General features: G+C 47.1%; 4 protein-coding genes and 1 non-coding gene across 12 annotated transcripts in view; 4 read left to right on the top strand and 1 right to left on the bottom strand.

Moving 5' to 3' along the window:
- The first annotated feature begins 3,180 nt into the window (after nucleotides 1–3,180).
- Nucleotides 3,181–26,903, top strand: GNL2 (G protein nucleolar 2). Of its 4 annotated transcripts, none has more exons than XM_037032531.1 (16): nucleotides 3,181–3,363; nucleotides 4,997–5,081; nucleotides 6,186–6,280; nucleotides 8,073–8,212; nucleotides 10,840–11,024; nucleotides 12,920–12,986; nucleotides 13,867–14,025; nucleotides 14,562–14,675; nucleotides 18,308–18,436; nucleotides 19,367–19,471; nucleotides 20,254–20,412; nucleotides 20,615–20,728; nucleotides 23,282–23,745; nucleotides 24,112–24,194; nucleotides 24,741–24,835; nucleotides 25,510–26,903. In XM_037032531.1, the coding sequence occupies exons 1-16, from the start codon at nucleotides 3,300–3,302 to the stop codon at nucleotides 25,660–25,662; spliced, it is 2,211 nt and encodes a 736-aa protein (XP_036888426.1). In that variant the 5' UTR covers nucleotides 3,181–3,299; the 3' UTR covers nucleotides 25,663–26,903. The 4 variants fall into 4 exon arrangements, with proteins under 4 accessions (XP_036888426.1, XP_036888428.1, XP_036888427.1 ...); XM_037032533.1 differs by having other exon boundaries at nucleotides 24,750–24,835; XM_037032532.1 differs by having other exon boundaries at nucleotides 23,291–23,745.
- Nucleotides 26,904–27,300: 397 nt separating this feature from the next.
- On the bottom strand, nucleotides 27,301–33,956 carry DNALI1 (dynein axonemal light intermediate chain 1). The gene is made up of 6 exons (XM_037032536.1): nucleotides 33,836–33,956; nucleotides 33,177–33,322; nucleotides 31,280–31,449; nucleotides 30,068–30,246; nucleotides 29,573–29,737; nucleotides 27,301–27,387 (listed from the first exon to the last, which is right to left on the bottom strand). Exons 1-6 carry the CDS (start codon nucleotides 33,914–33,916, stop codon nucleotides 27,352–27,354), a joined length of 777 nt encoding a protein of 258 aa, XP_036888431.1. The 5' UTR covers nucleotides 33,917–33,956; the 3' UTR covers nucleotides 27,301–27,351.
- A 1,311-nt stretch (nucleotides 33,957–35,267) lies between these two features.
- On the top strand, nucleotides 35,268–41,237 carry SNIP1 (Smad nuclear interacting protein 1). Its single transcript, XM_037032588.1, has 4 exons — nucleotides 35,268–35,562; nucleotides 36,803–36,902; nucleotides 37,659–38,260; nucleotides 39,813–41,237. The coding sequence occupies exons 1-4, from the start codon at nucleotides 35,339–35,341 to the stop codon at nucleotides 40,075–40,077; spliced, it is 1,191 nt and encodes a 396-aa protein (XP_036888483.1). The 5' UTR covers nucleotides 35,268–35,338; the 3' UTR covers nucleotides 40,078–41,237.
- Nucleotides 41,238–49,174: 7,937 nt separating this feature from the next.
- MEAF6 (MYST/Esa1 associated factor 6) overlaps nucleotides 49,175–68,819 on the top strand; it is a 25,710-nt gene continuing 6,065 nt past the window's right edge. For 3 of the 5 annotated variants that reach the window (XR_005064569.1, XM_037032562.1, XM_037032563.1), the window contains exons 1-5: nucleotides 49,176–49,319; nucleotides 50,424–50,539; nucleotides 53,694–53,781; nucleotides 53,923–53,968; nucleotides 68,234–68,426. Coding sequence is in view for 4 of the 5 variants with exons in the window: in XM_037032562.1 (XP_036888457.1) it covers nucleotides 49,230–49,319; nucleotides 50,424–50,539; nucleotides 53,694–53,781; nucleotides 53,923–53,968; nucleotides 68,234–68,426 (533 nt within the window). In the remaining variant the exon portion in view is untranslated. Of the gene's footprint in view, nucleotides 49,320–49,554; nucleotides 49,636–50,423; nucleotides 50,540–53,693; nucleotides 53,782–53,922; nucleotides 53,969–68,233; nucleotides 68,427–68,819 lie in introns of those variants that run through there. The other 2 variants (XM_037032560.1, XM_037032561.1) reach the window with 2 other exon arrangements.
- Nucleotides 61,628–61,734, top strand: LOC118977690 (U6 spliceosomal RNA). Its single transcript, XR_005064584.1, has one exon. It is a non-coding gene; the product is annotated as a U6 spliceosomal RNA (small nuclear RNA).

The raw sequence follows: 68,819 nt of genomic DNA on the forward strand, positions 1-68,819 counted from the left end.
TGCTTAGCTCAACCCACCTTGCTCAAGCTTTACTTTGGCTGGTAGAAATGAGGCTGGTTGTCAGGATCAGCAAAAACTGTTGTCAAAGGATTGATGGATCAGGTTATAAAAATAGATAGAAAGTTTATATGATAAACGCAGCTGAGTATGAGAACAGGAGAGAAACAACCCACCATATCATCTGGGAAAATGAAACTCCTTGGCAAGACTTCACAACAGCTTGATTCAAAATTTCATAATGAAATTATGTCTCTGATCAAAGTCTGAATGAGCTCATGGGCTGATTTTTGCCATTCGTGTTTATTCTGGTCTGAACCAAACTGAGGCATCAGAAACGCATTATCCCGGTCTCTGCTCCTGGAGTGGGCTATCGCTCCTTCCCTTCGGGGGGACCACAGAGACAGTGTGAGGCAGAGGGGTGTCTTTGGGTCCTCACCAGGTGTGAAGTTGTTTCTGATCAGCTCTCAAAGACTCCCTGGGACCCCAGGGCAGGGTCAGGCCTTTGTAGCTAAATTGTGTTTAATCTCCTGATACTTGCCCTGGGGGCAACGAAAGTGAGTCTTGAGGGAGAGAAGGTATTCCCCCGCTCTTGCTTAGGACTGGGCCTTCTTTTGTTCTAGAGAGAATGTTTTTGAGTTTGTTTGTTTCAGACTCGGAGAAATAAAGACTCAATCATTCCTTCCACAATTACAGCACCTCTTTTTATACTAACTTGTTTGTTTTTACGGATTGAGCTTCATCACCAGTTGGAATCCACCTTCCTCCTGCCTAACCACCTCTTCTATGGCCTATCCTGAAACCACAGTGCTGGGCACTTCCTAGCGACTTGAAATAGAAAAAAAAAAAAAAGCGGGTGGGATTTTTGGTTGAAACACTGGGAACTAGAGACTTCATATTGACTAGTAGAAACAGAGATTGTTGGGGCTTACTCTCTCAGGGCAAGAGATGCTCCCTTCTGCTATTTACTGTGTCCCCCTAAAGTTCACAGGTTGAAGTTTCTAACCCCCAGTGTGGCATTACTTGGGTGAGGGATTTACGGAGGTATTTAGATTTAGTTGAGCTCAGGAGGGGATTCGTTCCCTGATAAGAAGAGGAAGAGACTAGAGCCTTCCCTGTCTCTCCCCCCTGTGAGGGCACAGTGAGAAAGATGGCTGTCTGCAAGCACAGAAGAGAGTTCTCTCCAGGAACCCAACCGGACCGGCACCCTGATTTGGGCTTTCTAGACTCCGGAACTATGAAAAGTAAATGTCTGCTGTTTCAGCCACCCAGGCTCTGACATGTTCTTCAGCAGGATGAGCTAAAACACCATCTATTTGTTCTGTTATTCAGTGACTAGAGTCCTTCCTAAGTTTCAAATGCTGTTCCAAATCTCGGAGATACCACAGTGAAGAAACCTAGAAGGTCCCTGTTCTCAGAAAACTTACATTCTAGTTTTGGGGAAACAGCAGATAAATTTGCAAATAACATAATTTCAGCTACTAATAAATGCCATGAACTAAGTATTACAGAATACTGTAACAGAGTAACTACAGGAGGGTGGGGGGTGGCTGATTTAGAAAGATTAGTGTTAAGAAAATTTAACCAAGTACATTTGAAGTTCTAATTTACTTGTTAAGTTATGAATCAGGCAGTATCCCATCTAGCACCTGGAAGGACACTGCAAGGATTTGTACAAAATGGAAGGTTGTGGCCCTGGCTGGTGTAGCTCAGTGGATTGAGTGCAGGCCTGCGAATCAGAGGATCGCGGTTCGATTCCCAGTCAGGGCACATGCCTGGGTTGCAGGCCAGTTCCCTGCAGGCCAACTCCCAGCAGGGGACGCACGAAAGGCAACCATATATTGATGTTTCTCTCCCTCTCTCCTTCCCTTCCCCTCTAAAGATAAATAAATAAAATCTTTTAAAAAATGGAAGGTTGTGTTTTTAATTCTTCACCTGATACATTTATTGATTTTAGGGAAAGAGGAAGGGAGAGGGAGAGAAAGAGGAACATCGGTGAGTTGTCTCTCATATGTGCCCTGACCCCCTAGGGGTCAAATCAAACCAGCAACCTAGGTATGCGCCTTGATGGAGGGAGCGGGCTGTGCAGGCTGTGGGACCTGCAACCTTTTCGGGTATGGGATGATGCTCCAACAAACCGAGTAACCCGGCCAGGGCCAAAATAGAAGGCATTTATAGGCAGAAAGAGAATGGAACTAGGAAATTAAGAGTGAATTATTCCGGGCCGGAGTCCAATTATGCAGATTATGTCACTATTGTTGATCAAGAAATTTCAGATCAATCGATTTAAAATCCCACTCCTGAGAGAGGCTGAAACCACAGTTAGGTTAGTTATTAAGTTTTGGTTTGGTGATGTAGCTTAGCAAAAGTGATTCCATTTTGGCCTGTTTTGTTTTTTTAACAAAAGAAAGACCTCTCCCAGCAGGAAGGACTGCCAGATAGATTACAGGATGAGTAGGTAAATTTGAATTTAAGAAAATGAATTTCTTTTAGTATAAGTATGTCCAAAATATTGCAAGGAGCACACTTATCCTAAAAATTATTCATTGTTTATCTGAAATTCACATTTAAGTGGGCACATTTTTATTTGCCAAATCCTGCAACCCTACTGCCGGTAGGTGACATTTGAGCTGAGAACTGAATGAACAGGAGAGATTCAGAAAGAGGGAACAAACATCCCGAGTAAAGGTCAGAATAACCAGAGGGAGGGAGGTACTAATGAAGTCAGATAAACAGGCGAAGGCCAGATCACCCCGAATTCTGTAGGGATGATAAGGAGTTTGAAGTTCTGTCTCTTTCTCTTGTCTAAGCCATTGGAGTTTTAAGAGGAGGGTGACAAAACCTGATTGATAACTGGCTTCTATGTGGTCAATCACTTTTAGAAAGACTTAAAGAGCAAATTCAGATAATTAAACCTGAACTTATGCCATTGACCTGGGACGAGGCTTCTTTGTTTCGGGGTGGACACTTACTAGCAGCTCCGAGCCCTTCATAGGGTAGCTAGGCGGTTACTACAGAGGGGCAGCTTGGCGGTTGCTAGGGAGAGAAAGGGGCGCGGCCTTGGTGCTCAGCCGGGTCTAAGAGGCCAGGGTGGGGGTGGAGCCAGAAGTGCGGCGGCGCGCTCCGCGCGCTCGCAGGAAGTCGCGCGGGGGAAAGAAGGGACACGAGCGGAAGTGACGTGCCCGTTCCACACGTGGTCCAGCGTAGTTCACGCAGGTCACTTCGGCAGGGTTTGGGAAGTTACGAACTCGTTTACTCGCAGTAGGCCGAAACTAGCACTCCGTCCTCGACCCGTCGCCAAGATGGTGAAGCCCAAGTTCAAAGGACGGAGCACCATCAACCCGTCTAAGGCCAGCACGAACCCGGGTTGGTCCCGCCGCGGGGCGCGCGGAGGGTGGAGCTTGGAGGATGCTTGCGGGGAGGGCTCCGAGGAGACAGAGGGGGCGGGGGCATACCGTGGTGGCGTTGCTTGGAGTGACTTCGAGCTGAGAGGCTACTGGGGAATGAGAAGGTGGTTTTTACTTTCGGAGGCACTGTGGAGAGCTGACGTCTTGCACGCCTGTCAGGGCTGTGTATCAGGCCCCAGGTCTAAAGGCAGGAAAGTGAACGCTCAGGCCTGGCAGCTGTGGGGCAACCCCAGTTGTGAGAGGAAGAGACCAGGAAGCTCTCATTTGGAAGGGGCAGTTAAACTCGACCTCTTTTGGTGTACCGGTGTGGATCAGATGTTGAAGCCCCTCCCCCAATACATTTCAGCCTTGAAGGATTCTACCTTTCCAGCTTAAGGAATTTCCAGAAGTAAATTAGATAAAGTCAGACTAAAAGCGGTGTAGGCCAACCCGGTTGACCTTTTTATACTTGACCACATTTGCCTGCCCCCTATTCTTTGACCATTGAAATGAGAAAGGGGTTGTGGATTTGGCTCTTAGTCTCATCCCATGTAGTAAAGCTCTGAGAAAACCCTATAGATGAATACATGAGGATATTTTGGGAGATACATTTGAGTTTGGAGGAGGTTCTACCTATAGGATGAACAAGATAGACTCCGGCCCTTTCGTTCAGATGTAGTTAACAAGACTTTGTTTCTATATGTCATTTAAAGCTTTTGGTGACTTTGATTCACGTTAAGTGTTTTCTCTGGATTGCTGATAAATTATTCAGTTTGTGTATCATGGAATCTTAGAATGCCAGACCCAGAAAGGCCCTTAGAGGTCATGACGTTATAGGTGATGCTGAGCCAAACCAGGGGAAGTGGCTTGTTACAACTGGTACAGCCAATGAACAGTAGGGGGCCAGTCCTGAGGTTTTAGCCTGTTTCCTAGTACATCACTTCAAGAGTAGACAGGTGATTTGAAGGGATCCCGAAATGAGAAATGAGGCTAGTATTACCCTGGTTATTTGACCTTCTGAGATGTGAAGCAAGAATCACTAGCTGTTGCTCAGATTAAAGTCAAATATGAGAAAGTTAGGAAACTGGTACGTTAGGAGCACATATCAAAATTATAGTCTCCATGGCACCTTGTATGTAGCAGACACCCAATTTTTGTTAAACTGAGATGAAGAGGTAGGTGTCTTAGAAGTTAAAAGCTTTTGTTCAAATTGTGGCTTTACCATTTGGTACCTGTGTGACCTCAGGCAAGGTGTCTGACCACTGTGCATCAGTTTCTTAGCCTGCAGAATGGGGATAATGTGTCCATTTTTGCAGGATTATTGTATGGATTATGCGAGATAGTGCGTGTGATGTGGATAGCACAGTGCCATAATTAATGCTTAAAAATATTAGCCAAGATCATTGTCAAGTACAGTCCTATTGAGGATCAAAGATTAGGTCGGCTTCCAGGAATAATAACTTTGTTGGAACAGTACATGGAGAAAGTAGAGATTTTGCAGCCAGGTGACAGCCTGCCTACTCTGAGTGAACTAATTGATGTGTTTAAAGCAATGTTTATACTTAAACTTACTGATTAGCAAAGAGTGTGCAGTCTGCTTCTGTGTTTCCTAGATCGAGTACAGGGAGCCGGAGGCCAAAACATGAGGGACCGGGCCACGATTCGGCGCCTGAATATGTACAGGCAGAAGGAGCGCAGGTGAGCATCCGGCACTGTCCTTCTTTCCCTTTTCCTCCGTGCCCTTGGCTTGTAGCTGAGACCCATGTGATAGTCCCACCCTGCTTTCCCCAAACAGGACTAGTGTATTTTATTTTTTTAAGTCCTCATCTGAGGATATATTGATTTCAGAGAGAGGGAGAGAGAAACATTGTTTGGTTGCCTCCCTTACACACCTTTTAGTGCACAGGACTCCATACGCTCCAACCGATTGGGCCGCCCAGCCAAGGCAGGAGTAGGGTATTTTCAGATATTTTATATGGGTGTTGTTAGGATAAATTGTGATGTTTTGGCTCGATGAGGACAGTGGATGGTGACATTGCGATTGTCTAACAAGACAGTTGGAAGTCTTGACCCTCACAGCCTCAGCCTCCATGAGTGGCATATTAAATCTCCAGTGAAATATCCGTCAGATAGAAATCTAGTTTTTAACAAAGCATATAGGACTGTAGGCGTAAAAGCAGCCAGAAAACTTGTTTTTTCCTGCCGAACTTTAGATCACAACATTCTGGCACTTGAAAACTCATCGCAACTCCTAAGTTCTGCTGAGGCAGCCTCCACCTCCGGGACCTGCTGAGTGTGGCATTTTGCTTGCTGGTCTTCATTTGTTTGATAATGAGATTCTTCATCTGTTCCAAGGAGATGTCTGTAAAATACAAATGTCCATGAACTTAATCTGCCTTAGTCACCTACTCTGTAGTTTGTTTTAGATTTTTGAGTTCCAGCATAAATTACTCTCTGCTTAAAATTCATTTAAAGCAGCCTTCAATTTATTATCAAAAAAACCCAAGTATGTGGGGTATTTTTTTTTAAGCAAGAAGCAGTAAACAGATTTTAAAACATTGGCGTTATTTGTTATTCATCTAGCAGAAATCATTACGTGCTCTGTTGCAAGAGGTTAAATGGCTTTTGGACAATCTGTTTCAAATGTAGAAGTGCTTTTGTTTACTGAAATCTGTGTTTCATGATCATTTAAAAAGAAAAAATAGAAAAGGTCCTTTTGATGGAAAGGGTATTCTGTAAACCAGACTGTTCTGTTGCCTTTCTTCTGTCCTCAGCCAAAATCTGTTAATTTCCCCAATTCAGGAACAGCCGTGGTAAAGTGGTTAAGCCTCTGCAGTATCAGTCAACAGTGGCTTCTGGCACAGTGGCGAGAGTGGAGCCAAATATTAAATGGTTTGGTGAGTATTGTCCTCTCTGACTTTTGCTCTGCAAAGTATGCACTGTGTGGAAAAGGGGAGGATGTTCAGGTGTCTAAAGGTAGGAGTTCAGGGGTGAGTGGGACTGTCCAAGGATTATGTGAGGAAGGAATGAGATCAGAAGTACCTGTGGTGGAAAAACAGCAAAGTAGAGGTGATAGATTTCACAAGTAACTTCCTTTTGAAAAGAGCTTGTTGTTGTTAGTTGTAAGTGAGTCTCTTAAACAGGTAAGACCACCCTTAATGACCAGCATTCACAGACCTTCAAACTTTCATTTCTTCATTTCTGGTAACCTGGAGAGTTCCTGTTTGAGAGATGGTTTGTGGGGGCCGGGTGGGGGGGTGGGTGGGGCATGGTGCTTCTGCCTGAAGAGTGAATGCGTTAGCCTGAAGCACCTCTGAAGTGGTTGCTTTTGACCTGAGTGACAGCGAGAGGATCCCTCTGTGGCCCTTCCCAGGGCTTCCTTTGGAAAATCCACCTTCCTTTCCATCCGGGCTTTCAGGCCTTCCCTTAGCCACTGCTGGGTGTGTGGGCCAGGTCAGGTGTTGGGCCCCTGTGTCTGGCCGTTGACCTCTCTGCTCAGGGGCACGTGGCAGCTACCTTTGAACATCTCTTACATCTTTTGATGGGATACGCCGTAGGAAACTGCATCACAGAAAAACGTCAAAGACAACTCCATAGGGAGGCCTTCAGCATGTTGGCTCGGTACTGCCTGAATCCCCTAGACGCTGCCATTTCTGTGACCTTGGGCACGTTATTAAGTCTGTCTGCTGATCAGTGTCCTCATCTCTAAAACGAAAATGAAGATAGTACCTGTCTCATGGAACTGTTGTGTAACTGAGTGAGTGATCCCATACAGAGTGCTGACTGTAGTGCTCAGCCAGTAACAGTGAGTACGAAAGGAGCGTTGCCACTGCCATCGTCAGCGTTCCTGCTGTCGCGGCCTCCAGCATCTGGGTTCTGTGTCTGTGCGGCAGCGTGCTGCTTGATGGAGCACACTCCTCGCGACCTCTCATTTACTAGGTGTTCTCTCTCCCGCTGCTGTTGTATACCTTTATTTGTCCCCTTGCCTGGATTTGTTGGCTCCTTTGATAGTCCTTTCAAATCCTTGTATCCCTAAAAACAGCAGCTGACTCTTAGGTCCTGTGCTTTGGGATTCTGTGTATAATAATTGATCAGCAGTGATTGGCTTTACATTTCTTTTCCACATCTAATAGGAAGTAGGACATTCGTCAGATCTGAGTTCTATTCAGTGATGTTTATTTTTTCAGTCTCATCCAGTCGGGAAGTTGGGCTTGGAAAACTGTGGAAACCCCTGTGTGTCTGGGCTGGTGGGTGAGTTCACAGTGTAGTCAGTGCAGGTGAAGTGGTTTTTCTTGTTTTTGTCCCCCGACCCCTTTAAGTTTGCAAATGGCTGCATGGATGGATGGATCAGGTGGTGGGTGAGCAAGGGTATTTAAACATTTTATTTATCTTTAGAGAGAGGGGAAGGGAGGGAGAAAGAGAAGGAGAGAAACATCTGTGTGAGAGAGAAATCAATCAGTTGCCTCTCACATGCCACTAACCAGGGACCTGGCCTGCAACCCAGGCATGTGTCCTGACTGGGAATCAGACCAGCGACCTTTTGGTTCACAGGCCTGTGCTCAAGCAATTGAGCCATGCCCTCCAGGGCAACTAGGGTAATTTAAAATCTTACCTTTCACAGTGTCATTGGGAAGATGGATGCAGAAGCAAAAAGGAGTTATTAAATGGCAACATTCTTTTGTAAAACAGGAAACACACGTGTGATTAAGCAGTCATCATTACAAAAATTTCAAGAGGAAATGGACACAGTTATGAAGGACCCATACAAAGTTGTCATGAAGCAAAGCAAGTTACCCATGTCTCTTCTCCATGATCGAATCCGGCCTCATGTAAGACGGAGATGTCCCTGGCAGTGGGGTTTCATTAGCAAACGCCTTGCAGATCCTCTCTATCATACTTGTCTCTTATTTTCCCCAGAGGATAGTGTCTTGAGTGCAGTACTGATAGGCCTTCCGAGACTTCTCTCTCCACCTTTGTTAGGGGGTCTCACCTTTTGTGTGAACTGCATTCTGTCAGCGAGGTTCCGTAGTATGCTGACCAAAGCACCGGCTTAGGAGTGAGACTTGGATCTTAATCTTTGCCCTATCCCTTTCTGTGGCCTTCTTCCATTCCCCCCGCTGTGGAGTCGAGATAACCCATCTCCTTACGTGGCTGGGTGCAGATGAAATGTTGGTAAAACTAGGCACGTAGAGAGCACATAGCCCACCACCTAATCAGAGCTAAGTAGATCGATCATAGCTATTACTAATACTGTTTTGAATTTTTTTTGGTAGGCAAACTTGTTTAACAGTAGTTTCATCAAACTTTGTCGAATTAGGATTGGGTTGGTAGGAGGGAGGCCTTTGGTGGTGTGTACTTGCAGCTAGAGGAAAGCGTGCTGGTCAGATCGGTTATTAATCACTGGAGTTCAAAGTACAGTGAGGACCGAATCTGGCTTGAGTAGAATGAGTTTCGTACAGAACTGAAGAAATGGCCTCATGTTTTCCTGCACGATTTTACTTGCATCAAATAATAATTCCCAGAAACAGAGCCAGTGCATAAGCTCTAGTTCCAGTATAAGGAGGAGAAGAAGAAACATTGACATGCATACATGGATTAACAGTTCAAAGAAAAGTGTTTACTTGCAAAACAAAATAAAAACCAAGGCCTGGTTATTGCCTCAGGTTTTATCAATTATGCTTTGTTTCATGACAGACTGGGAGAATGGCACCTATTAGTGGAACGACTGTTTTCTTTCAGAGAAACACATGAGTGTAATTCATGAACCACAGACAAGTTGCTCATTTCCCGTGTTCTCTTTGTCTCCTCTCCCTGAAGCCATCTTTCCACAAACTATTGAATCCTGTTTATGAGAAGAACAGAGAGGTTCTATTAGGGATTTATTGATTTGTTGCCCATTCTGGTTCCCTATTTCCAAAAACCCAGTGCCTAACCCTCTGATGTGCAGGGTGCGGGCTCTGCAGCTGCAGCCTTAGCCTGCACGTGGATGCAGACAGGTGCTCAGAGGAACTGATGGGTTTCCCGCTTTGGCCTCGAGAAACCTTCCCTATTTTGTTCTAGCACGGTGACCTACTACTCGGTAAAAAGTCTGATTTGGAGGATTGCTGCCGAGTGGAGTCAAATCAGATACCGGTTTAACTTTTGCACATTCAGTTAAATGTGCATTATAATTATTATATTCCTGTAGCAGTACATTAAAAACACTAACTTATTTTGTGTGTGTCCTTCAGTGCACATTACTGCATTTTACTTGCTAACGTATAGGTTTATATACACAAATGCACGGGTATCGTAACTCAGGTTATTTAGAAGATTTTCAAGGATAATTGTAATCATAATTTCCCCAGTGACATTAGGAGCCAACTTCCGTATAAACACGTCTGTGCTTGGGAATGTTCCTTTATTGGAAGGTAGCAAGTGAGACTGAACTAAGAGATGGGTTAAGGGTTTGAGAAAATGGCAACAGCTTAAGGGTCCTTACGAGTTGGAGGGGGATCTGTTTAGAAGCCACTGGGCTGTTCCATCGTCCACGTTTAGTAGCTGGTGCTTACAGAGGGCCAGAGAGTGGCTTTTTGTTATATATTTTTTACTTTTCTTTTTTTCTTTCTTTCTTTCTTTTTTGTTTTTGAGGGTATTCTCTGCCGGCTGTTAACTTTCTGTTACGTGATAGGTCCCAACTCAAAATTTGACTTTTATCTGGTTTCAAAAATTCATATGCCCATAACTCCTTCACAGTCACATCTAGTTCTAGTTAGTGTCAAGTTCCTTTTATCGCATCTGAACTGTTATTTTGGACTTTTGCTGGATGTTTTTCATCTGAAGACATTCCATGTGCATTTAATAAAAACGTTACCTAAATTAGGGAAAATGTTATCTGAAACTAAAATGCATCTTACAAAACAAGCAATTCCTTTTAGCCATGAAAGAAATGAACTTCCAAGAAAAAGTTGGCATTTACAGTTGGTTTAAAAAAAAACACAAATTTGGGTATGATTGTCCTTGACAAAAATCTGTGAATTGGACAAATCTTATGCATTTATTGGAAAGTGCCCCCCACAAAGAAAACTGGGCAGAAAAGATAAGTTTTCAGCAGTGTAGCCTTAATTACATTTCACTGAAGTTTATGATAAATGAAATAAAGCAGAGTTTTGGGGAACTATTCATATTTGCCTTGACTGTTTGTATTACTTTTGTATTTCTCCAAAGAAGCTTACAGCACTTCAGACCACGGGAACAAGTGCTTTTTGTCTTTATTTACTTATTTATTTTTGCTTTTGCTATTTACGTAAATAGCTTTTGCTATTTCTGAATTGAAGTCAGGAGGCATCTGTGTAAGTTTTCGTGTGGCTCGAGCACTGGAAGAATAAAAGAAAGCCATTCCTAAGTGGGTCTTTAATTTTTTTTGCATTTCCTCAGTCTTTCCTTAGTTTTACCAGTAGTTCTCCTTTCTCTTTAGAACTCAAAGGTGCACATTCTCGACACTGAAAGCTTCGAGACTACATTTGGCCCCAAGTCTCAGAGGAAGCGACCAAATTTATTTGCAAATGATATGCAGTCTCTTGTAGAAAATGCAGAAATGTCCACTGAGAGCTATGACCAGGACAAGGATCGCGACTTGGTGACTGAAGACACAGGTGTGAGGTACGGTTTGCAGTTTACATAGGTCGCGTCATTTGCTTCTCTGCCGCATTTTCTACGCCTGTGTTGCCCGTACGAAGTTCAGAGATTTAACTCAGAGACAGAGAGCTGTCCTCTTCGACTAGAAAAGTCAGTGACACTGGGGGTCAGACTGGGCACTTTAAGGCGACTTGTTCACTGTAGGTCTCTTTCTTCATCCCTAGAGTAAAAATACGTAACATTTTCTTCATTATCAGGGCAGTATATTCTGTCATGGGCAAATTAGGAAGTAGAGGTAAAGTTGAAATGCAACAAAAATAAGAACTAACCCCAACCCACGCTAAGTGCTGTGAAGGTGAGGACCTCCAGGGCACTCGAGGGTGGCCTTTGAGGCTCCTGTGACCTTTTGAAGGTGTGTGGGTGTGTACACAGGTGTTGGGCTTTTGTTGTTTTTAGTTTTGTGTTTAGGGGAGGACGGTGGGGACAGAGGGTCTGTATATTCATCATATTTTCCAAGAAGGTTAAGGATCAGTCACCCAGATGTATATTATTCTAAATCTGTCTTATGCTTCATTTTTATTTACAAATGTAATGCCTTAAGAGTATATTTGAACTTGCCTTTTATTTTAATACCTTTTTCTAAATGTATTAATGGCAACACAATATTTAATGTCAGACCAGTGTTTTGTTATGGCCAGTCCCCCTCCTGGACACTTACACTATTTATAATTTTCCCTGTGGCAGACGTGGGTAGCGTAAGCCACCAGTGTGACCAGATCTTTCTCCTCGTTAATTATCACCCGGAGATAAACTCCTGGGGCCAGGGGGGGGTCCCCACATCGAAGACTTTTACCTGCATCGGTGAGCAGCTGCCACATCACCCTCCGTTTCTGGGGTCACTGGTGCAGTTTTCCTGGGCAGCTCCGGACAGTCCCCCTACTTTCTCTCGGGTCTCCCAAGTGCCTTAGCACAGAGCCATTGTCCCTCAACTGCAGCGTTGCCACCTCAGCGCTGCCATCAGCCCATATCAAGCTCTGGGCCTGCCAGAGGTGACGTCAGGCAGTTTGGGGCCCAGCCAGGAGAGGCAGCTGGGTCATCTATTCCTAGGATTACACGGACTCTTTAGTTGGCTTTGTGTTCTTCCTCTGAGTTGAAGTTTTTCTTCCTCCGAAAGGTACGGTAGGTAATGGGGGGGAACAAAACTATTCTTGTTTCAGAGATACTGGTTAAATGTCTTTGAGGCAGGTAATAGATTCTCAACCCAGTCAGAAAAACTCACCTTCCACGGGAGCAGTGGGGCGTCGGTGACGGCTCCCGTCCTGCCAGTTCCTTTTCATAGCTCTCCGACATGTTGCCTAATTGCACTGACTTGCCTTTTTAAAACCAAATTTTGCTGTGGTAAAACACACATACCATAAAATGTACCACTTTAACCTTTTTAAAGCATACAGTTTGGTGGCATTAAGTATTTTCATGTGGTTGGGAACCCATCACATTCTGTCCTGAGCTGGGACTCTGCACCCGTTAAACGGCAGTGTCCCCGCTCCCTCGCCCTGGGCCCGGCAGCGCCATCCATTCCGCCTTCTGCCTCTCACGGGTTCGACGGCCCTTGTGAGCAATACCTCGTGGAAGGGCTGCCGTGCAGGAGTTGGGTACGGTGGTCAGGGCCATCTGTGTTGTGGCACTAATCAGAACTTCACTCTTTTTTATTGTTGAATAGTGGGCAGCTTTTTTGGTCCATTCATTTGTTCGTGGACATTTGGATAGAGTCACTTTGAAAATTAAGCTTGTCTTTGGCCCCCCAGCAGCTGGTTTTGATCCCCTTTGGCTTTAGTGGGTGGTTGACTCTCCCCTAAAACATCTCCTGGGTCTGAGTTAACGGCGCCTCCCTTGTTCACGGTGGGGACTTTCTTCTTCAGAAACGAAGCCCAGGAGGAGATCTATAAAAAGGGACAATCCAGACGGATATGGGGTGAGCTGTACAAGGTAAGGCTTTCAGTTCTTCGGCTTTCACCGTCTTCCTCAAGAAAACGGGCCCTGGTACATTGGAGCTCTGCCAGGGAAGTGCAGGCTGCTGCCTGCTCCCTCCTCGTCCACAGAGAACAGGGTCCGGCAGCCGTGCGCATGCCCCTTGGGCTCGGTGATGCGCTGTCCTGCTGCTCGTGCCACAGCGACAGCTGCCTGCGTACGGGCGTGTAGTCTGTCAGTATTTCCTGGGGTCACCTGCTAACATAATCCTGTTTAGATTCACCATCCCTGGTGGGAGCTGCGTGAGAATTGTCAAGTTTTCCAGTGCAGGCCTTTCGTTTCATAGAGAGAACCCGAGTCTAGAAAGGCTGACTGCCTCGCCCAGCTGGTTAGTCCTTGTGTGTCCCGAGTCCTGGCCCCGTGCGTCCTGAGTCCTGGCCCCGTGCTTGTCAGCTGGCTGAGTTTTATGTCCACATGTTGCTAAAACTTTCAGTAACAAAGAACTGTGAGCATAGTTGCATGATTAAGCAGTAACATAATAGGAAACTCGGACCATGAAAGCAAACTAAATTTCTTAGTTTTTGGTAAAATACACAAAGCCTGTAACGGTAGAAACTTTTAGAAGTCTTAAGGAAGTAAATGATTCCATTCAGTAGCGTGTAGTCCTGAAATGAGATGAGTTTCATCTGAGCTAGTTTTCCAATTAGGCAGGTTTCAAGGATGATAAAAACTTTCCAATTCTGACCCCTGGGCCTTGAGATTGTCTGCCTCCAGCTCTTGTAAGACTGCTGTGAGGCTGTCTCCGTTGGTTTACTTTCCCGGGTCCCGTTAAATGGCAGCCCTGGTCGGTTTCACCCTTGTCCCGTAGCAGATTGTTTCTGCCTTTCTGCACTTGCAGGTGATAGATTCGTCAGACGTCGTCGTTCAAGTCCTTGATGCCAGGGACCCAGTGGGCACCCGCTCCCCTCACATTGAGGCTTACTTGAAAAAGGAAAAGCCCTGGAAACACCTCATTTTTGTCCTTAACAAATGTGACCTAGTTCCAACCTGGGCGACAGTAAGTACAGCTGGTAATGCAGAACAGACTCGCAACGCTGCGCCACTCCTGTGAGCTTTGAGTGCCCACAAGTTAATTAGTTTCAGGGTTCTAGGCCTTGGGACAGGAGTTAAAGCATTGCACTCTTGTGAGTATAGTCATTGAAATGTTCTCATTGAAAACACAGCTGAAATGTGCTTCACCAACTGGGCAGAGTTTGTCCCCTGGTGGTGGGGAACAAGGCGGCCTCGGCGCCCACAGGATGACCTGTGCCCCTTGGAGGGGGGCAGCTGCCACAGCCCCTGGCCTGTTCCACACTGTTACATTAATCATGTTACATTAATGAAGGCATTGGGGGAATATTGTTTTGTATTTAGAAGACAAAAGACAAAGCATTAACTGTCATACTTGAAAAAAATTTTCAAAGAATTATAGCTAACATTTTCCACAGACAGCTGTATTTTTGAAGCACAAGCCTGTAATGCAGGCTCTGATTCTTCCCGTATTATAAATAAACAAATTACAATTTACCAGTGTCTTTTCTTTTCCCTCTGTAGAAACGATGGGTTGCTGTCCTCTCCCAGGATTACCCAACACTCGCTTTCCACGCAAGCCTTACGAACCCTTTCGGCAAAGGAGCATTCATCCAGCTTCTCCGGCAGTTTGGGAAGGTATTCAAACCCCGTCTGTCTCTCCAGTTGTGTAGCCCTGGGTTTACAGTACTGATTTCTCTTGCCAGTGTGTCAGAAAGGTACAAACCCCACTTCCCACATCTCGATAGGAGAAACGTGTGTTCGACTGATGTAAAAACCTATAGGATCTCAGGATTATAAGGGATTCGGAGATACTTTCTAGGTCAGCCTTGACTCCCATCCCTGACCAAGGGGCCAGCATTGCTGCCTTTCCACCATATCTCTAGCACCTCATGGCCCAACGGCTCCTTTACGATGCCCCCCCGCCAAACACACACTCTCTGTGTTTCTTGCCCTGCGCTTTTGAGGCCCCCATGCCTCCTCTGCCCTCAGGGCCTGAGCGGTTTCTGTCCCCTCTGCCTGGAAGGCGTCCTGCCCAATTCCAGCTTCAGATCCTGTCAGCTGTCAGTTCCTCAAAGAAGCCCTGAACCCAGTCATCCCAGCAAATGTTCTCAGAGCCTCAAGTTCTGTACCTGTAACTGTGTATTGAATTAGTTCTGCCTGGCTAGTAACAAGACATGTGTTCCCTCTCTCACCTTTCCAGCTTCCCAGAGGCAAACACTTCCAACTTTTAGCTGTTTATTTTCTTCAGGGAGAGAGAGGGAGGGAGGGAGAGAAACATCAGTGTGTAGTTGCCTCTCAAGCGCCGCTACTGGGGACCCGGCCCACAACCCAGGCATGCGCCCTGACTGGGAATCGAACTGCGATCATTTGGTTCGCAGCCTGCACTCAATCCACTGAGCTACACCAGCCAGGGCCTCTTCCTTATTTTTAATACATGCTTATGAGTCTATTTCTTAATTTTTTCCCTGCCCTCTTCCCTGCTCCTCCAGTCTTCCTGTGTTATTTACATGCCTATGGTGGAAAATGGGGATTAGGTCTCTTATAGCCACCCTCCCTCCACACATCCTTCCTTTCCCTCTATTCTCCCTGTATCATTACATGTTTGGTTAAATTTGGCATTCACATCATTATGGCCATAAAATATCAGTTGCAGCTGAACCACACAGTGCTGTGATTCTAATTGCTTTCTAATAAAACCTTCTGTTTTCCCTGGTGTTAATTTGCTCCATTTTATTTGTCACTAATGGCCCACCAAATCCCCTGGTGGAGTGGGACCTTCCAGAATGTTTAGGCACCTCCCTTCCGGTGGGCCCGGCTGCTCCCAGGCCAGCTGCGGGGGCTCCCTCCCGGCACTCCCCCCCACCGCCCAGAGACCACTCGGGGCCGTGTTCCGTGTTGGATCCCTTGTTCATTGGGTCTCTTCTTTTTTAGAATTACTCCTTCCTTTTGACGGGAATGTATTTTCCGAAAGCTTCCTGAGGAGAAGTGAGATAGGACATTTTTTGAGACTGTGCGTTCTGGAGTGTCTTTACCCTCACACCATTTCTCCTCCGAGTGTCGAGGGCATTGTCTTCTGCTGTTTCTGTTGAGAAATCAGAGGCCATTCTGGCTCCTAATCCTTTGTGGCTGGGATCTTTGAAATTCCTGTTCTAAAATTTCACAGCGATGCTCTTTAAGATGCGTCTTTTATAATTCAGTGGGCTAGACATTGGATGGGACTTTCAGTCTCATATTGCCCTGTGTTATTTCTTGGAAATTCTTCCCTCCCCATGGGTATTCCTTGTTGAGGAATTTGGTTTTACCTCCTGGCTTAATTCTTGAGGTTTTTTTTACCTTTTTTTTTTTAAATTTCAGCAGTATGTTTGTGACATTTTGTTCTATTTTCTAAGCAGTTTTTTGACTTGATCGTCTAGCTGTTTTATTGCAAAATTTATTTTGCCTCTCACTTTTAGTTTTGAATTCTTGAGAGTTCTTGCTTAACTAACTCTGAATTGCTTTGCCCCCTTTACAGCCCTTCCTTCTGCTCGGATGGAATGCCATCTCAGGATGGCAGTTGCCGTTTGCAGCCCCCTCTCCTTGCGTTGACTGTGTTTTCCCTCAGCTCCTGTGTGTGGTTTCTGTCTTTTCTGCTGCACACATGCTTCGGAGTCTGGTTATCCCGGGCTCTCTGTCTGCCGTGCTTCGCCGTGTACACTGTGCTCCCTCCCATGTGGAGTGCGCACCCATGGGGTCGTTGTACCCACGTGTAATGAGCACCCTTGTTTTTCCTCAAAAATTTGGGTAGAACGGTGTACATTATGTATAGCAAAGTACAGTATATTTAAGAGCTACTAAAAAAAAACATAGTTTTACTGGGGGGGTTATTGAGTGATAGACTTTATTGTAGGGGGATTGGCTAGACACGCAGTATTTTTTTGAAGGACACCCGAGATGTCAGTGTCTGTAGGTCTTTACTCTCGGGCCTGTGAGTTTGACCCGAGAGAAGTTTTCCAGTCTCCGGCTCGGGTGGGCAACCCTGGTGAGAGCTTTGGAGACTCAGCAAGGGCCTGAGGGGCTCACTGCGCCATGTTTAGGCTTTCACTGATCACTTTGCTTTTCGCCGCTGTTAACTCTAAATCTAGGGTCCCTTTCAGATTTGGGAAGTAGAGATCTTTTTGGAAATGCAGGGTTTCAAACAGTTGTTATCCCTGAAGGCTCAGGGCTGGACATGTTGCGTGTCCGTGATAACAGGGAGGAGGTGGAGAGTTGGCTGTTTCTACGCACTTTCCACTAGTCTCCTGAAAACTGTCCAACCTTAGAGCTATCTATATTGCCGAGGTCTTTTGTGATTCATTGACACTATTTTTGCTGGATTTTCAGTTTTTCTTCCTTTTTTATCCACTTAGGTTTTCATGTTTAAAGATTTTATTTATTCATTTAGAGAGAGGGGAAGGGAGGGAGAAAGAGGGAGAAAAACATCACTGTGTGAGAGAAACATCGATTGGTTGCTTCCTTTGCAACCCAGGCATGCGCCCTGGCTGGGAATCGAACTGTCAACCTTTTAGTTCACAGGCTGGCTGCTTAATCCACTGAGCCACACCAACAAGGGTGCTTACTACTTTTTAACTGCTAACGTTTTGTTAATATTGCACATTAGTTTTTATTGGCTCTTCTCCGGCTCATTCTTTGGTTTTCTGTGTTTGGTTCTGTGGGTTTGCGTGTGGTAATGCCCGGTGCTGTCATTCGTTCTAGTCGAGTTTGGGGAGGGAGGGAGACAGACATGGGTGTTCACTCCACCACCGTCTTTAAGCACAAGTCCCCATCCACTTGTAGACCCTCTTCCGGAGCCCGGCCCCCTTCACTTCTTTGAGGCGATGAGAATGCCAAGTGTGCTGTGCAGCGGGACGGAGGGAGAGGACGTAGGCTCGGCGGTCGCAGCATCTGCTGAGCTCCTCTTCCCTGAGGACGTTTTGTCAGTGGTTGGTGTTCGTCTAAACTGATGACTGACTGACTCTTTCTTCCTTTGTTTCTTGACCTACGGATTTTCAACCTCAGAACATTCAGGAAAAGTTTCACATGGAGGACTGAGGAAATGACCTCTGATTTATTAATAAGCACCTGTATCTAGCTGGCTCAGACGACCTCGGTGGTGTGTGTCTACACTTTAAATCGAGTTCTAGCAACTGTGTTGCACTGTGTCCTTTATATTAGCGAAGTAATACAACCTGTTTGTTGAAAGAAATTTTCGTGACTGCGTGTATGTAGTGTGTATCCTTTTCTTTGAACAGTTGCACACCGACAAGAAACAGATCAGTGTGGGGTTCATCGGCTATCCAAACGTTGGCAAGAGCTCCGTGATAAACACGTTACGCTCCAAGAAAGTCTGCAGCGTGGCCCCCATTGCAGGTGAAACAAAGGTACGTCTGGTTTGAGGGGTCATACTCACTTCCACGTGGTCGACTTTTAGGAGGGTGATTATTTGGGACAGGGCAATTTCTATCAGCTTCTCTCTCCCTCTCTTTTTTAAGATTTTACTTATTTTTAGAGAAGGGGGAAGGGAAGGATAAAGAGGGAGAAAAACACTAATATGTGAGAGGTGTATCAGTCAGTTGCCTCTCGCTTGTCCCCAACTGGGGACCTGAAACCCAGGCACGTGCCCTCACTGGGAATTGAACCCAGAAACCTTTTGAGTCATGGGCTGGCACTCAACCCACAGAGCTACACCAGCCAGGGCTCTGTCGGCTTCTCTTGAATGAAGACTACCATTGAAGGGTTAGTCTCAACATAATAGTTTGGAATGTACCAGAGTGGTTTCTGCCCATTTTGATAAGCCCAAGAGTGCTTTGTAAGCCACTGTGTGGCTTTGGCATGATTTGTTAAGTGCCGTTCATATTTTGTAAGTCTGTTTTAAATTGTCACTGCAGCCTTTGCTCTGGTCAACAAAGCTAACTCAAGAATATCTGATGGGTTAAGAAAGAAATTTCAGCATTAGGGTAGATTCTGGCAGTTGGGGGTCATACCCTGAATGCAGAGTATTTGGGGAGCCAAACAGTATTAAGCTTCCAAGAGTACTTTTAAAAATTAGGAAAAGGCTCACTGGATGTTATTGCACAGTACTAGCTGGGGCTCCTGCCTCTGTGTTATTTTTAGACTCCTGGCTGATGGAAACTATAGTTTGTACTTAGTGAAGTGCCTTGGACAAGTAGTGCGGAGGCTCCGTAGCTTACTACCTCAGCAGGTGGCTTCTCTTTGCCTCCTCCCACCGCCTTTCCTGTCGTGAGCCTCCGGGGTTTGTGGAATTAGACTCCAGTGTTGACCCAGGAGTCCGTGGCTCTTTTCTGTCTCAGGTCTGGCAGTACATCACCTTGATGCGGCGGATATTCCTTATCGACTGTCCTGGTGTGGTGTACCCCTCTGAGGACTCGGAGACAGACATTGTGCTGAAGGGGGTCGTGAGTACTCTGGCCCGCGTGGGCTCTCGGTCTGCCTTTCGGGGGAAACGTTCAGTGGGGCACCGGATTCCTTTGCTTTTCACTCCTTCTGGAGACAGCTCGGGACCGACCTGTCTGAGCAGGGACTTTAGGAACATGATGCTGAGCAGGGCGGCCTCTCCGTTCTGAAACCTCTCCTTAAACCTGTCTGAGAAGTCAGTGGAACCCTGGGCTGATCTGGTTACTGTCATCCCACGAAAGAGTTGGTCGTTTACACACGGGACCCAAAGGGAAGCAAGGGCCTGTTTATGTGTAGTGATAATTCATCTTCGTGGGTTTATGGGTTGAGTCACTTTGGAACTCAATCATTTCCTCACTTGTTTCTGAATATGACCGAAAACTTATAACTGGTTCCACTTACCTTAACCAGTGCTGTTGTTTATGCATCCTGTGCACATTCCTCCCCTCCCATTCCCTTCGTGTCCTGGGATTGGCAGGCTTTTAACCATTTGTGCGAGTGAGTAGCATGAGGCATTCCAAGTTGAAACTGCTTGCAGAAGCCACTCAGTTAGTTGGTGGTGAGTTGGGATTAGGGCTGAGTCCTGGGTGCTGTGGCTGTGGCCGGCTTTCAGTGGCGCTCCTTCCAGCCGACCACATCCACCCCCCTGGGAAACGGGCTCCTGCCAGGCCCCACTGCTGTGGAGTTTTGAAACTTTGTTTAGGTATTGTTACAAAACAACGCTGAGAACTTCCCTGCTTCCTTAGTAAGGTTTGTGAGCAGGAGCTTTCCTATTAACCTCCAGGTTCAAGTTGAAAAAATTAAGAGTCCTGAAGACCACATTGGTGCTGTACTCGAACGAGCAAAACCAGAATATATCAGCAAGACATACAAGATTGATTCTTGGGAGAATGCCGAGGACTTTCTTGAGAAGCTAGCGTTCCGGACTGGGAAGTTATTAAAGGTGAGCCGGGGCATAAGACTGCAGACTGGGACGTCTCGGGGCACACAGACTTAGCCCAGACCTTTGCTTGCCCGTGGTGTGGGTGGTGTGGAACCCGATAGCAAGTTGGTGGTGACGAACAGCTGGGAGAGCTGCTGGGCCTCCAAATTGGGGTGTGGTTTTGCTCCTGGAATTTAACTGGGAGTCTCTCTGTGACGTTCAGGGCGGCGAGCCTGACTTGCAGACTGTGGGCAAGATGGTTCTCAATGACTGGCAGAGGGGCCGTATCCCTTTCTTCGTCAAGCCGCCCAATGCAGAACCCCCTGCAGCCCCCCAGGTAAGGACAGGTGGACCCACCTGTTGGGAAGCATGGTTACTGACCTAGTGTGGTGTCCCGATTATCCCCGTGCAGGAAGGCATTGCAGCTGCAGCATCTCCCAGTCCGGGGTGCTGTCACCATGCTCTTGCTGGCGGGTGGCAATTCCACACCAACAGCTATAAACCTACTTTTGCCCACCCCATACATGCCAGTGGAGGAGTGTGTGGTTTTTTCTGGTACCAAACACACTGTGTCCTTCCATATGAATTCTGCAGTTCTGTGGCACTAACTCCCAGAGGCGGACCCCACAGGTTAAGGTCTCAGTCCCACGTGACTGCTCCCACTTCAGATGCCAGCTGCAGGTGTGGTTCCCAGGCTGTCCGCACTTCTGCCCAGGTGACCACCGATCCGAGGGTTCCCACCCTGACTGGTGTGGCTCAGTTGGTTGGGCGTCGTGACATAAAGCAAAGGGTCTCCGGTTTGGTTCCCTGTCAGGGCACATGTCTGGGTTGTGGGTTTGGTCCCCTGTTGGGGCGTGTAGGAGCAGCCACCAATTGATACCTCTCACATCAGTGTTTCTCCCTCTTTCTCCCTCCCTTTGTCTAAATAAGTAAATGGTTCCCAGGTCTATAATTTGCTAAAACAACTCAGTGGAACCTAGAAAGAGTGCTTCACGTATGACTACCAGATATTATAAAGCATACAGCTCAGGAAGAGCCAAACGAAAGAGGGGCAGGGGACAAGAAATGGGTGGGGGTTAGCCCAGGGTTTCATGCTCTCCCCAGGCACGCTGCCCTCCTGGCGCACCAGTGTGCTCGCAGCCCAGGAGCTCCCAGACCCCATTCTTGAGGGGCTTTAGGGAGGGTTCATTCCATTGACGTAGTTGATGTAGGCACCGTAGTTGAGTTCAGCCTCCCCCGCCTCTAATCAGCGGCTCAGGTCTCCTGTGACCAGCTGCCATGTTGAGGAGTCCCCACCATGAGGGTCTCCGCAGCATAAACTCCAGTGTGGGGGAAGGGAGGTTTTACTTTATTTTTTTTTTAAAGATTTTATTTTATTTTTGAGAGAGGGGAAGGGAGAAAGAAAGAGAGGGAGAGAAACATCAATGTATGGTTGCCTCTTGCACACCCCCCACTGGGCACAACCCAGGCACGTGCCCTGACTGGGAATTGAACCAGTGACCCTTTGAGTTGCAGGCTGGCACTCGACCACTGAGCCACACCAGCCAGGGCCCAAAAGGAGCTTTTATGAGCAACAAAAGAGGCCCTTGTCTTTACTTAGAAAATTCACGGATTTTTTGGAATTCTTATGCCAGGACCTAGCTAGGGTCAAAGACCAAACAGACATTTTTATTATGCTACAGGGAGGCAGGTAGAAAACATACACACCTGTCGGAAGTATTGACTGCAGAGAGGAGAGCTGACCCCAGGAAGGGCTGTGTGGTAGACAGGGGCGCTCGTGGGCGTGCGGCGGTCAGGGACGGCCTCTGAGGTGGTGGCGTCTCAGCAGAGAATCATGTTAATGTGAGTGTCTTAGGAGGAGAACATTCCAGGCTCAGGCAGCAGAGCACCCAGAGCACCTGAGGGAGAAGAAGGCTTGACGTGTTCGTAGTCCCGATGGAGTCGTGGGGCTGGGACATGTTGGGCTGGGGGAGGGTGGTGTGGTGGGAGGTCACAGATGGTCCCGAGTCGGGGAGCCGCTGGGTCAGAGGGAGTGGGTCACTGCTGTCTGTGGTCCTGCATGGAAGCAATGGAGTGCTGTGAACTCTTCCTCCACATCCAGTCACTGAGTTTAGGTAGTTAGTTCCTCCCACTCTGTGAATCTTGACTCTTTTTTTTTTTGGTGGTGGTTGTGGTGGTGATAGAAACTGCCTTGAGAATCCAAAAGGTGGGAAAAAATCATGTTACTAGAAAAATGTACACAAATGTATAAATACATTTTTGTATGTAGTTCCCTGAATTTTATGGATTCCTGGTTTATTTAGCACTTTTCTTTAAATCCTTAAGTTCTGTGGATTTTAGTTGCAAGAATAAAATACTACATTTGTGAAGCACCAGTCTTTGCATCGTTACATAAAACTCGCTAGTCACTTCCATGTTTCTGTCGCTGCTGAACTCACCTCACACCCTTCCTTCTAGATGTCTCCCCAGGGCCTCTCCTTAGTACTTGACAGTTTCTAAACTAAGGAAACTGTTGTCCTTAGGTAAGTGTGTGTGTGTGAATCTTGAATGTATTCATCTTCACAACCCCCGTCCTTAACAGTCCTCAGGAAGGTGTAGCGAATCTTACCTGTCTCACAGTAAATGGGCGATTGGTTATAATGAGTAAACACTCTCACGGTGGTTTTCTCCTTTGGCACCGTAGATGTGGTCCTTCTGACCTTTAATGCTGGGTTCTGGGTTTAAGGCACATTGTCTTACAATGGATTCATGATGTGACCCCTGTGTGGGTGTTTCCATTACTCCCCCTTAGGCCTGAGAAGATTGCCTCACTTGAGAGCAAGGTATAAATTCAGAAATTCAGCTTTTCTTTTCTGATTCCATTTCTCTCCCCCACGCTCACCCCTTTTGGACTGAACAGATTGCATCCTCGCCATCTTTGGAAGCTGCCACAGAACCAACCCAGAACAACCCAGAAGAGAAAGTCATAGACGCCGCCGGCGAAGAGCCAGGCTCCGTCGCCGAGGACACGGAAGGAGGGCAGAGCAGTCGCTGTGACGCCAGCTCAGAGATGCAGCAGATTCTCGCGCGGGTTCGGCAGAACTTCGGCAAAATCAACGTCGTGCCCGAGTTTTCGGGGGATGACCTCGTTCCTCTGGAGATGTCAGATATCGACGAAGAGCTTGGGGACTCTTCTGCAGAGGAGGAGGAGGAACAGGAGCAGCCGGGGGACAGTGGGGACGAGTATTCCCTGGAGCCCCAGGAGGAACACATGGAAAATGACACCAAGGCAGTGATTAAAGCCCTGGATGAAAAGATCGCCAAATATCAGAAGTTCTTAAACAAAGCCAAAGCGAAAAAGTTTTCGGCAGTCAGGTATTGTGTTTATCTCCTCGTGAACTGCAGTTTGTTCCTTTCTTTCCAAGAAACTTGCCGTGCGTATCGGCGTGGTGTATTTACTGGGCCGGGGGGAGGCAGGGGACTGGGGGTATTGCCCGCATTTTTAAAAAGTAATGTTATGTTTTTTAAAACTCCACTCCCTAACACATGAGAAGCTTCGTTGTTGTCTTTTAGAAGTGCCCAGGGAGCTGCAAAAACCTTTGGGTGATGTCTTCTCCCAGCAGTGGCGGCTGTGAAGCAGAGTGGGCCGCCTTGCACCTGCCAGGCTGTTGCAGTCAGCATGCGGCCTGGGCAGCAGAGGGGAGTGTGGGATGGCTTTGTGACGTTGCTTTTCTGTTTCAGGATATCCAAGGGACTAAGTGAAAAGATTTTTGCGAAATCTGAAGAGCAAAGAAGAACAGCTGAAGAAGATGTGGAAGATGCAGGTAGAGTTAAATTATTAAATTATTTAGATGTGATTTCCATCAGATTTCCAAATTGTCTTGTACCATCATTATCCACACAAGTATTTGCACTCAGCAGATTACCAGGGTTCCACAGTCCATTTACTATACAAATTGGATTATCCACTTTGATTCTGTACATTTCTTAGCATTAAATTGGTAATTCAGGACACTTCCTTTTAAACAGGGTACATGGTTGATCTTATAATTTAAGGTCTTCGGGCAGATTTTATTTTTTGCAGAGGGCTGGGGGTTCATGCATTTGTTTATTTATTTTACTTCCCTGGACTAACAGCTTCTGAATCAAGGAGGGGTTCTCATGACGTAGCTGCACGCGCTGCGGTGGCCCGGGGGACCCCTCCTGGCCTGGTACCCTCCCGTCTCTGCCTCGCTCTGCACCTGGCTCACCAGGTTCCGTGCACTCTGGCCTTTTTCCTCCTTCCAGCACATCACGCTCAGTCCTACCTTAGCACTCTCAGACACATTTTGAATAGAAAATTCCTGTTTGTCTTCTGTGTGTGTGTTCAGTGGTTCCAGCACCTGCCAAAAAGGGAAAGAAGAGGAAGGCACGCAGGGAAGAGGAGCGCTCCAGTAAAGCTCGCAAGACGCTTACGTCTAAGGAAGTACGTGCTTTGGCCTTAAGTATCATCCGGGTGTGGAACGTAGAGAGGAGGAACCCAGTCCTTAAGATGCACTCTTTCCGAAACCTGTGGTACAGAGTTGAGTTGAAGGGACCCTGGTCCTAAGTGACTTGGTAGAGGGCAGTCACATAGGGTCACGAGTTGACCCAGTGGATGGAGGTCTTGAGTTGGTGTCCTGTGCTTTAGGAGGTCCTGATCCCTGTCCTCAAATGTGGCCTGTCATCTGAAGATGTTCCTTGGTTTGATGCGGCCCCAAGAAACTGACTGCTCCCAAGGAGCAGAGCTGTTACTAGGCAGGCAGATCGCTGCTACCCGTGACGTTAGCTTTGTAACTGGGCCCTTCAGAGCTGGAATGGGCCCCTGGGGAGGCGAAGAGCTTGTCGTCGCAAGTGTTCGGCCTCTGGCCAGGGGACCACACGTTCAGAGTGCAGTAGAAAGGGTCTGGGCATTGGCCGAGGGCTCAGCCAGCTGAGTCTGTAACGTGGCTTTGTCACAACCCACAGCGGGAGGAGCGCCAGCGTGGGTCTGGGAGGCGAGCCCTCCCTTGTGGTCCACACCGACTGCTCCCCGTGGTTGTGGAGGGGGCACGGGATGGGGCTCAGAAATGGGGACCTGTTTTGTGATTTTCAGTTTGAATGGCTCCCCTTTTTTTGCAGCGGAGGCGAGCAGAACGGCAGCAAAAATCCAAAAAAGTTGGTGTCCGCTACTATGAAACACACAACGTGAAAAACAGGAACAGGAACAAGAAGAAGACCAATGACTCAGAGGGACAGACGCACAAACAGAAAAAATTCAAGCATAAGCAGTAGCAGTAACATTTTAAAGGCTGTTTATTAAATTATACAAAAATATGCCATTAGAAACTGTGTTCATTTTCTTCCCGCCCAGTTGGCATTTCTGAGGCCACGGTGCCTTTGTTTCGAGGTCTGACAGCTGAAACCGCTCAGCAGTGCCCTTGAGAGCACAGAGTCCCCGCCCCGGGGGTGTCCGCAGTGGAGTCCGTGGGCACCTCGGCCCTGGATCGGCCTCTTGGCTCCTCCAGATGAAACCCTGCCATGTAAACATCTGACGGAAACAGGGACGAGGGCCAGAAAATGGAGAGTGCGGTGATATTCCTGTGCTGGCAGCTATGTTTGGGTAAAACAGTAACATGAACATGGCTTCAGGGATGTCGTGTGCATGGCCCAGGCTTTAAAATACAAAGGAAAAAGCCACAGCAGTTTCTGTTGTCCCTGTTGTGTCTGGTAGGTGGACCCAGTCGGGAGGTGCGTGCCTCGCTGTCGAGGAGTCCCGGCAGTGGTCCATCCCTGACAGCGTTCTTGAGCAGGCAGGGCCCGGGGGGATCTTAGAATTCCTCGGGACCCAGGGTGAGGGTAGAAGCTGTGACTTCAGGTTTGCGAGTTTCGTGAGTGGGGCACGGCTGCCCGACCGCCATTCTTCAGGGAGACCCTCGCCACACCCTCGGGGGCGATGCCGAGCACTGCAGCAGCATTTCCACTTGAGAGGGAATGTTGGTTCCCCCTTAGGTGTGTTGCTTAGGAAATGTGAATGATGGAAGTCACACGGCCTGCCGCCCTGGCCCACCCTGGTCTGCCCTGAGTCAAAGATTTACGTCGCTCAGCTCGTGTAGTCTGCTAGGTCTGCAGAGCCAGGAGAGACCTGAGCCTCCACCTTTGAGTTTAACTTAAGAGGAATAGTAAAAGGCGGGTGCCTGCAGCCCGTCGCCTGGGCATTAGTAATCAGAACTGCATGCAAGGTTTGGGCACCTGTCCCGTGACTAAATGGAGCTGGTTAGAGGGGCGTAGGGCAGGGGTTCAGTGTTCTACAGACTGAAATGAACAAAGTGGTGTTGGGGGAGCAGCTGAGGTACAAGCAGCTGCCCCTGGACACTGTGACTTACAGCTCTTTCCAGGAAACATTCACTTTCCTAAAAGCCGTGGGTTTGCTGCCATTGCCCCCTTTCCTGGGCTGTCTGAAACGGGAGGGAGGGGTCGGATGGTCCAGTACAAGCCCCATCCTCCAAAGTGAGTTGCTAGCACTGAGGTAGAGCCGGGCTGATGAAAAGCTGTCAAAGGAGGGAACGACTGAGGCCAGAGGATCCCAAATGAATGTGCAGGATGAACTGGGGACCCAAAATGTGGGGACAGGAGCAATTTCATTCGGCCAGAAAAATTAGTATGGGCTGGCGAGAAGGCAGTTGCTTCACCTGAGAGGGGGGGAGAGAAGGGAGCGGATTCTGAGGTTTACTATTTTGAGCGGCAGAGCCCAGTGCTGGCCATGTACAGGGACGGGCCAGGCTACACCACCTTCCGCTGCCCGGCCAGGGGCCTGGCTGCCAGACCGAGGTGTTTCCTGACACTGGGGCAGTGACGTGACTTCCGACAAGGACATAGATGGTGATCGGGGGAGGGTATGGCATGTTCCTTCAGGAAACCAGCTTTTTATTACAAAGGTCTTAGGATGGGGTAGTAGTGCTCGTGAGACCCATATGGAAATTATCACTTCTTTGGTGCAATAATGCCTTCCAGTTGGGCCTGAAAAACAAAAACAAACTCCATTAATACTTGAAACTTGCAGCCTAACACAAATAGCTGAGAGGTGATAAAAGTCTCTGGGAAGGATTATCCCATTGCTGCCACTCGGAGCTATTTTTTTCCCTTCATTCCCAACCCCACATTTTCTAGATTAAGCTGGTTTCTGGCTTGGCACAGAGTCTTGCTCCATTAGGAGAAACCAGAGCTGTCCTGGTTTCCATACAGTAACGGCTCGGCGCATAATACAAAGCATTGAAAAGGAAATTGAATAAAAGTTGTTGAAATAGTGGTTTTTCATGGCTCGGATTTCAGACCCAAATATGTCTGCGAAGTTAAACTTTGGGATACTGGGAGCTCTGTGCTGGGACACGAGGTTTGGGCAACAGCAAATTTTCAGCCACTGAGACAACTTGACACCCAATTAGCGAAAATTGCTACCAGTGAGGAAGGAGCTGTCCGTCTTGTACGTAAAGCCAAAGACACTTGGGAGTTGTTTGTCCCTCTGGCAGCCGGTAACACAATTCACTGTCACGGTATGTGGACAGATCTTTTCAAGTCGGTGTATCCTGGGGACTGCAAACACTTTTCTTTGCAGGGCAGTTTTGAGCCAATAAAAACAACTCACTTCTAAAGAGTCCTTCCCTCCGGGGGTTACAAGGTGGCTCGTAAGCGTTAGAAAGATGCCAAGGCACCGCTTTGCTCCCGATGCCGGGGCCCCGTTACGGGAGGAATCGGGCTCGCGATAAAGAAATAGGGCAGATAAGGGAGGCAGCTTCCGAGGCTGCTCAGTAAACAGATGCACATCTGGCGGGGAATGTGTCGAGCTTTTCTTTGTTTTTGTTAAGCTCAGCAACAAGAAAATCTCTCAACCCGCACTAGCTGTTAACACACGCCCTTCTTTATCTCGAGTGCCCATCTTGGTTGGTAGTGCCAGCAAGCCTGCCGATCGCAGGAACGTAAGCTTTCTGTGAGACTAGGGAAGAAAGGGAGAAAAATCCAGGGGCCCTTTCCAGCCGGGAGGACCATGGGAGACAGCCACAAAACATCAGTAGACCATACATATATCTAGAACAACAGTGATTCTCAAACTTGAGCAAACATAGGAATCACCTGGAGACCTTATTAGGCCAGACTGTTAGATCCTAACCCAGAAATCTGTGATTCAGTAGATCTGGGGCGGGGCCAATCATCTGCATTCCTAACAGTTGCCAGGTGATGAGGCTGATGCTAGTTCTGGACCCCAACCCTTGCTTCGCAGGCTCGCGCTCAATCCACTGAGCTACTCCAGCCAGGGCTGGACCCCAACCTTTGAGAACCTCTGGACCAGACAGCCTGGAGGGTTAGAAGCCTGGTTCCTGCCCAGCCCCTCCCCCCACTCCCTTCCTTTCCTTTTTCCTTCGGCTTGGCTGGATCAAAGCATACACCCACAAGAGGGCTTTCAGGAAAAACACCCACAGCCTAGCTCCTCTGAGAAGTACACACCCAGGGAAGGTTCCTGATTTTAAATGGTTCTTCTCGCTCAAAGGGCTTTCGCTGCCCGCCCCTAATGCAGTGCCTAGGAGGGGCTGATGCAGGTGGGCAAGCCCTCCCGCGCTGCAGAGCTCCCGCCACGCTAGAAGGGCTCCGGATGGCCAGCCGCCACGAGAAGAGAAGTTCCATGTCTTGTCATAGGCCCCTCTCCCGAGGATGAGCAGCCTTTTTTCCAAGGGGAATAAACCACTGGTGAGCCAGGCTGAGGCGTCACGGGGCTTCAGACTCCTCGAGAACAGAGCCCCCTCCAGAGCCAGATGGATGGGGAATCTGGGTGATGAACCTCCCTCTCCCACCCACCCCGAAAGTCAGCGTCCTTTACTCTGGGCAGCGCAGGTGGGCAAGTATTTAAACTTGCAGGGCTGTCAGACTCATGTTCACCAGGGGCCACAGCAGCCTCGCAGTTGCTTTCAAAGGACTCAGTGTAATTTCAGGGCTGTATAAATGTAACTACTCCTTAGCTCGGCGCTGCCGCCAGGTAGACACAAGGTGGGAAGCTGGATAAAACAAGGTGGAGGGCCAGGTTCGGGCCGCGGGCCTTGTGTTTGCCGCCTGTGATTTAAAGTCATCGGAGGAAAAGGAACCCAACGCTTGGCCTGCGTGCGTGGGAGGGCAGGTGGGCCAGGGCCTCCACCTGAGCTTCTGTGAAGATTACCTTCAGCTGCTGATTCGTGCGTTTTAGGAACTGAATCTCCTCGTTGTGCTTCTTCTCCTCCACTTGCCTCCTCTCACTCTCCCTCTTCTCCGTGGCCTCACACTTTGCCTTCTGTTCATTCACTTGCCTCTCCAAGTCTCTCTTTTCTGCTTCTAATTCTGCAATCTAAGGGCAGAAACCTGGTCATGCTGGGATGTTACCAACTGGATGGGGCGGCTTGAATGCCTGGGTGGAGGGGACCTGGGACACAGCTGCACAACCCAAGACATTGCCAGGGTCTGTACTGCCACCCAGTGGGAGGTCAGTGCCTGGCATGCACATCCAAGAGGAGACCACCCTGCCATGACCAGACTGGCACTGACACTCTGACCTAAGGGTCCTCACTCAGGTGATGGAGAGCACCCTAGGGGCCAGAATTCAGTGCCAGGATGACAACCATGTGGCCCCGAGACAGAGGGGTCACAGGGGCCAAAGGCTCATGTAAACCCCACTCACTTTCCTCTCCATGTCTGACTTCCCCTGTTCAGCCTGAAGTGCCTTCCTCATGCCAAACGCCACGCTGCTCTCATACAGGGTCTGGTAGGCAGCGATGGTCATGCGGATCTCGTCCCGGACTCGCAGCAGCAGCAGCCCCCTCTCCGCACAGTTGATGGTCACCTCACGAATCAGCTCATCTTTCGGTGCGAGCGCGCGCACACACACACACACACACACACACACACGAAGGTCAGAGAAGGCCAGGAGGGAGAATGCACCATGCCTACTGCAAACCACACTTCCTACTGGGAAGGGTGCTAGGGTGTGTCTCCCTCACTTGGAGACAGATCTCAGGGAGGGGCCTTTAGTGGTCCCAGGGGCCTAGCCTTGCAGCCACGGCTCTGAACTCGGCACTTGGGAGTAGAGGCAGTCAGCCAGCCCGGGGAAGAGGGAGACGGGAGCCTCAGGTTTGTTTGCAGCATGAGGCCCCCGTCTTCCATCCTCAGCCAAGAACTGGATACTATTCAAAGAAATCTGACTTTTCAATTTGAAAATGGTGGCTGCTTTGAAGCAGCTGGGGAATCCTATGTGCCCCCTTGGCTGGGCTGCTTTGGGGCTGAGAACAGCACCGTATACAGCTTGCCCACCCATCTCCTCCATAAATGCTGACCTGAAAGCAAACATAATCACACTCAGACTGCAGCTTCCCCAGGGCTTGGGGGCAGTTTGCATGTCAGAGTCCACATGGGCCAGTGCCACTGGGCTGGAGGATGGCCACTGCGCACCCGCACTTGAGGAGTGAGGGCTGAAATCCCTGTGTCTGTCAGCTAACAGCACATTACCCTGAGACATTTTCTGGACCAAGGGCTGAATGTTGATGGGTAGATATAAATATAAACATACATTTTTCTGATTAAAAATAAACACACGCTTATGACTGGAATCTTGGAAAAAACAAAGACTTAAAATGAAAGTTCTCGTTTACTGCAAGCATCTGCTAAGGGGTGAGGAGCCAGGTTGTCAGGCTGACCTGCAACGGACGGGAGAGGCAGAGCTGGGAGGGAGAAGAGGGTGCACTTAGCAGATTCCAGGTGAGACAGGTGCAGGGAGACGGATGATTCCAGGTGGGGTGGGCTTCAGCTCAAGCATCCTCAGAGCTTGGGGCTGTGCTGAGGGCGAAGGGAAAGAGGCAGTGCAGTGTACTGCCCTCCCACCCCGCAGGCCACTCACCGAAACACTGCGAGTAGAGCTCCCTGCGGACAGGGCAGATGCCTGTCTCCCTGGCCTGCCGCTGCTGCAGCTTCAGGTCCAGCTGCTCCTGGAGGTGCACCACATCCATCCTGGTGCTGGGGGTGCTGGACACCTGCTGGATCCATAGATGCGTGTCTTCCACCCACTCCCTGCGGCACAGACACAGCCAGGCTGAGCAAACCCCATTACCGGGGGGGGGGGGGGGCGGGTTCAGGACGTGAGCAGAGATGGCCCTTTGAGCCCTCTGCCTGAGCAGGAGTGGGGGGCAGCTCAGTCACCAACCCACCAGAATGCTCTATTCTCCCTCTTCCTTGGGGAGTGCGTGACTCCAAAGCCACACCCACTCAGCTGCCTCCTCGGGGGCCCCTATCTTGGGGCAGGGCAATCTCTACTCTCCTATGGCCCTCTGGGAAACTGTCACCCATGTTCCAATCTTTCCCTCCTAATGTGTTGAGGACAAATTGATGGTTGTTGCTTGATCTGAACAGAAGGCACAGTGGGAACCGCCCACCGACTTGTGGTGTGGGAGACACAGGGCACCAGAAACCTTGTGCCAGTCAGAAAGAGGCGAATGTGTGTGTTGGGGGGCGGGGAAGTTCTTGAAGGTGTGTAGCCCCTCAAAGCAAACCTGGTGTCAGGGGAATGGCCACGTTCAGGGATCACAAGGAGGGAGCCTAAGGGCAGACGCACCCTGGGGGAGAGGACTTTCAGGCCCTGGTGGAAGGTAATCAACAGAAAAATCACTCCCCTGCTTTCTCTGACATCCATCTCCGGTCAAAAAGGCATGTCAGGCAGTGGTAAGGGTGGCTACAGAAGAGAGAAGCAGGGCAAAGGGATCCTGGAGGGAGAGGGTGCTTTTTTCCAAGGATTCTCAAGGCCCCCTTGAGGGAATGGCATTTGAGCAAGACCCATGTGAAGAAAGGAAGGGAACCAGGCGGGTATCAGGGGAAGAGCATCCTTGGCAGTAAGAACAGCCGCTGTCAAAGCCCTAAGGTGAAAAGAATGAAGTGTTTCAGAAACAGCAAGCCAAGTGAACACGAAAGAGGAGAACAGGAGGTAGGATCACGGGGATATTGGGGCCACATCATGCCAGGTCTTCCAGATCATGGAAGATAGGACTTGGGATTTTTAGTCTCCATAAGATGGGAAGCCATTAGAGTTTCTGGCAGAAGCCTGGCATGACCTGACTTACGGCTTGGGGGCTGTGTGGAGGAGAACAGATTGTCAAGGCGAAGAGTGCAAGCCAGGTTTTCAGATGGGAGGCCGCTGAAGGAGTATAGGTGACAAACAGTGACTAGAAACAACACGGTGGAAGCAGAGGTGGTGAAAGGGGTCAGATTTGGGATATAATTTGCAGGTGGGGACAACAGAAATTGGCAAAGGCTAGATAGAACTTGTGATGCGAAACAGCAAAAGGGATGAAAGGGGGCCTGCACCCCTAGGAGAAGGCGAAAACTGGGGATAAGCAGGTTGGGGGAAGGAGGAAACATCTGTGAGTTAGTTTGGACATGTTGAGCTGGAGAAGTCTATTAGCATCTTCAGGAAAGGAATGAGGAAGTAGTAGACTGTATGAGAGCTTAGGGGAGAGGACAGGGCTGGAAATATACACGTGGGGGCCATCAGCATACAGATGGTATTTAAAGCCATAAGCCTTGGCGAGAGCACTCTGGAAACAAGGGTGGATAGAGGACGAGGGACCCAGGACCCAGGACCCAGGACCCAGGCATCTGTAAGTTCGAGGAGCACTGAGATGCTGGGAGGAAGGAAAGTCCAGCCAGCAACAGAGGCAGCATGCCTCTCTCCATGTTCCCAAGTTCTGGGATGCAAAGTCTGGGCCTTGTAGTCACTACGCCTGCTTTGCCTTTTTTTCTTTTACCTTGGGGGTAGGATGGCATTCAAGATTTCTTCTGCCTGCTTTGTAGGGTCTGAGGCACTAGAAGTTGAGGGAAGCTTGCTCTTTGGTGGCTGTGGGACTGGACCTGAGGGTCCAGGTTGCTGAGGGCTGACTTTTAATGGCCGAGCCTGCAAAGAGCCAGGAGGTAAATCAGGGCAGGAGGTGACCAGACCCTAAGCTCCACACATCCTGGCCCTTGCTCCAGGTCTCCCCCACACCCCTCCCTTATTCCCAGCTCACTTCTCCCATCTGTCTTCTCAGCAGAAGTTATGTCTCAGAGCTAAAGGAGGCCATGAAGAGTCTCTGGTCCCACCCCAATCCAATGCTTGTGGCATCCTGAACCGACGTTTCTGACCCAGGAGCTCAGGCCTGGGCGTTCAGTACCAGATCTATTCTTGGACGCAGCTACAGTGAAAAACAGCCGCATTCATCTCTCAGGGATTTCCTGCCCCGTCCTCAGTCTGCTCTCTAGAGTCGCCCAACATTTGGGTTTCTTGTACTGCTCTCCCATCCTCCTTTCCACACCCCAATTCCCGTAAACTTCATCCTCCATCCCTCCGGACCCTGCATCCTCAGCGCGGGCATTTGTTTTTTCCCATTGGAGCTTCTGGGCTCCTTTGCCCCCTGTGACCCGTCCTTACTTTGGGGCTCCGTTTCTCCGTGTTCCGGCTCACCAGCACCGGGGTGTCATACTTGAGCAGAGAGTCCGAGGGGGGGATCATGGCGACCGCGAGTAACTCGGCAGTAGCCCCTCCAGGCCGGGTCCTGTTTACCGTCACCATGGAAACCTCCCCGCCACGTGTCCTGGGCGGGGCCAGCAGCGCCGAATTTTGTGTTTGTACAGCTTTGGGGAGTTCTTCAGCGCTTAGCTTGTCAGGCTTCCTGCTCACCACGTCGCTCCGGTACTCTTGGAAGAAGGGAGGACGGGTTTGAGTCCTTGAGACGCGCCTAGCTCGCGATTTTAATGAGGTGGCAGATAACCTTCTCAGACCCCAGATTTTGAAATCTGCGAAGTAGGAGTCATAGAGGAAGGCATCTGTAGTTCCCAGGTTTTAAAAAAGCATTTGTTTTTTAATTAAGTGGATAAATGGCAAGATAACAGAAAGTTTAAGAATACAGGGGAACCCTGGCTGGATAGCTAGCTCAGTTGGTTAGAGCGTGGTTCCCATAGGCCACGGCAGTGGGTTCCATCCGGCCAGGGCACACACAAGAATCAACCAATGAATGTATAAATAAGTGGAATAACAAATCGATGTTTTGCTCTCCCTCTCAAAAAAAATTCAGTAAGTAATGTTTTTAAATAAACGGGAAATACTAAAGATCTGCCCATGAAATACCATCTATGATTGAATTTCCTTCTTTCATTCCTTTGAATATCCCAACGTAAATGTAAGCACAGTTTGAGTGCAATTTTGTATGCTGCTTCTTCCTTAATGTCTTCCTTCTTCCTTGTTTTTTTTTTTGTCGTATAGAGTTTGTAGGTAGCACTGCAGATGGCTATATAACATCCATCAGTTGCCTAAACAATTAAGCAACTGCTGGGCATATTTACCGTATTTTCCATGTATAATGTGCTCCCGTGTATAATGCGCACCCACGTTTTTGCCCCAAACTTTCAGAGGAAAAAATCTTTCACCATAATTTTAAATTTTATTTATTTATATTTAGATACTTGTTTTTTGTATTATAAAGGAATTTTAGTATTTATTTTTGAACATGTTATAGTACAAGAAATTTCATGTCACAAATAATTACCAAACACAAGGTATTTCAGGTACCACCCACGTATAATGCACATCCATATTTTTCCCTCCAAAATGTGGGCAAAAAAGTGTGCATTATTCAGAGCAAAGTACAGTAGGTTGTCTCGGTGTTTGGGAATTAACTAATAACGTGGCAACAGCCTTGAGCATAGCTGCTTTCCAGAGTTCACTTTTGAAACTTAAAACTCCCGCCACCCGAGCGGTCCCACTACGACCCCTCCCACAACATATATGTAATCACGTGTCTAGCCTCTGCACCGCGAGGGTTTCTGGGAGAGCGAGCATCCCAGAAGCGGAAGTCCAGGGACCTAACACGTCATTTCCTTTCTACGAGAGGAGCGCAACGGCTGTGTTTTTGCTTTGCTCCGCGGTTATAGCAGCATGAAGGAGGTGAAGAGCGAGCGAGAGCGGGGAAGCCGGAGGAGGCACCGGGACGAGGACATAGTGGCCACGGCGGCGGTGGTGGTTAAGCAAGAGCGCCTCACCCCGGAGGCCTCGCCCCCGGTTCACCGCCGCCCGGACTGCTCCCGCGGTAGCGCGTCCCCGCCAGCCGGCGAGCCAGGCCGCCCTGGTCACCGCGGGACCCGAGCCCGAGGACATAGCCGGTAAATGGGAAGCAGCCGGGGTGGACTTTCAGCCCGGCTCATTGAGAAAGGAGGACAGGGCTAGCGTTGGAAACACACCTTGAATGCCGAGCGCAGCAACTTGGACTGTATCCTAAGGCGGTGGGAAGGGACCCGGTGGTGCTTGTGTTATTGTTTACCTGTCACCGGCGTTGTAGATGGGTGTTAGTGGACAGGATCCCGCCCCTTCATCTCTGTGTGCCTAGCACTTCAGTGGGTAAGGCCCGGCGGATAGCACTGATCATTTGAGTGGAAATGAAAGGTTTTCCCCATCTGCCTGCAAAATGCGGGCGTTGCCCTTCCAATTATCTGCCCCAAAAGGTTTCCACATGGAGGGCTTAGGACACCTACCTGATAGAACTTATAGGGAAAAAAATCGTCTCTTGCTAGACTCATTCATTTATTCATTCACCATAGCTTTACTGAGTACCTGCTATGTCCTAAAGACTGCCCCAGGCACTGGGGCCAAAAGGGTGAGCAAGATAGATGGTCATTACCCTCTCAAATTGATGTCCCCTAGCCCTGAGAAAATAACCAGCAAATAAAGGAAGCAGTTTCCCTTAGTAACAAGCGTTGTGATAGATTGGAGGGAAGTGGGAGACCCCTGTGAAAAGGGGCCCTTGGAGCTGAGGCCTGAAGGATAAGACGAATCCAGCCTTGTAAGGATCTAGGCAGGGGAAACGACACAGGCAAAGAACCTGGAATGGAATTAATTGTGGTTGTTTTAGGAATAGAAAAAAATCCAGCGTGGTGATCAAGGATGGTGGCTGGAGTGAGGTAGGAGAGGGAGACAGCAAGCAGACAGAGCCAGAAGCCTTGCTGATGGATGTCACGTGATTGTGGGGGAGGGGTGTGGAGGGCTCTTGGTGGTGAGGACAAAAAGAATAGAGTGTGACTTCCAGGGTTTTTCTTAGCTTGAAGAATGGGGGTGGTGGTGCCATTTACTGAGATGGCAAAGGCTGAGAGAAGAAAGGATTTGATGGGTTGACGAAAGAGTTATGTTGTCTTAAGTAGGAGAATGTTTGGTAGGCAGTTTTGTCTGTAGGCCTGGAACATAGGGGAGACCTTGGGCTGGGAAGACGAAGCTCCCCACTGCTGCAGTGTGAAAAGCAGAGACCTTCACAAATGAGGTGTTTGTGTGGTAGGTAGGCCTGATACTTGAAGGTAGTTACATGGGGGAAGGGAAACAAGTAAAATCCTGTTTATACCATTCTCTTCACAGGTCCCCGGCCAAAAAGAAAAAGTCCTCAGGGAGAAGAAGCAAGTCTCCTCGGAGTAACAGAAGCCGAAGTCCTCACCATTCAACAGTCAAAGTGAAGCAGGTAGGTAGGTGGGTTAAGATGGTTTGATGTTGGGTTCAGACCCAGAGCCCATTACCGTCACAGCTAAAGTGTTGTGGTGTTCACCTGTCCCTACAGCGGGCTGTTCTCAAAACCAGGTGGGCTTTTCTCCTGCTTGTGTTGCTCAATGAAACTTTTTATTTTGAGATAATTGTGGATTCACTTGCAGGTGTAAAAATAATACAGATGTATATGCCTTACCCTGTCTCTCCCAATGATGACATCTGTACCGTTGAGATAAAACTCTTCCATCACCACAAGGGTCCCTCGCATTGTCCTTTTATAGTCACACCCCCTCCGCCCACTTTCACTCTCAACCCTGGCAACTGGTAATCTGTTCTGCATTTCTATGATTTTGTCCCTTAAGAACACACATATTTCTTAAATGTATTTCTAGGTATTGAATAATTTTTCTTACTCTTGAAATGAGCTATTTTAAAATTACTATTACATTTTCATTTTGGCACAAGAGAAAGCTAGCTTTTTTTTTTTTTTACATATTTATTTTGTATGTGACTAGTTAGCTCTCTTTTCTGTGTATGATCCCCTTTAAGTGTGCCTGCAGGTACTCTCGTTTCTGAACTATAGCGCTGTTAGAGCTATAGTGCGGCAGTAGCGTGGGATGTGCCGTCAGCGTAGCCTTGCCCAGAAACATAACCATCACAACTAACTTGTCGGATGCAGTGTGTTCATAGATTGTGGACTGCCTTGAATTTACGGAATCTGTTCAAATTTCAGGAACGTGAGGATCATCCCCCCCGGAGAGAACGGGAGGATCGGCAGCACCGGGAAGCGTCAGGACAGGAACACAGGCGATCTAGGAACAGTGACCGAGACAGGCACAGGGGCCACTCCCACCAGAGGAGAACCTGTGGCGAGAGGCCTGGGAGTGCGCAGGCCCAGGGACGGGATCGAGACCTCCAGAACCTGCAGGCTCAGGAGGCAGAGCGGGAGTTTTATAATGCCCGGCGGCGGGAGCACCGTCAGAAGAATGAAGTCAGTGCCGGCGGTAATGAGTCTCAGGAGTCGCTTCCTCCACCTGGTGGCAAAAACAAAGACAAAGAGGTGCCTGTTAAGGAAAAGCCGAGCTTTGAACTTTCTGGGGCACTTCTTGAGGACACCAACACCTACCGGGGTGTAGTCATTAAATATAGCGAGCCCCCTGAAGCACGTATCCCTAAAAAACGGTGGCGTCTCTACCCCTTTAAAAACGATGAAGTTCTTCCAGTCATGTACATCCACCGACAAAGTGCTTACCTGCTGGGGCGACACCGCCGTATTGCAGACATTCCGATTGATCATCCCTCTTGTTCAAAGCAGCATGCGGTCTTTCAGTATCGGTAAGTCCATTTGCAGAAAGGAACTTAAGTGTGAGCAGGAGCTAGTCTCAGTTAGGGTTACTAAAATTTGTTGTTGTTGTTTTTTTAATACTCACCCGAGGACATTTTTTCATTGCTTTTAGAGAGGAAGGGAGATAAAGAAACCTCGATGGTGGCTCTGGCAGGGGCGGGGGCGGGGGGAGAATCATTGATTGCCTCCTGTAAGCACCTGGACTGGGGATTGAACCTGCGGCCTAGGTATGTGCCCTGACTGGGAATTAAACCTATAATCTTTCTGTTACGGACAAAGCTCCAACCAATTGAGCCATACCAGTCATGTCAGGATTGCTAAGTTTTTTGTGCATGTATGTGCAGAAGAATCTATACCTGTTGTATCTGAGATTAGTTTTGAGTATTGATCTAACGGCCCTTTGAATAATCACTTGTATTTGTATAAGAGCATTGAACTTGGTTTTGGGAATCCTGCCACTGCTACTTACCAGGTGTTTGACTTGGGACAAGCTACTCTGTGGGCTTTGGCTTCTGCCTACCTCACAGTACCTCACAGGGTTGTTATGAGGATTAAATGGAAGTACAGTTGGGAATGCCTGGCTTACGTGTTGGCTTTGTCTGTGTCTTGACAGTTTGCGTAGTACACCTGTTATTGTTTGGTCCTCATCACAGTCCTCTTAAATTCCCATCTGACCCGGTGAGAAGACTAAAATTCAGCAAAGCCAAGAGACTTGCCTAATAAATGATCATCGTAGTAGAACTCTGGCTCAAATCCAGCTCCCTTAACTCCGAGGTCCAAATCTGCTTCATTTCCCTGCCCTGGCTGGGCAGCTCAGTTGCTTAGACCATTGTCTTGATTTGCCAAGGTTGTGGGTTCAATCTCTGGTCGGGGCACATGCAAGAAACAACCAATGAATGCATAAGTCAGTGGGACAACAGATCAGTGTCTCTCTCTGAAAATCAATAAATTAGAAAAATCTTTATTCACATTGGGACAGGAGATAAAATCAGTTGAAATATAGGGGAAAGAACCTTCTTCTATTCAAAGAAGCATTAGATTGAATATAAACAACACCCAAAAAATGTATTTTCTTAACTATGGCAAGAGGCCTTGGATTTTGCATTTTAAGCATCTGATCTACTGTGAATTTCCTGTCCTGCAGTGACAGGTCTCGCCTTTCTATTAACTATTATTGAACTTGCTTCTGATTTCTGGATTCAGGGCCATACCTTCCCCTTGATTTCTCAGAGTTTGAACTTGAACTGTGTTTAAAGCCACGCTATTTACCTCATCTAGGCTATATTAGCAAAAAGCTGGATGGTGCGAGGCAGGATTTGGCCTACAGGTTTCTCTTTTTTTTTCTTTTACATTGAATTTATTGGGGTGACATTGGTTAATAAAACTATATAGGTTTCAGGTGTCCAGTTCTATAATACACCTGTATGTTGTGTTGTGTGTTCACCGCCACAGGTCAAGTCGCCTTCCATCACCATTTATTCCCCCGTGTCCTCTTCCACTTCCCCACACCCCCCTTAGGTTTCTCTCTCTCATCTCTTCCAGGCTTGTGGAATATACCCGTGCTGATGGGACAGTTGGCCGCAGGGTGAAGCCCTACATCATTGACCTTGGCTCAGGCAATGGAACATTCTTGAACAACAAGCGCATTGAGCCACAGAGATACTATGAACTGAAGGAAAAAGATGTACTTAAGTTTGGGTTCAGCAGCAGAGAATATGTTCTGCTTCACGAGTCCTCTGATACTTCCGAAGTGGACAGGAAAGAAGACGAGGATGACGAGGAGGAGGAGGAAGTGTCTGACAGCTAGCGAACTAAGAAACAAACTCTTGAGAGACCTTTCCTTTCTGCAGAGGCTTTGTGATGGACTCTCCGGAGCACCATGGTGCTCCTTGCAATGCCTCTTATTGCCTTAAGTCTTTATGTTTGACTGGGCTTTTTTCTGTGACACATCAGCCACTTGCCTGTGGGCATCTGTTTTCAGAACAGTCTTCACCAACACATCGTGTTTCGTAGAAGCATTTTGTAGAAGCATTTCAGCTTTTAGTTGGTGCTTTCAGAACTGCTGCCTAGGAAACTGTAAACCCTTGGCTAGAGGGAAATTGTGGCTTGTTCTCTTTGTACAGTTACTTTATTTACAGGCTTTGCGAACTGGGTTTCTTTTGTTTCTGTTTCTGGGGCAAATCCCTTAACAGAATCTTTCTAAGCTTTGGTTATCACCGAAACAGCCTCCAGTCTATACCAAAGCTTTGACCTGGTTGAGCTCTTGAGTCACAGAAGTTGATTTTGCACTTCTTTTTTTGGGGGGGTCGGGGGTGGGAGTTTACCACATGACCTCATTGTTGACTGCCAGATTAAACAGATGTTCTACAGAGTCTGATGAAGCCTGTGACTGTGCGGGAAGATCGTGACACTGCCCTCGGGTGCCGAGTTCGTGCACAGGGATGCGTTGTGGAGCGGTTTCCTGCGAGAGAATTCTCATTTCTCCATGCAGCGTGTACATAACAATTTTGACCACCTTGTCTTTCCTCCAACTTTTTATTGAAACATTATCTCTTTTTTTCCCCCTTTTTGAGGAACACTGTCATTATGTGGCAGGGTCATTGCTTTATTCTAACAATGTGTATATGTCTAAAGAAGGTTGTGTAGTTTACCTTTCATCTTTTTAAAAAACATTTAGAGAGGTCGTATTTACCTTCTCAGAGCTGGAAAGCAGGGGCATCGCCCAACTTCCTAATTTTCCACTAAAGGGATCTGTGTAAGTAGAAAATGCGTAACAACTTCCACATGTATTGTGTTGTGTATACAATTGTGTGTCAGAGAGCTGCACACTGATTTTCGTATGAGAATGTTTTGTGATGTGAATGTAATACTACATTATAGGCAGAGGCCTCCCTGCATTTGAAGAGCAGGTTTTCATTTATATGTATTTTGGGGATGCAAAATAATAAAATTTGTACATAGAGCCCCGCATCTTGGCAGGGGAGTGCTGTTCCTGCTGAAGCAGTGGTGTTTGCTGCATTGGCAGCGAAGGGATTCTCCTTCCAGGACAGTCAGAACTGGGGCAGGTTGTACGGAGCGGGCCCCACCGACTCACCCTCGGGTGATGGAGAGGAGGGAGAGGGTGCAACGCGGTCACTGCTAACTATTCCTCTTGGGCGACACTCACGGTGCTAGTAGGTTGTCCTCTTTATGCTGGTTTCCGTTGAGGTCTCACATACCCTTACTCGGGAGCTGTGGAGTAATCTTCATTCAATAGAAATGAAAAGATCCTCTTTGAAGAGTGAACACTTAATAAGGTTAGCTAGATGTAAGGTTAGATGAAGGGAAGCTATAACCATGTAAGAGTGATTACCAAACCCCCCCCACACACACACACACTGTGTTGGACATGGGCTATTGTAACAACTGTTTGTTGAATTTTGATACGTCCCATAGATCACAGGTCGCATATGTGCATGGGTTTCGTTGTGATGGATTTTTCTGTTGGTCAAGGGATTAGCACTAATCTGGCATCTCACCCCAGGGCCTCCTTGTTCGATCTGCTTCCTTCTGCTTCCTACTGCTTCCTACTGCTTCCCGAAGGAGGCTTTGGACTTGGCTTCAAACACCATCCTGGTGGGCACTGGGATGGATGGCCACTTGGCTTACGTTTTTCAGTAAAAGGTCCCAGTTGTACAGTAAACTTCTGCTTCCTGGATTAAGAGATTCTTTATGTCAAAAATAGCCTGGCTGGTGTAGCTCAGTGGATTGAGCGCGGGCCTGCAAATCACACGATCGCGGTTCGATTCCCAGTCAGGCCATATGCCTGGGTTGCAGGCCAGTTCCCAGTAGGGGACTCACAAGAAGCAACCATACATTGATATTTCTCTCTTTCTCTCCTTCCCTTCCCTTCCTCTCTAAAGACAAATAAATAAAATATTTTAAAAAATATATAGGAAGGTGCTCCCTATCCCCCACTTTTCTTTTTCTTTTTAAGTAACAGGGTTAAAGAAAAGACACTACCCATCTCCAAAGCCAGATATCACCAGCAGAGTTCTCATTTGAAGCTTATATAATCCTAAAGCTTTCTCCTGAGTTAATTCATTGCTTAGAAACTAATGTTCATCTAAGCTTTTTGCAAATTCTTTATTCCCTACATTTTCTCCACTCTGGTTGGCTTGTCTATAAATCATTGTCAAAATCAAGTCACCTCCACAATAGCCCTTTGCTTCTAGAACCTTCCCCCAAATCCTCTGTGGTGGTCTACATGTCTGAAGAGGTGTGGGACCGAATCTTTAGGTTTTCCCCATCATGCCTCTTCCTAAGCATGTGGTTTCCTCATTCAAACACTGACCAAGGACAGCTCATTAAGCGCAGCTGGTGATGTAGCTTTCAAATAACTTTTATTGTATCCTGGTGATAGGTGAAAGCAGAGTAATCAATTCAGTTAACTGAGAGGGTTTTTTTTTATTGTTTTATTGAGTATGTTTGATATGGTACCCAAAGGGTCATATTTTTTTATCATTTTGCCCTTTGGGGAAATCGTGGATGTGAAGAATGAAATGATACAATGTTAATCAAAGCCTAAGAGTGACACACACAGCATGGCCCTGGGTATGTGAGTTTCTACCAACCAGAAAGGCCACTTGATCTACACTAAAGCTTCGGGATTGAAAGCTTCATTGGGTCCCGGGTGAAGCTTCCAGTATATTTATCAAATAGGAAACCATTTTAAGACCATTGATTTACTCACATGCACTCTAAAGTGGATTAACTCACTAAAGAAAGCAACGGTTGCATTAGCTTACTGCGCTAGCATTTGGTTTACAGCTGTCAGAAGCAGAGAGCAATAAGATGGAAGGAGGCTGCACTGTGACAAGAGGTGGCACTTAAGGCATTCCTTAGGGACCACGTGGATTTCGAGCCAGCTGTGAGGAGGGCGTTGTTGCAGACGGAGCAGCCCCGAGCACAGCTGGGCTGCAGTGGGTGCTGTGGAGAGGGTCCTGCGACGCGGGCGAGTGGCGGAGCCAGGAACTGCAGGTCCCGGGGCCATTCCTCCGGACTGGCTGCCCACCTCTGCGGCAGAGCTGAGTGGGGACATGTGAGAGAAACAGGCTGTCCTGTTCATAGGGGGTTCAAGGAAGTCGCAGTGGGTAGGGCTCTCAGGGGTAGTGGCTCAGGCAAAGCCTTGCCTCACCTCACTAAGTCAAAGCCAGAGCTGCTTGGAAATCATCATAGTGACTCATAAAAACAGACATTTTCAATAATTGGGGGCCTAAGAAGTGCTATGAACCAGGACCTCAATACCTGGCTGTTACTGAGGAGCACCTTCTCTGTGTGAAGCACAGTTCGAAGTATTTTACATGTATACTAATGACACCTTAATTCAGTTCTTCCTCACAATCCGGTCTCTTTTCTTCATTCCACTTTGCGGATGGGTACACTGAGGAATAGAGAGGTAAGTGCACACAGTGGTAGGTAGGATTGGGGCCCAAACCCAGTCACTGGTTGCAGATGCCCCATCCTTAACCACTGCCTCTTGCAGCCATGGGATGGACAGGGTCTGGCTCTGGCAGAGCGACGTCATCAGGAGCTGCAGACACTGCTGGACGGAAGAAGCACTGCGGGCGCTGCGGCAGCTCCGAGGAACCATAGTCAACAAGCCTCCATAGTCAGGGAAGAATGAGCAGTTACAAGAGGCCAGTGGGGCTGAGGAAAGAAAGGAAAACATATTTCTAGGCAGGGAGACGAGCAGTCAGAAATACCTGAGCTGAAACCTGACCGGTGTAGCTGGGTTGGCTGGGCATTGTCCCTCAGAGAAAAGTCGTGGTGCTCAGGGTACATGCTGGGGTTGCAGGCTCAGTCCCCAGATGGGGACTGAGAGATGTGAGAGATATGTGAGGTGGCTGATCAGTGTTTCTCTCCCCTTTCTTCCTCCCTTCCCCTCTAAAAATAAGTAAATAAAATATCTTTTAAAAAAAGAGCCTGGCTGGTGTAGCTCAGTGGATTGAGCACGGGCCTGTGAACCACACGATTGCGGTTTGATTCCCAGTCAGGGCACATGCCTGGGTTGCAGGCCAGTTCCCAGCGGGGGACTCATGAGAGGCAACCATACATTGATATTTCTCTCCTCTTTTTCTCTCCTTCCCTTCCCCTCTAAAGATAAATAAATAAAATCTTTAAAAAATAAAGAGAAAGAAATAGCTGAGGTGATGAATTCATGAGGCTTTGGAAACAGTTCGATAGGGAGAAGAGGGTGAGACCTGGATTTTGATAACGATGGACTAAGTTCTTTCTCTGAAATCTGAAAATGGTCAAAATTTCTGGATAAAATATAAGCAAAAAAAATTTTTTCTTAAAGCATCCAAGAACTGACAAAATAGTAAAAAGGTTATCAGTCCAAAAGTGAAGATAAATAAGAATCCAGAGAGAAATGGAGCACAGATGCCTGGAGAGCACATTTGTTCTAAAGGCAAACCACATTTGATTCTAGCAAATCAGACCTTACCCTAGGTTGTGTGCAATAGAAGCCAAAACCCGAAGCCTACATACAATGGGCTGTATAACAGATGTTTCTCACACATACATACAAAAGCTGGCGTGTCAAAGGGCTGTATTTTTAAGAATAAAGGAGTGGATCAGAAATCAAATCCTCTCAGGTTTTTGTAGCCTAGGAATCCAGGAAACCTCCAACCTTGAACTCCATTTAAGATGACCTTGTACTATTAGTGCCTTCAGGTGTGTGATAGAAATAGATCCGCCCTGGCTGTGTGGCTCAGAGGATTGAGCACTGGCCTGTGAACTGAAAGGTCACCTGTTGGATTTTCAGTCAGGGCACATGTGTGGGTTGCAGGCCGGGTCCCCAGTAGGGGGCGCACAAAGAGGCAACCACACATGGATGTTTCCCTCTCTCCCCCTCTCTCTAAAGATAAAGATCTTTAAAAAAATAGGTGAAACTACTCTTTGGAGGGACTTTTTAACTCCTCCCCAGTTATTTCTAAATTTTCCCCCAAATACACAATTTCTTTAAAGCACACAATAAAATGCACTGTAGATGAAAACCAACAGAAATAACAAACCGAATCTCAAAGAGCTTCAGGTACTCGAATTATAAAATAGAAAATGTTCATGATCAGTGGGAATTGATTGTGGGAGTGGGGGGTGGGATGAGTGAAGGAGGGCAAGGGGGGAAAATTGGGGCAACTGTAAAAAAATAACAAAAAAATCTTTTAAAAATATACCTCTAAAAAAAACCCCCATAAAATGTGGACCATCACTATTTTCTAAGAAATAAATGACAAGCTTGAAAATAGAAGGAACAAGAAACAGCAACAAGTGAAATGGGAGTTATTTAAAAGACCAAGTAGACTTCTTAGAAATGAAAAATACAGTAACTATACAAAAATCCATCAATGGACAGCTTAAGAGAAGCTTCAGTGAGAATTAATGAACTGGAATATAGGCCAAAGAAAACTATCCTAATTGTTTGAGGTTTTAAAAAAATATTTTATTTATTAATCTTTAGAGGGGAAGGGAAGGAGAGAGGGAGAGAAACATCAATGTATGGTTGCCTCTCATGCATCCCCTGCGGGGAACTGGCCTGCAACCCAGGCATGTACCCTGACTGGGAATCAAACTGCGATCCTTTGGTTCGCAGGCCCGCACTCAATCCACTAAGCTATACCAGCCAGGGCTCCATGCACATCAGTTTTTTTTTCTTTAAGATTTTATTTATTTAGCCCTGGCTGGTGTGGCTCAGTGGATTGAGCACCGGCTTATGAACCAAAGTGTCACTCTTTCAATTCCCAGTCAGGGCACATGCCTAGATTGCAGGCTGGGTCCCCAGCAGGGGCCACACGGGAGGCAACCACACATTGATGTTTTTCTCCCTCTTTCTTCCTCCCTTCCCCTCTCTAAAATTAAATAAAGTATATACATATAAGATTTTATTTATTTCTAGAGAGACAGGGAGGGGTGAGACATGTGAGAGATGCATCAATTGACCGCCTCTCGCAGGCCCCCAGCCAGGATCCTGGCCTGCAACCCAGGCTTGTGCCCTGACGGGGAATCAAACCAGCGGGCCTTCAGTTTGCAGTCTGTTGCTCAATCCACGGAGCCACTCGGGTCAGGGCATGCATATAAATTTAACAACTTAGACGAAATGGACCAATTCTCCAAAAACTGTAAGTTACCCAAATTCACTCTATGAAATAAACCATCTGAATAGTCCCATAAATATTAAAGAAGCAAAACTTCATTAAAAAGCCACCAAAAAGAGCCCTGGCTGGTTGGCTTGGTTGATTGGAGCGTCATCCTGCGCACCAGGGGGTTGTGGGTTTGGTCCCCAGTGGGGCACTTGCCTGGGCTGAGGGTTTGGCCCCTGGTCAGGGTGAATAAAGGAACCCATTGATAGATGCTTCTCTTTCTCTCTTCGTCTCTCTCTCTCTCTCTTCATCTCTCTCTAATACTAATAGACATGGCCTCGCGTGAGGGTTAGGAAAAAAATGTTTTTAAAAAAGCTTCTGAAAAGAAATATCGAGGCACAGAGGGTGGTGGTTTCACTGAAGAATTTTATCAAATATTTCAAGAATTAGCACCATTCTATACCACCTCTTCTTGAAATTACAATAGCAAGGAACACCTCCCCATTTATTTTATAAGGTCATAATTATTTTGGTACCAAAGCCAGAAAGGAAAGGACAAAGAAAAAAAAAGCTTATAGTACAACAACCAATGAATTTAGCCACAAAAATTCTTAATAAAATATTAGCAAATGGAATCTAGCAATATGTAAGAAGAAGTATACCATGACCATCTGGGGTTCATTCCAGATATGCAAGGCTGGTTCGACACTTGGAAGTGATTCTCTGTGAAGCACTATACCAAGAGACTGGAGAATTAATTTGCACAGCCATATCAGCTGGCGCAGGAAAAGTACAGGACAAAACTCAATAGCCATTCATGATAAAAACTGTCAGTAAATTTGAAATAGAAGGGAACTTCCTCAACTTGATAAAAAGAATCTGAAAAAGCCCTACAGCTAACATCATACTTGATGGTAAAAAAACAATACATTTCTCCTTAGGTAGGGAACGAGTCAAGATTGTCCACTGTGACCGCTCTCCTTCAACATAGAACTGGAAGTCCTAACTAGCGCAGTATGGCAAGAAAAGGAAATAAAAAAGCATACAGGTTGGAAAACCCCCTCCTGGAACTAATAAGGGAGTTCAGCAAGATCCTAGGTTACAAAAGCAACGCACAAAAGAAATGATCCAGGATGCAGCAGAGAACAACAAAAAGGTGGAAGAAAGACAGTGACTTGGGGGGGAGGGAGGTATGAGAGGACTAAATGGTAATGAGAAAAAGATGCAATAAAGATTAAATTTTTTAAAACGCAGAAGGAAAAAAGAATCAAGGATTATTGTATTTAAGTTCAAGAAGGAGAGAGAAAATGAGGCAGAGTCATATCTAAAGAAAGATAGCTAAGAATTTCCCAGAACTGGTGAATTTCCACAGACTGTAGAAGCCCAAAGAAAGGGGAAAATGAGGGAGGGAGGGAAGGAAGGAAGGGAGGGAGGGAAGGAAGGAAAGGAAATCCTACCTAGATTCATGAAAGTGAAGTTTGCAGAACCTTGAAAAATGGAGAGAGCTGAGGCTGGAGAGATAAGGGGCCAAGTGAAAACAAAGCTGTAAGAAGACTGGACTTAATGAAAAAAAGCTAACGGTTAGGCAGTGTTATTACTTGCCAAGCCCAGATAGACCTGCAGTGATTTACTCCTCCTAGCAATTGTATTAGGTAAGTACTATTATTACGTCCATTTTACAGATGAGAAAGTTGAGAGAAAAGTTTGGTTACTTGCCCAAGGAGGCACAGCTTTCAGTGGCAGGTGTAGGATTTAAAAAAGAAAAATTCTTTTTTTAAAAAAATCCTCGTCCAAGAATATGTCTATTGATCTGAGAGAGAGAGAGAGACACGTGGATCTGTTGCCTCCCATACACACCCAACCCCGGTCAAGCCGGCAACCTAACATCGTGAGCTTCGTGCGCTGACCCAACCTCTCAGAGTACAGTAAGATGCTCCATCTAATCGATGACCTGGGGTCATGGGGTCATGGGGTTTTTTTATTTATTTATCTTTAGAGGGGAAGGAAAGGAGAGAGGAAGAGAAACATCAATGTTTCAATGTTGCTTCTTCTGCATCCCCTGCTGGGAACTGGCCCCTGCCAGGAACTGGCCTGCAACCCAGGCATGTGCCCTGACTGGGAATCGAACCACGTTCCTCTGGTTCGCAGGCCCGCGCTCAATCCACTGAGCTACGCCAGCCAGGTAGAGGTAGGATTTTGAACAAGGTAGTTCTGGCTCCAGTTTGCGCCCCTAACCACGACACATACCGTACCTAGTACCTGACTCTATAAAGGGCAATAGGAAGCCACTGGAAGGTTAAAACCAAGGGAAAGACACTACATGTTTTCCAGACGCATTATCTTGGCACCACTGTGGATCATGGTTTAAACGCAGCTAAATGTGGAAACAGAAGTCTATTGGAATAATGTAGCCCCAAATGAGAGGGCCTGGATGAACGAGGGAGGTGGTAGAAGCAAATGGATTTGCGGGGTCTACCAGGCCGGGGGACTTGGTTTTGGACGGGATCGAGGGGTGAAGGAGAGTTTTCTCACTTGGGCTATTATTCGGTGGACAGTGAAAGTCATTCACTGAAGAGCCTTCACTGTGAGTTTGAGAAGCCTGTAATGGTCAGCCATCCACGAAGAGGAGAAACGCCTGTAGTACTAAAACCCCGAGAGTCCCACCACCAGCGTCCCCCCGGCAGTGCGCGCGCGAGTCAGAGGCCCAGAGCGCCGCGCCGACAGCGTCTCCGGTAGCCTGGTGCGCAGGCGCAGTGAGGCGCGGGCGCCCCCTGGCGGGCGGCGGCGCGCAGGGACCGCCCCTGTCCGGCGGTGCCGCTGCCCGCCTTAGCCCAACATGGCGATGCATAACAAGGCTGCGCCGCCGCAGATCCCGGACACCCGGCGGGAGCTGGCGGAGCTCGTGAAGCGGAAGCAGGAGCTGGCGGTGAGGGACTAGCACCAAGAGAGTCCGGGTGGGGGCCCCGCGCCTGCCCTCGCCTCCAGGCCCCAGCTCCGCCGCGCCAGGCCGTTACTTCGCGGGCGCTGCGCTGCGGCGGGGAATCCGGAGGCCTGAGGCTGGGCTGCGCATTCTGCGGCCCGCCGGCGCCTTAGCTTCCCGGCCGTGCGGGAGCCGGGGTCAGGGGCTGGGCGCCCAGCCGGAGGGTGGGGGGAGGGGGACTGAGCGGGCCGGGGGCATGGGGAAGCGATGGCGCTTGGGGTTGTGGAGCTTCGGTGTGGCAGCGCTGCAAAGGCGCGTGGAGGTGAGCTTTAGGGGTGGGTGAGGGCGGGTGTGTCGGTAGGCTGTAGGCGATTGGTTCGGGCGTGCAGGTGGGCTTCGCTGGGCTGGGGCAGGAGGCGGCTGTGGGAGGGGGACTCAGTCATCCACTATGGTCCTTGGAGGATAGAGGGGCGCGTGTTCTTTTGGGGACTAGGGGTAGATCCATTGAATGGGATTTCTGATGGGCAGGGATGCGATGTGTTTGGGAACGTCTAGAAGGCGACAGGCGAGGGGAGAGGACTCTGTCTAGGGAGTTAAGAATTGTGACAGGCACCCTGGTGGCTAAGCCCTCTTTGCCTCCCTGGGCTTGGTTGGGCACCTGGGAGCCCATCTAACCTGAAGCCCTTCCAGGTTTCCATAGCAACTGGCTGTCCAGCGGAGGCGGTCTTTCTGAGCGGAGAGGAGTGAGTTGGCTAGCAATAGAAGGCTGATCGCCCTACCTTTATGCATGGGAGTGGAGTCTGCATGAGCCAGGGTTCTCCACAATTGGGTTTCCATGAACCCTCTGAAGTAGATACAAAATTCTGTATATGTATGCATTTTTCAGGGGACAAGCTCTCTGTGTTCCATTGTATTCTCAAAGGGATCCAGCAGGACAGGTCTAGACTGTCTTAATCCGCTTGTCTCTCCCCATATCATCCATCTCTCCACAATGTTGGTTTAGTGTATTTGTGCTTGAGTTTAAAAGTCTAATAGCAAGATTTCAGTTTGGTCAGACCTGACGCTTCCGTTTAAGAGGCAGCATCCATTTCCTTGTTTTTCATCTCTCAGGAAACGCTGGCAAACTTGGAGAGGCAGATCTATGCTTTCGAAGGAAGCTACCTGGAAGACACTCAGATGTACGGCAATATTATTCGTGGCTGGGATAGGTATCTGACCAACCAAAAGTGAGTGTCAGAAGCCTGTGGGGTTTGTATCGTGACCTACTGATACTTGTTTTTAGGCTAGTGTTAGTTTTTAGTAGCAGCTTTGCAGGGAGGTGGTGTATAGTAAGTGGTAGTATGAAAAGAGGTTTGGGCTTGAACTTGGACCCTGGCTCAGCCTTAGTCTCACTGAGTAATCCTAAGCAAATCCTACATCTGTAGAACAGGGAAAGTCCCTCCCATGGCACAGGTATGTGTGAGGCTTAAATGAAGTACAGCGTATAATACCTTACACAACAGTGGCCTGTTAATGTTTTCCACATTCGAATCAGTCGTGATGAGTTCTATCCTCACAGTATTTACCATACCTAGTGCCAGCTGCACCCCCATTTATTTATGTACTTCGAAGATTCCATTTATTTATTTATTTATTTATTTATTTATAGAGAGAGAAGAAGGGAGGGAGAAAGAGAGGGAGTGAGACTTGGACCTGCGATTGGTTGGCTTTCACACGCCCCCAGCTGGGGATTGGACCTGCACGTGCCCTGAACGGGAATTGAACCTGTGACCTTTTGATTTGCAGGTCAGCTCTCTATCCACCGAGCCCCAACAGCTAGGGCCACCATTTGTTAGTAATAATAATCTTGAAATCTTTCTAAACTTTTTGGAATTTTTTAAATCTATAGAAAATGGGATGAATAGTGTATGAGCACCTGAGACCCTCCACTGTAATCCATCAGTTGTTAACTTGTTGCCACATGTTTCCCCTCTCTCCTCTTTCTCTGTGATATAGATCAACACACCCAGCTGTGTCTATGTTAGTTTTTTTTTTTAATTTTGAAATAATTGTAGATACATAGGAGGTTACAAAAGTAGTACAGAGGGGACCCCTGACCCTTCACCCAGTTTTCCCCATTGGGTTTTATGTAACTATATATTAAAACCAGGAAATTGCCATTAGCATTGTGTGTGTGTGTGTGTGTGTGTGTGTACTTCTGCCACTTCTAAGTGTGGAGGTTCCTATAACCACCACTGTAGTCGGGATACAGAACTGGGCTGTCACCACAGAGGTCTCAGTTAGGCTACCCCTGTGTGGTTATATCTCCTCTTTCTCCTTAGACTTTCTTGGGGGTTTTCTTGCTACCCCTATTAAAGTTAGAAGGAGACTTCATGGCACATTGCCCCTAAGTATGTCAGCAGTTACATCCTCTAAGATTAAGAACATTTTTCTTGGCCCTGGCTGGTGTAGCTCAGTGGATTGAGTGCGGGCCTGTGAACCAGACGATCGCGGTTCGATTCCCAGTCAGGGCACATGCCTGGGTTGCAGGCCGGTTCCTTGCAGGCTAACTACCAGCAGGGGACGCACAAAAGGTAACCATACATTGATGTTTCTCTCCCTCTCTCCTTCCCCTCTAAAGATAAATAAATAAATAAAATCTTTAAAAAAAAAGAACATTTTTCTTACCTGGCCACAGTGATGCTGATAAAATTAGCACAACATAATAGTATCATCTAATATACAGCCATTATGAAAATTTCCCTAATTGTCCCAGCATGCTGTGCTACCTTGTTTTGATCTGGAGTTGTTCATTGCGTTAGCTATGCTGTCTCTCTAGTCTCTAGTTCAGAAGAGTCTCCCACCCTTTTTGACAGTGAAGTTTATGACATTATGTTGTAGGGTGTCCCAGTTCTACGTTTTTCTTGTTGTGACCTCACGAGAGATCCTTTAAACATTTCTGACCGAAATGTTGCATTAGTGGTTTGTGTACCTCTTATTCATTGTTATTTTATCAGGAGGCACATAATGTCAGATTATGCCATCGTGGGTGCTGCTGAGTTTGACCACGTGACTTCTCCATTGTAAAGTTTATTCCTTTTCTTTTAAATTAACATGTAAGTTTGGAGTTTATACTTTTAGACCGTGGGAATATTACTGTTCTCCCTGCTCCCCCCCCATTTTTATTTGGTGGGTTTAGTCTACATTGTTGATTCCTATCATAATAAGTTATTATACTGGAAGTTGCAAAATGGTGATTTAATTTTACTAGTTTTTTTTACATTTAGTACTGGTATTCTGAAAGAAGAACCTTCCCTTTTTATCTCCTCCCTTTCTTTTTTTTTTAAAGATTTTATTATTTTCAAAGAGAGGGGAAGAGAGGGAGAAAGAGAGGGAGAGAAACATCATTGTGTGGTTGCCTCTCACACGCCCCCTCCTGGGGACCAGGCCTGCAACCCAGGCATGTGCCCTGACTGGGAATGGAACCAGCGACCTTTCAGTTCACAGGTCAGCGCTCAGTCCACTGAGCCACACCAGCCAGCACTTCTCTCTTCCCTTTCATCTTCTCTTTCTCTGTCTCTCATTAATATCACTATAGAGCCCCGGCTGGTGTAGCTCAGTGGACAGAGCACAGCCCCGAGAACCAAAGGGTTGCTGGTTCAATTCCCCAACATGCCTGGGTTGCAGGCCTGGTCCCCAGGAGGGGGCACGTGAGAGGCAACCACACATTGATGTTTCTCTCCCTCTCTTCTTTCCTTCACCACTCTCTAAAAATGAATAAATAAAATATTTTTAAAAATCACTATAGACTCATGGATTTTTTAAAAATTAGTGTTAAAATCTAACACTGTCACTTTTTTATTATAGAGGTTTATTTTTGGTATAAATTAATTTATTGACATGTAGACAGAGAAGTGTTCAAATTGTAAATATAGCTCAGTGACTTTCACGAAGCTGACCCACCCATCATCCTCCTTGATGCTCAGTTTATCCCAAACTTGGCAGGAGGGAGCTTCCTTACGGTGATTCCTTTGTCCTTTTCACTAATTCTATTAGTCTGAGCACATTGTCCCCAACCATTTTTCTAAGGAACCCTGGGTTTTCCTTTAAATTTTCAAAGTTAAAAAAAATTAAGTTTATTTAATAGAGATACTTCATATCACTGGTCTACACTAGTTGTTTTTTAAGTCATTAAAATATACACCTATGAAAATGATTATGAGCCAGCTGAAGCAGCCTCATGCACGGCAGCGAAGGCATTGCTGTGTACACGGGCGTTGGCCAGTCGAGGTGGTGTGGGGGGATGAACACAAAATGAGTTCCGCACGTGTTCCCTGGGACACCCGCAGTGTGAGCCAGAGACAGAGGCGGGTGCTTATAATGACTCCTCGTGTGTTTTAGAAACTCCAACAGCAAAAACGATCGCAGGAACCGGAAGTTCAAGGAAGCCGAGCGGCTTTTCAGCAAATCCTCCGTTACGTCAGCAGCTGTAAGTGACGTGGGCGAAGCTCTGTGCGGTTGGGGAAGACGTCAGTTCCATTTCTGTGCCTCCCCTCGACCCCTGCTGTCTGTAAGAGCTCGTCTAAGGTCCGTGACAGTTTTTATAGTAACTAGTGGTTTTTTCTTCTAGGCAGTAAGTGCATTGGCAGGAGTTCAGGACCAGCTCATTGAGAAGAGTAAGTTACTTTTTCATCAGTGTATTTTGAAGCTTCCGTGGTTTCTACCTTTACCACCTTTCCAACTGTGTATCTGAAGACTGCATCTCTTAATGCTCTTGTGTCTTCTTTCTAGAAGTCCTTCCTTCTGCCACTACTGTCACAGGAAGGGTGATGTGAGCGGCTCAGAACCAGAAAGATGTGTCTTCACTCCTGATAAGTCTTAGGGAATTTTTTTAAGTTAAAAAAAACCCCGCTTTTATCATGAAAAATTTTAGACATACCCAGTAAATCCCCATAGGTCCAATTTAATTTTCAGGAAAATCTGACCCTGCAAACAGATTGTACCTGTGTGTTCTTAACTGTAAAATGGGGAGTAGATCATATTTACTTTGTAATGAACCTTGTCACTTCCTGTGAGCCATGCAGTGTAATTCTGTTCTAATTTCTAGTGACGGGATATAGGCCCGCACACTTTCTGAGTCGGACTCTGTGTGGCGGCGTGGAGTGTTCTCCCTGTGCCCTGCCCTGGGTCGCCTGGAGTGCGACCTCCTTTTTGTACTGTGGCCGTGGGCTTCTTTCAGATGGCACGTCTCACCGTGGGGTCCAGTGTTTTGCTTTGGGGCAGTGGTTTGAAGAAGAGGGATTTTGGTAGTTTGAGAGTTAGGATGTCTCAGCTACTTCCATTAATATCTCTGTACAGATTTCTAAATTTGTAACTCTGTCCTTAACCCCTTTCCTGAGCTTTAGTGATACATTTGTTAGAAAAGTTTTGGAAAATGTCTTCTGCATGTTTCCTTTCAGGTATTCAAATGCAAACATTCTGTCTAAAGCTGAGCTGTTCTGTTTCCTTCAAAGCATGTCTGCCCAGTTTTTCTGTTTAGTACTTCTCCACCATTCAAAACTTTGTAGACATTTTTACTTCTTTTTCTGCCAGCCTAATCCATCATACCAAGTCCTTTTGATTTTTCTTTTGCTATGACCATCAGTTAAATCTTGTGTCTTCTCAGTTAATGCCACTTGTAGAATGGAAGGCCATTTTATCTGCTTTGTGGAGCAGGAAGACTGGTTAAGGAAAATGCCTGGTCTCACCCTTGTGAATCGAGATGGACTACACTCCTTAGGTTTGTGTTTATAAGAATCTCTCGTCCTGCCCCCGTCTTAGTAGAGAGTTCAGTATGGCTCTGTACCTAATTATTCGCTCAGTGTGGCAGTGTCTCCATACTTCCTTTCAGGAGCTTGACTGAGGCAGGTACTTAGGTATTCAAGGTTTTCTGAAGTATTCATAGACCATCCGTCACCCTAAGGTCTTTCTCCTGGATTGAGCTTTGTCTCTGCAACACATCATAGTAGTATTCTTTGGTCTTCCCTATAAAGTTACATTTGGTCTTGTAAAATGTGTCTGTCTGTATTGTAAGGGGATGTTGCAAATGTTGTTTATTATCATTCTTTTTTCAAAGATTTTATTTGTTTATTTTTTAGAGAAGGGAAGAGAGGGAGAGAAACATCAGTGTGAGTTGCCTCTCACGTATCCCCTACTGGGGACCTGGCCTGCAACCCAGGCACGTGCCCTGACTGGGAATCTACTCGGCAGCCCTTTGGTTCACAGGCCCGTGCTCAGTCCACTGAGCCACACCAGCCAGGGCTATTATATATTGTTTTTTAGAAAGAGGGGCAGGGAGGGAGAGAGGGGGAGAGAAACATTGTTTGGTTGTGTCTTCTGTGTGTCCCATCTGGGGACTGAACCCGCAACCTAGGCATATGTCCTGACAGGGAATCAAACCTGCAGCCTTTCAGTTTATGGGCTGATGCTCCAAGCAACTGAGCCATGAGGTCAGGGCTTATCATTCTAATTATTATCCCTTATAGGAATAGTTCTTTTTCCTGAGGGACTAGTGGTTTTTTTTACTGCAAATCAGGTAATTAACTGTTTCCCATTTTGCATGGGTGCTAAATGCTTAAAGCCAGATTTGTGGTACTCCTCTAGAAAGCAAACATGAATTTATAACATGCATTGGACTGAATCTTAGTACTGTATCCAGCTTATTTTCCCCTTCTATTCCTCTTTGCCTTATCTCATTTTAAATTTATTTGACTGGATTTCATTATGTAAACCTTGGCAAGCTGCCTTGAGTTCTTTTTGGAGTAAAGCAGAGTATAGAGAATTACATAAATCCTGGGGTTCATGAATTCAAAAGGTCAGAGCCCCTTTAAAATAATTACATTGTGCCTTGGCAGGTGTGGCTCAGTGGATTGAGTGCTGGCCTGAGAACTGAAAGGTCACTGGTATGATTCCCAGTCAGGGCACATGCCTGGGTTCTTGGCCAAGTCCCTGATTGGGAGTGAGCAAAAGGCAACTAACTGATCAATATCTCGCTCTCAAAACGATGTTTCTCTCACTTTTTGTCTCCCTCCCTTCCTGTCTCTCTAAAATAGATAGATACATAATTTAAAAAACCATCAAAATTGGTGAATTTTTGTGTAAGCTGTTTTAGTATTGAAGATGGAAGAAAATATACAGTATTTTCGGCATATTATGCTTTATTATTTCAAGAAAGGTAAACATGCAACTGAAATACACACAAAAAAGATTTGTGCAGTGCATGGAGAAGGTGCTGTGACTGATCGAACGTGTCGAAAGTGGTTCATGAAGTTTTGAACTGGGGCTTTCTTGCTGGATGGGTAGACCAGTTGAAGTTGGTAGCCATCAAATTGAGACGTTAATTGAGAACAATCAGTGTTCTGCCACATGGGAGACAGCTGACATGTTAAAATATCTAAATCAATAGTTATTGGTGAAAATAAAAATGTCTTTTATTTTACAGAAAAAAATTAGACTTCTTGGCCACCCCAGTATCTTTTTGTCTCTGTACTGCATTATGAGTATTTTTTAAAATATATTTTATTGATTATACCATTACAGTTGTTCTATTCCCCCCCTTCATTCCCCTCCACCCCCACCCTCCCTCCCCCACCATTCTCCCCTCCTTAGTTTATAACCACGTGTCTCAAGTTCTTTGGATTCTATATTTCCCCCACTATTCTCGCCCTCCCCCCTATCTATTTTCTACCTACCATCTATGCTATTTTCTGTACCTTCTCCCCCCTTCTCCCCCTCCCACCCCCCTATTTCTAACCCTCCATGTGTTCTTCATTTCTATGGTTCCACTCCTGATCTAGCTGTCCTCTTATTTTGCTTTTGTTTTAGGTGTGGTTGTTAATAACTGTGCGTTTGCTGTCCTTTCACTGTTAATATTTTTCATCTTCTTTTTCCTATATATGGCCCTTTAGCATTTCATATAATAAGGGCTTGGTGATGATGAACTCCTTGAACTTGACCTTATCTGAGAAGCACTTTATCTGTCCTTCCATTCTAAATGAAAGTTTTGCTGGATAAAGCAATCTTGGCTGTAGGTCTTTGGATTTCATGACTTGGAATACTTCTTTCCAGCCCCTTCTTGCCTGTAAGGTCTCTTTTGAGAAATCCGCTGACAGTCTGATGGGTACTCCTTTGTAGGTGACTGTCCCCTTATCCCTTGCTGCTTCTAGGATTCTCTCCTTCATTTTGGTCTTGGCTAATGTAATTATGATGTGCCTTGGTGTGTTCCTTCTTGGGTCCAACTTCTTTGGCACTCTCTGAGCTTCCTGGATTTCCTGGAAGTCTATTTCCTTTGCCAGACTGGGGAAGTTCTCCTTTATTATTTGTTCAAATACGTTTTCCACTCGTGGCTGTTTCTTTCCCCCTTCTGGTACCCCTATAATTCGGATGTTGGAACGTTTAAAGATGTCCTGGAGGTTCCTAAGCCTCTCCTCATTTTTTTGAATTCTCATTTCTTCATTCCTTTCTGGTGGGATGTTTTGTTCTTCCTTCTGGTCCATTCCATTGATTTGAGTCCCCGTTTCCTTTCCATCACTATTGGTTTCCTGTGCATCTCCCTTCATTTCAATTAGTTTAGCCTTCATATGTTCCTCTAATTTGTGACTTTGTTCCTCTAATTTGTGACTATAATCTACCAGTTCTGTGAGCATCCTGATAAATAGTGTCTTGAATTGTGCTTCTGAGAGGCTGGCAATTTCTCGGTCGCTTAGAGTTATCGGCTCTGGGACTTTGAGTTCTTCTTGTGCCATCTTTTGGGCTGTTCATGCCTGTTACGTAGCAGGAGCAGGATCGGAGCCCTAGGTGTTCACCAGAGCAGGGCAACTCAGTCGCTGGGTTGTGACGTTGTATGTGGGGGCGGGGTAAAAGAGGGACAATGGCTCTCACCGGTGCCGCTGGGCAACTAAGTCGCTGGGTTGTGACGCTGTATGTGGGGGCGGGGTCCAAGAGGGACTCTGGCATCCCGTCTGCCGCCTGCCGCCCCGGCCCTCACCGGTGCCAAAGGGCAACTAAGTCGCTGGGTTGTGACGCTGTATGTGGGGGCGGGGTCAAAGAAGGACTATGGCGTCCTGTCCGCCTCCTGCCGCCACGGCTGTCACCGGTGCCGCCACGGGCCGTCACCGGTGCCGCAGTTGCTGCCGTCACCGGGCCCACGAGTTTCGTCCCACTGCACGCGAGTGTGCCACCGCCGTCAGCCCTCGCCCCCTGGGGCCTTCGTGGTCTGTCTTACTGTGCGCGAATATGCGCCCGCGGTCTGCCCCGCACCCCAACTGGTTCCCGTCTGCCTGCGCGCCTGGGTCGGGGGCCCTGTCCTGCCCGACCCCGCTCGCTGCTGGCTCCGCCCCTCTTACCATCCCCGTTGAACAGTTAGATGTAGTCGGACTTCCGTATAATTCAATTTTCTGTCCTTTGGTTGTGTCTATGTTTCTCCAAACCTTTGTTGTATTCAAACTTAGTTGTGGGAGAAGGCATAGTGTTTCCACCTATGCCTCCATCTTGGCCTGAGTATTTCTCATCTGCCAGTTCCTAGAATTATTTTCAACTAAATCAGATTTGTTGAAATCTTCCCTTGATTTTAATTTCTTTGTTATTGCAATTTTATTTTCATAAATTCTACTTAATTATTTTTCTTTTAAATATTTTATTTATTTATCTTTAGAGGGGTAGAGAAGGAGAGAGGGAGAGAAGTATCAATGTATGGTTGCCTTTCATGTGTCCCCTGCTGGGAACTGGCCTGCAACCCAGGCATGTGCCCTGACTGGGAATCGAACCGCAATACTCTGGTTCAAAGGCCCGTGCTCAATCCACTGAGCTACACCAGCCAGGGCTCTACTTAATTATTTTTAAAATCTGCTGTGTAGCCTTGGCTGGTGTGGCTCAGTTGGTTGGAGTGTCATCCTGTAACCTGAAAGGTGGCAGGTTCAATTCCCGGTCAGGGCACATGCCTAGGTTGCAGGTTTGGTCCCCGGTCAGGGCACGTGGGAGAGGCAACCCATTGATGTTTCTCTCCCTTTCTCCCTCCCAGCCCCTCTCTCTAAAAATCAATAAGCATGTCCTCATGTGAGGATAAAATAAATAAAAATAAAATCTGCCATGTAACTTTTCAATAGCTTTCTCTGCACTTATTTTCAAACTTGTCTATTACTTCTTTAAGTGTAGTGAGTACAGTTATTCTGTAGTCTGTATTTAATTTCACTTTGTGAAGTCCTCGATGGCCTGTTTGTGTTCGTTGTTTCTACCGGTCATCACTCATGAAATCTAGCCTCCCTGTGTGCTTGATTATCTTTGAGCACTGCTCTTATTATTAAGAATATTCGTAGAGCCCTGGCTGGTGTAGCTCAGTGGACTGAGCTCGGGCCTGTGAACCAGACGATTGCGGTTCGATTCCCAGTCAGGGCACATGCCTGGGTTGCAGGCCTGTTCCCCGCAGGGGTCAGTTCCCAGCAGGGGATGCACGAGAAGCAACCATACATTGATGTTTCTCTTCCTCTCTCCTTCCCTTCCCCTCTAAAAATAAATAAATAAAATATATAAAAAAAAGAATATTCGTAGAATAATTTGAGGGCTAGAATGAAGGTGCTGTGCTCTCTTCCAGAGAAGACTTATTTGCTTCTGCAAGGTGCGTGGGCCTCTTTAAACCGAGTTCAAGGTTCGAGGGTCAAGCACCTGAACGACTCAGGTGGTTCAAACCCAGCTTTAATTCCGTGAGAGGTGTGGTCTGTGTTGCCTTTCATATCTTTTCCTTTTTACAGAATCTCACCAGTGTCTCAGAATTTCTGTGTAACAAATCTTGTGGAATGATTTCTCTATTTTTGATCTTTGGTGGCAATGAAGGGAACATCCTCTTTTCTTAGAATTCTGACTTGCATGTTCTTGGATCTCAAGGATTTTAGAGTTTTGCACTTTGGGCATTTTATTTTTAAACTGTTTTGAAAATTTTCCTCAAATGCATTACATTCTGCTTCTCTGGCTTCAGATGTACCCAAACTAGAATAACGAAGTGGGTCAACATGGCTGTAAAGGGGGATTTTATGCAGATTAGTGAAGCATATTTTTTTTAAGAATAAAGGAAAAACAAAATAGGCAGATTTTACCCAGTTTCGTTTAAAGGATCAGCATAGTTTCTACTGTTCGTTCTCCTGGACGACACTGGCGCTTGCAACGATGCAACGACCCGCGTCTCCCCTCTGCTCATGTCCTCCCCGTGGGCGACCCGCTGCTGCTGCTGCTGCTGTAGCATCGTCCTGAGCCCTTTAAATGTTTAGTGCTGGTTGCAAGTTACTGTCTTGACACAATAGCTATTCCTTTCTTTTTATGAGTAGAGTGTCTCATTTGTAGATTCATTAATCAAAATCTGATGTCCTTCGCTGTAGAAATGGGTTGCTCACTGCTTCGTCAGTGAGAAGCAGACCTGCGTGTCTTTCCACAGTGGCAGCGCCCTCTCGTGGGCTGACTCACTGCTGCATTTTCAGGTGTTGTCACCCAGCCCTTCTCCATCAGTCCCTCCTGCTTCCCTGAGCCCAGGAAGAAAATTACTCTCACTTTGTGGTCTCACTTTGTATTTTGACACTGTTTAATTTAGTTTTCTGGGCTCAAATCCCTCTTATAAGCCATTTCTAGCCTAATAATCCTAAAACACAGACTTGTACAGAGAACTCCATAAATATTCATTGTTGGATGTGACTTCTCTGTTCAGACGTTCTTGATGTCTTGCCACATTATGTCCTGCTAACAACTGTTTTACTGCAAAAGGTCTTTGCTGTTTGTTTAGAATGTGACTTGCATGCTTGTGGATCTCAGGAATATTGAGATTTGAACAATTACTGTGTTGCTGACACTAAGCAAACACTTTACTTACATTATCTCATTTAATCCTCGGAGCTACTCCTTGAAAACGGGGAATGCTGCCCTGGGGTAGCCCCAGTGTTTAGCCTGGCGCCTTGTCTGTCGGAGATACTCAACAGAGAAGAGAAAGAATCCTCACGTGACAGATAGGGACGCAGGCCGAGGAAGGTTAAGCCACAGTCAGTTCTCTTGAACCTCACCTTGGCCTGGCTCCCTAGATAAAACCCTTTTCTTACTGTGACATTTACGAGTTCTCTTAACCTGCTATTCCATTTCACCTCATCTCTCAAGTTCTCTGTTTAAAAGATGTTTGATTCACTGGTCCCAGATGTACCCGTGATCAAATATACCTGTGTTTTCTCACCTCTGCCCTTTTGCTTGTGCAGTTTTTGGTACTTATTTTGGCTTCTCATTTTTTTAAGGTCCAGTTTAAATTCTACCCCTAAATGAAGCTTTTCCTGCTCACTTCAGCAGCACATATTCCAAAACTGGAACAATACAGAGAAGATTAGCGTGGCCCCTGCGCTAGGGTGACACGCAAACGCATGAAATGTTCCATTTTGTTTTTTTTTTTTAATATAGATTATGCTGCTACAGTTGTCTCATTTTCCCCCTTCACTCCCCTCCACCCTGCACACCCCCTCTCACCCACATTCCCGCCTTTAGTTCATGTCCTTGTGTCATACTTGTCAGTTCTTTAGCTTCTACATTTCCCAGACTATTCTTACTCTCCCCCTGTCTATTTTCTGCCTACTGTCTATGCTACTTATTCTCTGTACCTTTCCCCCCTCTCTCCCCCTCCCACTCCCCTGTTGCTAACCCTCCATGTGATCTCCATTTTGTGGTTCTGTTCCTGCTCTAGTTGTTTGCTCAGTTTATTTTTGTTTTAGGTGTGGTTGTTAATAACTGTGTGTTTGCTGTCCTTTCACTGTTAATATTTTTCATCTTCTTTTTCTTATACAAGTCCCTTTAGCATTTCATATAATAAGGGCTTGGTGATGATGAACTCCTTGAACTTGACCTTATCTGAGAAGCACTTTATCTGTCCTTCCATTCTAAATGAAAGCTTTGCTGGATAAAGCAATCTTGGTTGTAGGTCTTTGGATTTCATGACTTGGAATACTTCTTTCCAGCCCCTTCTTGCTTGTAAGGTCTCTTTTGAGAAATCTGCTGATAGTCTGATGGGAACTCCTTTGTAGGTGACTGTCCCCTTATCTCTTGCTGCTTCTAGGATTCTCTCCTTCATTTTGGTCTTGGCTAATGTAATTATGATGTGCCTTGGTGTGTTCCTTCTTGGGTCCAACTTCTTTGGGACTCTCTGAGCTTCCTGGATTTCCTGGAAGTCTATTTCCTTTGCCAGACTGGGGGCGTTCTCCTTTATTATTTGTTCAAATAAATTTTCTACTTGTCGCTCTTCCTCTTCCCCTTCTGGTACCCCTATAATTCAGATGTTGGAGCGTTTAAACATGTCCTGGAGGTTCCTAAGCCTCTCCTCATTTTTTTGAATTCTTGTTTCTTCATTCTTTTCTATTTGGTTATTTCTTTCTTCCTTTTGGTCCACACTGTTGATTTGAGTCCCAGTTTCCTTCCCATCACTATTGGTTCCTTGTACATTTTCCTTTATTTCACTTAGTGTAGTCTTCATTTTTTCATCTAATTTGCAACCAAATTCAACCAATTCTGTGAGCACCCTGATTACCAGTGTTTTAAGAGAGGGGTTACCAGTTATTTGGGTGATCAATTATTTTATTTCTTTTTTTATTTTTAGAGAGAGGGGAAGGGAAGGAGAAAGAGAGGCAGAGAAACATCAGTGTGTGGTTGCCTCTCACATGGCCCCCACCGAGGACTGGGCCAGCAACACAGGCACGTGCCCCAGCTGGGAATCAAACCGTGACTCTGTGATTCGCAGCCTGTGTTCAATCCACTGAGCTACACCAGCCAGGGCATGATTACTAGTGTTTTGAACTGTGCATCTGATAGGTTGGCTACCTCTTTGTTGCTTAGTCGTGTTTTTTCTGAAGTTTTTTTTTTTTTTAATTTATTTATCTTTAGAGGGGAAGGAGAGAGGGAGAGGAACATCAATGTATGGTTGCCTTTTGTGCGTCCCCTGCTGGGAGTTGGCCGGCAGGGAACTGGACTACAACCCAGGCATGTGCCCTGACTGGGAATCGAACCGCGATCCTCTGGTTCGCAGGCCCGCGCTCAATCCTCTGAGCTACACCAGCCAGGGCTTTTCTGAAGTTTTGATCTATTCTTTCATTTGGGCCATTTTTTTTGTCTTGATGCACCTGTTATGGAATGAGGGGCGGAGCCTTAGGGTTCCCTGGGCGGGGCAACCCAGTCACTGGGTTGTGAGGCTGTATGTGGGGGCGGGGGTCTGGGAGAGAACAATGGCTCTTGCTCTGCTCTCTGCCAGTTTTCAGTCCCTTCTATCACTTCCCCCAAGCAAACTGGGCCTTTCTGTTGCTAGTTCCGGGTGGGTGGGCTTGTGTACATTCTAGGACCCTGTGGGTCTCTCCAATAAACTCTCCCATGAGGCTGGGAGTCTCTCCTGCTGCTGCCGCCGCCACCCCCGCAGATGTTTTCAATCATCTGTGATTTGAGGCTTTATTTACCGGTCCTGGGGCCCCGTTCCACTCCCCAGTTTTGCTTGGTTTATCTGCGCATGAATGTGGGACCACCCGGTCTGCCAGCTGCCTTGCCCGCCGCACCCCTCCACGATCCACCACCTCGCTCCGTCCACCGGCCGCGCTTTGCTCTGAGTCCTCTCCACCGGGCTGCCGGACTCCGCCCCTCCTATAGGTCTGGATGAATGTTCCTTCTTTAACTCCTTGGTTGTTGGAGTTAAATTCAGTTCGATTTTCTGTCAGTTCTGGTTGTTTTTGTTTCCAAATTGTTGTCGTCCTTATTTTGCTTGTGCGAGGAGGCACAGCGTGTCTACCTATGCCTCCATCTTGGCCAGAAGTCTCCCATCTCGTTTTTAAAGGGGGAAAAGTGGAGCTTTTTCCTGAATAACTCACTCTTTTTAAAAATATTTATTTAATTCTTTTTCAAGTACAGTTTTCTGTCTATTACTCCCATCCCAACCCACCCCGCCCCGTGCTCCCCCCTCCCTCCCATTTCCACCCTTCTTAGTTGTTGTCCATGTATCCTTTATATTTGTTCCTCTAAATCCCTCCCCTATTTCCCCTGAAATTCCCTCCCCTCTCCCTTCTGGTCACTGTCCCCCTGTTCTCTATTTCAGTGTCTTTGGTTATATTTTGCTTGCTTGTTTGTTTTGTTGTTTAGCTTCCTGTTAAAGGTGAGATCATATGGTATTTGTCCTTCAACACCTGCCTTATTTCACTCAGCATAATGCTTTCCAGTTCCATCCATGCTGTTGCAAAAGGTAGGAGCTCCTTTCTGCTGCATAGAATTCCACTGTGTATATGTACCATAGTTTTTTTATCCACTCATTTACTGACGGGAACCTAGGTTGCTTCCAACTCTTGGCTATTGTAAATTGTGCTGCTATGAACATTGGGGTGCATTTGTTCTTTGGGATTGGTGTTTTGGGGTTCTTAGGATTTAATCCCAACAGTGGAATTGCTGGGTCAAAAGGCAGATCCAATTTTAGTTTTCTTAGAAAATTTCATACTGTTTTCCATAATGGTTGTGCCAGTCTGCAATCCCACCAGCAGTGGACCAGAGTCCCCTTTTCCCCACACCTTCTCCACATTTGTTGTTTACTGCTTTGTTTATGATGGCCATTCTGACCGGTGTAAAGTGGTATCTCATTGTGGTTTTAATTTGCATCTCTCTGATGGCTAGTGATACTGGGCATCTTTTCATGTGTCTCTGGATCCTCTGTATGTCCTCCTTGGAGATGAGTAACTCACTCTTTTTCTCTGGGACATCGGTTGCTACCTGGCCTGTTGCTGTCACCACTCACAGGGTTTGACTCGATGGGCACAGTTTTAGCTTATGGAATGTGACCACCGCATCTGCTTACGCAGAGCTCCAACGGCACCCGGCCCCTGGGGGACAGGTAGTGCGTTGCTCACCAGTGTCCTTGAACTGAATTGCCGGTCAAACGCAGAAGGGCCGGATTAGTCAATATGCCTTTGTTGAAAATCAATCAATCATAAATGTTAAAGGTTTTTAAGGTCTGTCCAGAGGTATCCAGCCACGTAACATGAAGAATAGAGACTTTTGAAGTAGATACAAAGTACAAGAAACATTGCTCACAGGACAATGACACCTCAGTCCCCTTTGAAGTAGGCGTCTTGGGACCTCACACAGTTCTCCCAGTTGCTGTCAGCTGCCCCATCGTATTTCTTCAGTCTCATCAATGGTCTGAAATCCCTTCCCTGTCAAAGGTGACTGTAGTTTTGGGAAAAGCCAGAAGTCACAGGGCACCAAACCTGGGCTGTAGGGGGGCTGAGTCATCTCGGTGATTTTATGTTTCACCAAAAAACTCTGCACAAGGCGTGATGTATGAGTGGGTGTGTTGCCGTGATAAAACTGCCACTGCCAGCTGCCCATAGCTGTGACCTGAATCATCCGAATAGTTTCTGTAGAGGAATGTTCAAGCTTAATGCAAAATTGGGTGCAGATTTTTTGCTCTGTTTGCTCCAGCATTTTGAATGTGACAACCACACAGTGCACAGGCTTACTCACCGGCATCTACTGCCCCCACTGACCAGTACAGTGAAGTCATCATTGTTCACACGTGTGCGTTCCAGTCCGCTCTCCTTGGCTGCCAGGTTCCATCGATGTTGCACAAACTGTTCTCGTCATATTAATAACGGCTGGACTTTTTCTGGACAGACCTCCTATATCTGGCTTCTGAACTCCCTCTCTGGTTCTGTGTGTCTGTTCTTATGCCAGTGCCATGTGGTCTTGGTTATGTAGTTTTATGTGGTAAGTATTAAAATTCTTTTGCTAATTTTTGTATGAAATCTATTTTTCTGAACTGTAGAAATACCTGATTGGTTAATATACTTTTTCTAGCCCTGGCTGGTGTGGCTGAGCAGGTTGAGTGCCAGCCTACAAATCAAAGGGTCACCAGTTTGATTCCCAGTCTAGGGCACATGCCTGGGTTGCAGGCCAGGTCCCTGGTTGGGGGTGCATGAGAGGGAATCACACATTGATGTTTCTCTCCCTCTCTTTCTCCTCCCTTTATTGCTCTCTAAAAATAAATAAAGTGTTTAAAAAAATTTTTTTAAATGTATACTTTTTCTGGCTTTATAGTTCTAGAGCTCCCTCTTCTGTTGCTTTCATGAAGTGTTAAAAAATAGGATTTCATTTTAACAGGATTTTGTGATTTCTGCAGTCTGGTTCTATTTCTCTTTTGATTTTGAGAAACCACCTCTTTTACTTCTTGTGTCCATGTGCTACTCAAAATTTTTTTGTTTTTTTAAGATTTTATTTTTATTTATCTTTAGAGGGGGAAGGGAAGGAGAGAGGGAGAGAAATATCAATGTATGGTTGCCTCTCTTGCATTCCCTGCTGGGAACTGGCCTGCAACCCAGGCATGTGCCCTGACTGGGAATCGAACCTTGATCCTTTGGTTTGCAGGCCCGCGCTCAGTCCACTGAGCCACACCAGTCAGGGCCCATGTGCTACTCAATTTGAAATCTCTTCACAGCAGTTTATAATACAAAGACTTGAAAAGAAGAAAACTAGCCCCTGGTCCTACTGTCTACATAACCCCTTTTGACAAATTTTAGAAACAGATAACATACATATATATTTAGCATCCTCCAACAGTTAAGTAAAGTCTTAAAAATAATACATTTACCAAAATTTTATTTATTTTTAGAGAGCGGGGAAGGGAGGGAGAAATAGAGGGAGAGATTGATGTATGAGAGATACATTGATTGGTTGCCTCTCACACGCCCCCAAGGCCCCCAAGTGAGGACCTGGCTTGCAACCCAGACATGTGTCCTGGCAGAGAATCAAACCAAATGGAACCAAACTGGTGACAAACCGATGACCTTTCAGTTTGCAGGCAGGCTGGCACTATGGCACTAAATCCACTGAGCCTTTCTGACCTCTTTCTGACCTTTCAGTTCTCAGGCTGCACTGCACTGAGCCACTTTTTTAGAGAGAGGGGAAGGAGGGAGAAAGAGAGGGAGAGAAACACCAAGGTCATTGATTGATTGCCTGTAGTATGTTCCCCAACCTGGGATTGAACCCACAACCTAGGTGTGTACCCTGACTGGGAATCGTATCCATGACCTTTTGGTTTATGGGATGATGCTCCAACCAACTGAACCTCACCCAGAGCTCATTGGTGCTTCTTACATATGCCCTGACCAGGGATTGAACCTGCAACCTTGATGTGTCAGGACAGTGCTTTAACTTACTGAGCTATCTGGCTAGGGCCAGATAACTTTTATGCAGTGAGGTTATCCTGGTTATGTTCCTATTTTCCAGCTGTGCTTTGATCTGTGGCCTCTGGTTACACTGTTTCCAATTATGTGTCAGGAACTCTGGTAACTGATACTTTGATTCTATGTATCTTTTTGTCATTTAGATGGTGTGATCAATGAGGATAGGAGTATAGTTTGCTTGTTTGTTTTTTCCTGAGCAGGTTTCATTACACAGAGGGCATGGGGCTCAGTCCTTGGCTGTTGCCTTCCTCGTGGCTGCAAGAACATTGCTCAGCTCTTCTCCCTTCCTCTTGGCACAGATGTGTGTCCCCACCCTTTTCTTGATGAACTTCAGGGCCCTCTTGTCCTCGGAGGCCTTGAGCAGCTCCATGGTGTGCTGTTCATAGGAGGCAAAGCCACACACCGCTGAGATCATGTCCCTCGGGAGCTTGGTGTGCTGGGTGAGGTGCCCCCGCGGCAGCCGTGTCTCGGCTGGCTCACGTTCTTTGCCACTTTGTGGTCCTTGTTGAGGCCACGGCCGTGGGGCGGTGGAGAGCCGTGGCTGCTGCTCCTCAGTGGCTGCTGTGGGGGAAGCTAGTTAGTTTTTTTAAAAAAATATAGTAGTTCTCAAAAAAATCTCTCCTGACGACAGATTGCCTGAGGAGTACTGATGGTGCTGCCGGGGCTTTGTGTGTTTATTCCCTCCAGGGGAGCCAGGAAGTGGGACGGAAAGTGACACTTCTCCAGACTTCCACAATCAGGAAAATGAGCCCAACCAGGAGGACCCTGAGGATCTGGATGGATCTGTGCAGGGAGTGAAGCCTCAGAAGGCTGCTTCTTCCACTTCCTCAGGAAGTCATCACAGCAGCCATAAAAAACGAAAGAATAAAAACCGGCACAGGTCAGTGGTAGGGAGCTCCTCCCCCTGCCTCCCCGCCCCCGGCCCGCCCCCACCCACCCAGAGTTTCTGTGACCGTGGCCACGCAGGGGCTTTACTTGAATGAAAACTCTTCGGGGTTGATCTGGCCCTTCGGTTGCTGTTGGGGAGAAGGCCTGTTGGCCCCGATGAAACAGACTGGTTGAGGAGTCGGTGGGCGTGTGCATACCCACGCGGAAGGGCCGCCTTCTCCCTGCTCCTAGTGCAGAAGAATTTTGTTTCACCCAAAGTTGGTTTCGTGCAGTGAATTTGGAGTCCTTTCACAAAGTGGAAAAGGGAAATAGAAATGGAGTCTGTGTGACAGTATTTGAAACATTCACTAGTCCACGTTGGGAAGCTGCAGAGTGGGGTAAAGTC

Source organism: Sturnira hondurensis, unplaced genomic scaffold (genome assembly GCF_014824575.4).
Source record: "Sturnira hondurensis isolate 20B ecotype Veracruz unplaced genomic scaffold, ASM1482457v3 Scaffold0021490, whole genome shotgun sequence".
NCBI classification, from domain to species: domain Eukaryota; kingdom Metazoa; phylum Chordata; class Mammalia; order Chiroptera; family Phyllostomidae; genus Sturnira; species Sturnira hondurensis.

Bases quoted from the DNA above. Each gene is read 5' to 3' on its own strand.
- GNL2 (XM_037032531.1), top strand. From the start codon at position 3,300: ATGGTGAAGCCCAAGTTCAAAGGACGGAGCACCATCAACCCGTCTAAG. The intron at 8,213-10,839 runs GTAAGACGGAGA...CTTTCTCTTTAG, and splicing joins ATGATCGAATCCGGCCTCAT to AACTCAAAGGTGCACATTCT. The intron at 14,026-14,561 runs GTAAGTACAGCT...TTCCCTCTGTAG, and splicing joins TAGTTCCAACCTGGGCGACA to AAACGATGGGTTGCTGTCCT.
- DNALI1 (XM_037032536.1), bottom strand. From the start codon at position 33,916: ATGATCCCCCCCTCGGACTCTCTGCTCAAGTATGACACCCCGGTGCTG. The intron at 30,247-31,279 runs GTGAGTGGCCTG...TCGCACCGAAAG, and splicing joins GCTCTACTCGCAGTGTTTCG to ATGAGCTGATTCGTGAGGTG. The intron at 27,388-29,572 runs GTAATCTTCACA...TTTGTTTTTCAG, and splicing joins GCACGAATCAGCAGCTGAAG to GCCCAACTGGAAGGCATTAT.
- SNIP1 (XM_037032588.1), top strand. From the start codon at position 35,339: ATGAAGGAGGTGAAGAGCGAGCGAGAGCGGGGAAGCCGGAGGAGGCAC. The intron at 35,563-36,802 runs GTAAATGGGAAG...TTCTCTTCACAG, and splicing joins CGAGCCCGAGGACATAGCCG to GTCCCCGGCCAAAAAGAAAA. The intron at 36,903-37,658 runs GTAGGTAGGTGG...TTCAAATTTCAG, and splicing joins CAACAGTCAAAGTGAAGCAG to GAACGTGAGGATCATCCCCC.